General features: G+C 46.5%; 3 protein-coding genes across 5 annotated transcripts; all 3 read right to left on the bottom strand.

Moving 5' to 3' along the window:
* Positions 1 to 602: 602 nt before the first annotated feature.
* LOC108942717 (5-hydroxytryptamine receptor 1D) lies at positions 603 to 4,790 on the bottom strand. 2 transcript variants are annotated; one of them, XM_018766188.2, is made up of 4 exons: positions 3,868 to 4,790; positions 3,132 to 3,323; positions 2,272 to 2,432; positions 603 to 2,092 (listed from the first exon to the last, which is right to left on the bottom strand). In XM_018766188.2, exons 2-4 carry the CDS (start codon positions 3,286 to 3,288, stop codon positions 776 to 778), a joined length of 1,635 nt encoding a protein of 544 aa, XP_018621704.1. In that variant the 5' UTR covers positions 3,289 to 3,323; positions 3,868 to 4,790; the 3' UTR covers positions 603 to 775. The 2 variants fall into 2 exon arrangements, with proteins under 2 accessions (XP_018621704.1, XP_018621703.1); XM_018766187.2 differs by lacking the exon at positions 3,868 to 4,790 and having other exon boundaries at positions 3,132 to 3,516.
* A 233-nt stretch (positions 4,791 to 5,023) lies between these two features.
* Positions 5,024 to 24,000, bottom strand: tarbp1 (TAR (HIV-1) RNA binding protein 1). 2 transcript variants are annotated; one of them, XM_029254315.1, is made up of 29 exons: positions 22,628 to 24,000; positions 21,553 to 21,650; positions 21,234 to 21,303; positions 20,966 to 21,114; positions 20,334 to 20,386; positions 20,063 to 20,160; positions 19,503 to 19,638; positions 19,226 to 19,322; positions 19,028 to 19,117; positions 18,326 to 18,482; positions 17,856 to 18,122; positions 17,564 to 17,661; positions 16,579 to 16,737; positions 15,561 to 15,775; positions 14,926 to 15,154; positions 14,416 to 14,607; positions 14,072 to 14,271; positions 13,722 to 13,793; positions 13,498 to 13,618; positions 12,769 to 12,879; positions 10,780 to 10,929; positions 10,538 to 10,624; positions 10,085 to 10,305; positions 9,696 to 9,777; positions 9,319 to 9,490; positions 8,487 to 8,672; positions 7,614 to 7,738; positions 7,319 to 7,455; positions 5,024 to 5,480 (listed from the first exon to the last, which is right to left on the bottom strand). In XM_029254315.1, exons 1-29 carry the CDS (start codon positions 23,634 to 23,636, stop codon positions 5,309 to 5,311), a joined length of 4,953 nt encoding a protein of 1,650 aa, XP_029110148.1. In that variant the 5' UTR covers positions 23,637 to 24,000; the 3' UTR covers positions 5,024 to 5,308. The 2 variants fall into 2 exon arrangements, with proteins under 2 accessions (XP_029110148.1, XP_029110149.1); XM_029254316.1 differs by having other exon boundaries at positions 14,416 to 14,604.
* A 1,038-nt stretch (positions 24,001 to 25,038) lies between these two features.
* zgc:172136 (FERM domain-containing protein 6) lies at positions 25,039 to 47,156 on the bottom strand. Its single transcript, XM_029253860.1, has 14 exons — positions 47,078 to 47,156; positions 38,831 to 39,035; positions 37,760 to 37,850; positions 34,593 to 34,672; positions 34,102 to 34,178; positions 33,444 to 33,642; positions 33,140 to 33,295; positions 32,315 to 32,380; positions 31,253 to 31,321; positions 30,053 to 30,227; positions 29,065 to 29,334; positions 28,290 to 28,421; positions 27,565 to 27,635; positions 25,039 to 26,806 (listed from the first exon to the last, which is right to left on the bottom strand). Exons 2-14 carry the CDS (start codon positions 38,906 to 38,908, stop codon positions 26,534 to 26,536), a joined length of 1,737 nt encoding a protein of 578 aa, XP_029109693.1. The 5' UTR covers positions 38,909 to 39,035; positions 47,078 to 47,156; the 3' UTR covers positions 25,039 to 26,533.
* Positions 47,157 to 60,948: the final 13,792 nt, after the last annotated feature.

The raw sequence follows: 60,948 nt of genomic DNA, 5'->3' as shown, positions 1-60,948 counted from the left end.
GATCCGCGGCAAGGGAGAGAACTTGGCCATTCAGGAGTGGCTAAACATCATCCCACAAGAGGGCCGTACATGGCATTAATGATGTCAACAACTGGCAGAAAATTTGGTGATTGTTCAGAGGAGCTGGAATTCATCCATTAAATCCTTAGAAATTTTTCATTTATTAAAGATTCCCTATTAATAAAAGTGATGTTAAGGTAAAAGCATCTGAAAGTACTTTTGACAGCTCAAACCAAGAAGAATGTCTGCAAAGACTTTTTTTTTTTTTTTTAATTTAGGGGACATTTATCCAAAACATCTTCCAATGAGAAGAATGTTTACCTCGCTCAAGGGTAGTACAGCGGGAGCACAATTCTAATCGGGGTCCTTCCAATGGATCGTGATGGCTATAACCATTGTGCACCTGCTGTGCTGTCAGACAAATCACTATTTATATAGTACTGCCTTTGGACCCAAAGGTTGCAGGTTCGATCCCCACCTCCACCTGTAGTACCGCTGAGCGATGTAGTTATCCTAAATTGCTCCAGTAAAATTACCCAGCTGTATAAATGGATAAATACCCATAACCTTACAACTGTAAGTTGCTTTGGAGAAAAGCGTCAGTCAAATGAATAAATGTAAATGTAAAAATGGACCTCATTGTGGTAAGGAATGTAACCTGTACCTTGGTTTCAAAACACGGGGTCGATCGATGTTGGTACGTTCCACAACCTGTACCGTGTCGTTCCATTCTAGAGGACTGGGCAACACACATCACGAGCTGATGCATCATTCATCAGCGCACATCGTGCTCCACCCTCACGGTGATCTGGCCGTAAAAGAACGTAGCCTGCCGGTCCTTCGTGGGCGCCGATGACGGAAGCCTACCGCCCTCTTGTGGACGGGAGGGCACCTGCAGGCATTCAGTTTTCCCACAGGAGCACTCGCCACCTCCCTCCTTCCACAGGGAGGAGGAGGAGGAGGGGCTGCCTGGGAGGAAGACGCTGCCCAGGCGCCCCCCGTAGCTGTCGGGGATGTCTGAGCCCAGCGAGAAGACGGAGCAGCGGCAGCCTGTCCTTTCTGTTGGCGCACTTCCGTGGCTCTGCTGAGATCGATAACGCGCGACCGTTAAAGCGCATGGGTCCTGACAGCCTCCGTCTTCGTCCTCAGTCCCCGCTCCTCTCCTGCCCCCTCTCCACACGGCACCTCCTAGGCTGGCCCGCAACTTGCGCCGGAGGGTCCTGAGTGCCCCCTGGAAGCGCTGGCTGAGCAGCGCGTACAGTAGCGGGTTGATGTCGGAGTTGAAGAGCACCAACCAGTAGGAGAAGGTGACCGCCGATGGTGGGATGAGGCTGGAGGGGAGGGACAGGGCCTTCTCCACAGCCTGCACCAGAGCCACGCACATGTACGGTGTCCAGCAGAGAAGGAAGGCAGATATGACCAACAGGAGTCGCACAACGCCATGGTGTGGGTTCGAGCTGTACTGGTGCTGCTGGCTGCTGCTTTGGAGTTGCGTGAAGAAGGCGTGCAGACGACCCCCAGGCTGAGGGCCAGCAGAGGGGTTGTCACTGTGGAGACCCGGTCCCAACTCATTCAGTCCCCCGTGGGTTTCGGAGACCAACCTCCCGCTCAGAGAGTACACCAGCCCGGAGGATGTGGGTGCCTCCCGGCACTGATCTGCAGGGTCACCGGGAGAGGGGATTCGGCGGTTGCGCTGCAGGTGGCCCTCCAGGTCATGGATCCTGCGGGCGTGGCTGCGGGCCACCCGGACGATCTTCACGTAGCAGAACAGGATGACAGCAGCCGGAACCAGAAAGGAGAGGGCGGCCATGAAGGTGGTGTAGCTCGGACTGCTGGACCAGTTGACGGCACAGCTGTACATGGGCCTCACGTAGGTCACGTTGCTCCAGCCCAGCAGAGGCGGGCAGCTGGTCAGTATGGCCTGCAGCCAGATCCAGACGACAGCCGTCCCCGTCCGCCACACGGTGCAGCGCGACTTGTAGCGCAGGCAATCGATGATGGAGTAGTAGCGGTCCAGGGCAATGGCGGCTAGCGTGAGCACCGAGGCAGTACAGTACACCGAGGAGGTGTAGCCTACATACAAACACAGGTCCTGTGGGGAGAGGAAGGAGACGGCGGGATCGGAACAGCCAAGATGGCACCTGGCAGACGTGCTGAGCGACCGCTGAAGAAACCCATTAATTTCAGCTGTGAAATGTTTGTTTTACTGGGTGGCGATGGGCAGGCGGCCGCATGCAAAAGGCCGACAAGAGCTCAGGAAAGGAGACTCACGTTGCAGGAGACCCAGCCGCTGTTGAGGAGAGACATGGCCACGAAGGGCATGACACCCACGCCCACGAGCAGGTCGCTGATGGCCAGGTTAATGACGAGGACAGATGTCACTGAGTGGAACCTCTTTGTGGCAGCAATGATTACGATGACGAGGATGTTACCTGACCATGAACAGGCAACCAATCGATCAATTAATCAATCAATCGACTGAACAACCAAGTGACCAACACTTATTACATGGATCATACATCCAATATCGGCAAGGAACCGTTTTACACATCTTATGAAGATAACAGTTCTTTTCTAAGATGCACCCGCATGGGGGGAACTGTAGTTATTAAAAAAAAATATCTTGCAGCCACAGCATTTATACACTTATCTGACACTTTTTCCCAAAGAGACTTAAAATTACTGACCTGTTCATATAGTCGGGTAATGTTACTGGAGCAATTTAGGGTAAGTACCTTGCTCAAACTCAAGTGTACTACACCTGGAGGTGGGGATCAAACCTACAACCGTTGGAGCCAAAGGCAGTAGCTCTAACCACTAATGTACCAGTTCTACTTACGTGGACTATTATATTTCCTTATACGGACATTTTTAAGACTATGAAACATATAGAACAAACATAAAAAGACTGAAATAGACTTGATACAAAATGGCAAGTCTGGCATGTATTGCAGTGATATATTTTGATAATAGTAATTTCGCACCATAAAGTCTGATCCACGTTGTTTTTTCAGGAAAAAAAAAAAGTAAGTTATTTAGCGTACTACACAACATTTATTAATGATCCAACTACATAAGCAGCGATATGAGAAATAAGGAGAGGGGCACAGCACAGCCCCCCCCACACCCACCTGTCACGGCGCCCAGACACATGAGCACCATGAGCACCTCGAGCAGCAGCTTGGCGCGTGGGGACGTGCTCGGACGTGCGCTCGTCCCATTTGGCGAGGCAGTGTGCGTGCGGCCCCGGGCAAAGTCAGGCTCCATCAGAGGTGGCAGTAGGTCCATCGGTTACTGTGCCGGGTGGCCAGGTGCACGTGGGACTGCCATGAGAGCCCCGAGGAGGAGAAGGAAGAGGAGGAGAAAGAGCACAGCGAGGAGCAAAAACAAGGAAGAGGCGTCTGAGCGGGACTGATGCACCTGAGCCGTTTGACCTGGGAGTCCGCATCTCCCAAATAAACAGCGTGAGTGACACCCCCCACCTTCACTCCCCCCCCCCGCTCCACCCTCACCACTCCTCAGGCTTGCACCTCACTGCTCCCTCACCTGGCAGGAAGGTTCCGACCCACCCCCCGCGTAAAAGTGGCCTACGGGCCATTTGGGTTCCGGTGACATGCGTCCAGTAATAATAATAATAATAAAAGCTCAATACAAATAACAACCGTACAACATAGCTCACCTGCTGTATGGCTCTCGGTTCTCCTGTTGTGTGATAAAGAGAGATAACGCACGCACGCACACACACACACACACACACACACACACACACTCTCTGCCTTTGCCTATTTAAACAGTGATATAATTTGTCCAGTTGTTTGATCAAGTGGATGATGTGGCACAAAATGAACAATCCCCTTCCATACATACCATGCAACCCGCCTCCAGTTGTTAATGATGTCGCTTTTCGTAGATGGATAACGCAGAGCCCCGTGTCAGACCCAAGTGGACATTTTCCCTTGCATGTCTGCCGTCGGTGTTTTGAGGACACTTTGTACACAGCAAATGCACTGGGCTGTGAGCACTCAAAAGATGTCATGTAAGAGGGCATCAGAGGGATATGAGGTTACATAATTTCATCTCTTTTTAAAGACTTTGGAAGACCAGAAGAGAGAGGTGTGTTAACTGCACCAAAGTATTTCATCTCTCACATGAAAGCGAGTACACACCCTTGCAAGCACTTACCATGTGCTCACTTGGACAAAGGGATGACAGAGAAAATTAATATTAGTGATGATAACGATTCATAATAACGAAAGGGACCACTGACATTCACACCACTTCCACACACAACTGTTAGGGTTGCTGTTTCAATGGCAGTTCTCTACTAACCATAGCCCTAAATTTACATTTGTTCATTTGGCATATGTTTTCCTCCAAAGTGCCGTACATCTTTCGGTGAGAAAAATACGAGTGCTTTACATGAACAGACTTCAAGTACGACCAGTATGTGTCCACCCGCTCCTGTACCGCTGAATGTACAGTATACCAATAGTTCTCTTACCAAACACCAGTGTGCATTGTGCCTATTACAGTTTGCTACCCTAACAGAAAATCCTTACTAGTGTATACTATCTTGAAAAAAATCACGACAGCTATAGAGCCCAATTTGGATTTTGAAGTTACCTGTCTGCTGGGAAAGGATGCAAATTTCTGTACTCAAAGATATTTATCTGTTAAGAAACTGTTTAAGATCAAGGTTGTCCGTTAACTGATGTTACCAAAAGAAAATTACTTGAATTTTCTTGTCCCACCCAAAACCCACAATTGTATAAAGACCTTAAAATGTCTGATAAATGAATAATTCCAATTTATGTTTCACCCAAACCGAGTCAACGAGGGTGTCAAAAAAAAAAAAAAAAAAAAAAAAAGTCTTTTTGTAACCTTCTACCATATGAAACACAGAAAGGGTTCCATTACCTCAATATATAAGCAAACCCACTGAAAAAGCACCATACTGGCTGTAACTCTGTTGTACACAAGTAGGCAGCAGGAAGAGAGGAGATCAAACTGACAGCAGTGCATAAGAAATGTCATATATTTGACAGAATTAAGACATTTATTAAAAAATAGCTCTTTAAGATCAGCTTCTAACCAGTTGCTTCCATCAAACAATGGGACGTATAGCAAAGCTCAGCATTCAGGGTAAGAAGCTGGAACGTATAAATAAACCCAATAAAACATATGCATTTCACAGCAGTATCAACCAGTTTCTCTGGGCGGAGTCCTGGATTCCCCAGCTTTAGTTCATAGATCCTGGGGCTCTCCATCAGGAGTCAAGGGCCCTTGAGGTCATTTGAAATGTCAGGCGTCACGATTCCGCGATCTGAGCCCCAGAACTCAGGTGTTGTCTCGTGTACTCCCACACCAGCAGGGCGGCGCTCACGTGCACGTTGAGGGATCGGGTGACACCATGCTGCGGTATTTCCACACACACGTCCAGCAGCTGCAGCAGGTTGGCCGGGATGCCCTCGCGTTCATTGCTGTCCGAGGAAAAAACGGGAAGCCCCGAGGGCCGCTTTATTCTACACCGGGGCAATATCAAAATAACCGGATAAACTGCAAAACAACAATTATCAATTTCATAATGATATATTTAACTGGAACAATCAAGGTTCAGTAACGAGGATACAGGAGCGGTGGCTCTAAAATCCGTCAACCCTAAAGTGCCCTTGTTTTTAACCATGGTGGTACCTTTCAGAGTAACTGAAGAACTCAGTTCACGCAGAGCAACTCTCACAGCAGAGTCCGGACCGAGTGCAAATGAGCAGACCGAGGGAGCAGAAACGGTAGAGAAACCCCACTATGCTGACTGCACTGCTCTCACACCCCCTGCTGCTACACTATTGGATCTGCTCACACCTTCCCACCACATAAACTCTCCGTTTCCTTGTATAAGTGACGTTAGATCGGTCCATTCTGCCGATACCAGAATGCTCGTTTCGCATCAGCGATCCACATCAGAAGATGCGAGTTGCTTTTGCGTTCCGTGCATTCTGACGAACGCTTTCAGACTTGGGATCGCTGTGTTACTACTGAACTCCAGTGTCAGAAGAGTCAGGTGCATCTATTATCTTTACATTGCTGTAACCTCAGAGGCAAAGTGGGCCCACTGTGACACAGGCGTGCCTGCTCATGTCTTCGTGTCACAAGAGACGGCGAAGGGTTTGCCGGTGGGAAGAGTGGGGTCAATTAGCATGATGAAATCGAAGTGCTTGCTCAGTTCCTGTGCTGCGGAGCGACACAAACAGGTATTATGTGGGCACGTGTTTGACATCCAAACACAGCGGCTTCACTCTCATTTGAGATCTTGGGTTACTGCGAGTCAGACTGCAGGTGCAACCTGTAACGTTTAAGGTGATATTACATAACACAGATACAGGGATCGGATACAACACACTACTCTTTATACATCTCCCAACTGTCACGTGTTTGGCTGTGGTATATGGTGTTGCACTAGGAAGGAATAACACTGCAGATAGCATACGCTAACAGGGTGCGGCGTCAAGGTACACACTTACTGATATTAGATGTGACATTACTTCTTGTGGCTCAGAGACAGATATGAAGACAGAATTGAGACCACGGAAGATCTGCTGTAACTTGTCTGCAATACTCTAACCCTCTGGCACTTCAACTGACTGCTACTGTGGCTGAGTCCTACACAAAAAGATGGCTCAATAACTGGAAAAGGGTTCACTCAACCACTTAAAAAACCTTTAACCGGAAACTTCATATATGCCACCTTCTGTTTTTGTGTTAAACCACAACCCCGATTCTTTTTGGAAAGGTAAAGTATTCTAATGCTGGTGTCGACACCCAAAGTTCCTCCTATAAATCTGTGCAAGACCAAAGTGTTCGATTTCTTCTGCCTAAAAAACTAAAAGTTGACCTACATGACAATCCTGGACCTCCTTCTGGAGCGTACTAGACAGCGGTATGTAATCACACCTATGAAATATTATAATCTTTTGACTTTCTGTTCTTGCTTTATGTATGTGGATGTATTTGCAATCTATCAGTGTATTGTTTGTGTCCCAAATGCTCAAAAGGCTGCAGGCTGAATGGGGGAAATATGGCTTCCCTCCACCAGTGCGATAATATCTTATGAAGTTGGGATCCTGCTGTGTGGAAAGAAGTGGGTGGCTCACAGCGTGGGCATCAGAGGTGTGTACCCATATGTTTGACAAGTTCAGAACTCGCGGTACTTATTCTCCCATCTCTTTGTGCACGTGTACAATGGTTTGATATCACATTGGTACACGCAGCCAAGCACTACGAGCAACAGACACGATGCTGGAGACGGCTGAGAGACACCCACCCCAGCAGCAGCAGGGTCTTTGCAGGGAATCTGTAACCTTGCAGACTTTGGCTGTTTGCAGTCTGTTCCACTCCCACAATGCAGTAGCCCTCCCTCTTCTTCAGCTGCAGGAAGTCAACTAGATCTGTGGGCCTGACCTGTAGAGATTAAAAAAAAAAAAAAAAAAAACCTGCTCAGGAAGGTCAGGTCTTGTTGACTCCTTGTTAGCCATGCCTCCAACCTTTGTGCAGGACACAAGTAGTAAGAGGACAACCTGAAGGAGAGTGGAAAGGGCAGGAGGTTCAGCGCCACTCACCTCCAACAAGGGGAGCCAGAGCTCAGCCGACACACTTAGAGCCTGGAAGTTCTTGTCGCTGACATGACGAAGGCTGTCTAACACCAGAGTGCTGGCGCCAAAGATCTCGCAAGTCCTGCACAGGCCTAGCCGTGTGCCAGAGGACAACAGATGGACAAAATGAAGACGCGCAAAAAAAAAAAAAAAATATATGCAATAAAATAAATTAAAAACCCCCCCCCAAAAACAACCAAATCAAAATCAGTACAAAACTAAACACTCTCATTAAACACAAACTGATTTGAAGTCCATAAATATATTAAATATACCATCTTCACAATTCACAGAACAATCCAGGCTGTAATACACTGTCAATATTGGTTCTTGAATCAGGTTTTCCCCAGAGTAAGAAAGTCTCCATTAAACGTAATAAAATCATTGCTTTGGCAGTGATAACTGTAGAAACATTTTTAAGGAAATGACCATTGTTTTTTCAGCCCTTCTAAGTACTGAAGGTGTTATTGTGCTGATTATGCTTTATGGTACAGCACAGTGTTTACACACTCTGCCAAGTGGACACAGGAGCTCTGCCTAGCAACTGTGCTTTGAACTAGCAATCTTATCTGTCCATAAACACCCTCATCACATAGAGGAAAGCACAATGAGTCACATTTATGTCCCAACTTGTATGTGTGCGTGTGTTTATTTTTAAATTGTGTAAGAGGGGAGAAGGGGTCGGCCTCCTTGACCCTCCAAGACCACAAGGCGAGCTGCTTTTCTGGCCATACTTTTAAGTCCTTAAACGGACAGAAAGCTGCCCTTCAGTAGATGATACCCAGCTAATTGAGTCATCCTGTTGCTGTTTGTCTGCTGTGAATGTTGTTTGGCTCTTACCACCCAGGTTGGTGGGCTTGTCGATGAGTGAGGCGACCACCAGGAGGGCACTGTGGCGCTTGCCCAGGCGGGCAGCCCTCTGCTGGAGGGCAAGTTGCAGCTCAGGGTCCTGCTCCTGGATGCTCAGTCTCCATGGCGTCATCTTCTTCTGCACCTCTGCCCATCGCTCTTCCCGTTCCGCCTCCACTATCATGGGAAGACTTATGAGGAATTCCCAGATTTTCCCTCCAAAAACCCGTGTGCGTGTTTAAGTGTGTGTATAGGTGACTAGAACATTCTGTTAAGAACATTTTCAAACCTCACTGAAACAAAATTAACAAAGCCTTGCAATGATACTTCAGCAATACACTGACAACAAGCATCACAGGTGGCAAGAAGGTTGTCTGTTCGAGTCCCAAGAACTGCCCTGCTGTTTAAGCTTTGTATAAACGGCTCTATCTTAGCATGGAAACATTGTAATCACTATAGTAATAAAATAATTTAATCGCGATACCACCACTGAAACCAGTTTTTGAGGAAAGACAATGCTTGTAATTGTTGCTCAGTGCTATCAGAGTCAACAATCTCTCACACATCATGCGAGGCAAAGCAACGAAGGTACACTCCTCAATTCAAAAACACCAAAACACAAAGATCTATACAAAGGAGGGTTGTTTCTGTAACAGCACCTTGGAAACTGCACTGGAGTTGTATTTTCAGGTGCTGCTGAAAAATTAAACATCTCAAAACAAGGGCTCTGTCTTTCACCTGGGTTTACTGCACTGATCTGGGGGACAAGAGGGTAACCCTGCATAGGATTTCAGCAGAGTCCTGTCTGCGCTGGCAACCATACCTTTGTCCTGCTGGACCCAGTCCCCTGGATGCAGTTGGCTCAGGTCCTGCCTTGGGTTCCGCAATGGAAGCACAGAATTCTGGGGAAATTCCACTAGTCTTTCAAATTTCCAGACTGGAATCCATTCATCATCAGCCAACTCTGACAGGCTAGGGAAGGTGTAGAATATGGTCTGTAACAAGGCAGAAGAAATAAGGTTTTCAAATTAATTAGGAAACAAAAGATACGGGATAATTATAATTCACATTTACACAATACATAGCATAGAAAATTCCCCCCCCCCCCCCACCACTAACTGAGCATCATTACAGCCCTTAATTATAATTTGATTAGGTCAAAGAAATGAAACAATGAAAGTATATTGAACGGAGACCTACTTCAATACTATAGTCCTTCAGAGGATGAAAAGTCCCGAAAAAGAAGTGGTCCTGGATTCTGGTCCAGTTCTTTACTGCATTCCTGTAGACAGATGGTCAGGGCTTAAGCGGCAGCTCTAACATATTACACCACCAAATTGGTCTTATTTAAAAAAAAAAAAAAAAACCCTTTCAATTAACGGACCCATCATGTAGTGTCGTGAATGAGGTGGAACCTCTAACCATGTGCTAATGAACACAACCACAAGTCAGATCACCAGTACTGTCTGTGGCACATGATCTCCTTCCAGCTTCAACCATCATCAGCATCGACAAGCCATTTGACCTCTGATGGTTTAAAAAAAAAAAAAAAACAAAAAAAAAAAAAAACACGACAGTATGTCACTCACCCTGTGGTCTGCATGGCTTCAGCTTGCTGTAGACAGGCCTGAACCACAGCTGCAAGCCCCCCCAACCCATCGGGACCACCTGCCACATCTTTAGTGTTTACTCTCACATCCTTGAGGTTCCACACCTTCTTTAGGGCTAGCAGGGCATAGAGGCGAATGCTGAAGTTGTGGCTGAAACACCACTGCAAAATTACATCCAGAGCCTTCCGCCACAGCCCAACCTGAGCGGGAGGTGAAGGGCAAGGTGGGACCAGGAAAGAGCGAGGGACCAGAAAAAAAACCAAGGGGAAGGTGGAGGAGAAGGAAATTACAGAGGAAGAAAAGGAGAGAAAGGAAGGACAGGAGGTTGTATTATACTCCCAGTCCTACATACTCATACCGCAGGGAAGTTCAATGATGTAAAACTCTCATTTCATCAATCAACACACAGACCACATAGGTATGAAATCCTACCTTGTCCTGTACGTTGGGCAGAAGGACATTCAGGTGCACCAACACGGATAGAAAGGTACAGATACTTGTCTTGGTCTTCTCTTGATTCTGCAAACACCACATAAAGACATATTTAACAATAAAACAGGTTTCTTTTAATAAAAAAAAAAAAAAAATCTATCCCAAGCTTAACACTGTTGTGAATCATTAAATGAGCTGCAGTACTTCCAGGTGTCACGGAACGGTCCTGGGTACATACTCACCACACCAAAGCATTTCCACAAACTGTCCATGAGCCCAGGGTGGCGATGGAGGAGGAGAATGATCATCCACTCTACCAGGTACTTAACAGAGGCCTGGTTGCTGCAGAAGCCAGCCTCATACACGCGGCTCAGGATAGTCACCACAAACTCCTGCCGAGAAGCAATCTGGTCACCGCAGGACCGACACTTGGACACAACTCAACACGAAGCATCGTTATCACGGCACAAAGACAAGCCCGTTAGGAGGAAGAGTTCAGCGATAAGGTCTTGGTGGTTTAATATGGACCTTTCGTGGTACAAAGCTATTACACAGCACTCTTACAAGATGGACTGTGTACTTTTGTGCATTTAAATGAGAGTGTGACTCGGTGTGTTGTCTCAAGTCCAGCAGGGTATGACTGTGTTAAAAGGTACGTAGGATATATGGTGCAAAGTCTAAAAATATGTGTGCTTGCGCCATCATAAATCATGTCTCTGCTGTGGATGTATCATAAGCAGGGCATGTAGGCACAAACACAAGGCGTAGGGTGTCACATGTACAGAACTGCGCAAAAGTTTTAGGCACTTGGTTGGAGAAAAAAGCTGTAAAGCGAAAATGCTTCCAAAAATAAGGCTCTTAATTAATAAACTTCCTACAAATCTTAGTAACCATCCATCGTCAACAACCGCTTGTCCCGAGCGGGATCGCGGCGGGCTTGGCCGGGTCCTGCTCTTTGGTGGGTCTGGGGTTCAAGCCCTGCTTGGGGTGCCTTGCAATGGAGTGGCGCCCCATCCTGGGTGTGTTCCCTCCACCTCCAGCCTTGTGCCCTGTGTTGCCGGGTTAGGCTCCGGCTCACCGCAACCCTACTTGAGACGAGCGGTCTCAGACTCTGTATGTGTGTATGTTCTTTCTTTAAAGCTAAACAAAACCCTTACTGTAATACTGTAACTTTTTGCAAAAGGAATGGTTGGAAATCTGAAATATGCTCTTTCCCATTGACATTAATGCAGAAGACATTAAATAACTGTCTAAAACATTTCTGTGAAACATCTAAGTGCCTAAGACTTTTGCACAGTACTGTATGTACGTAAAGTGATGTCTGTATTTCATTAACTCATCTACCTTTTGTATGACTGCATCTGTGCGTGCGTTGTTGTGTATATCCATTGATTACTAGTAACTCCTTCTCCAGTGCAGTCATACTATTCCACAGTCTATCCTGGAAGCATTAAGATGTGAGAAAGAGTACCCTCTGCATGGGACACCGGTCCACCGCAGTGCAATCTCATAAAGGGAAATTTAGACGAACCAATCCACCCTAAACATGTCCTTGAACCAAAACATCTGTAGAAAACACATGCAAACTCCACACAGAGTAAGTTGGAGGAAAAACCAGGCTTCAAACACATATACCAGGAGCTTCGAGGCACTACCTGCTTTGCCACTGTGCTGTCCCGTTGCATTCATGTACAACGATTTCGCTGCTGGTTATGTGCATTAACCCTGCATATAACAACGCATGTGCATGTGGTTAAAGCTACTGCCTTTGTACCCAGAGGTTGCAGGTTCACTCCCCACCTCCGGCTGTAGCAGCCTTGAGCAAGATACTTACCCTAAATTGCTCCAGTAAAATAACCCAGCTGTACAAATGGGTAAATAATGGCAGGTGCACAAACACTAAGTTGCTTTGAAGAAAAGCATCAGATAAATGAATAAATGTAAATGTGCATAAATATTGGCATGTTCGTGTTTTATCTGTGTGTATGCTATGTTTTTGCTTTTACATCTGCTGTGTGCACATGCTATTGTGCATTTTTTATGCATCCCAAGTATTGTGTATGATTTTATTAGTTATATGCATATGCGTCATTGTATGCCATCATGGATGTTTTTTCTTGGTTATCTATATGGACTTGTTTACCCTTGTATTACTGTTGTGTATTTCACATTCCTTTCAGTGTTGCGTGTGTGTACGCACACAAGCATGTTTCCATGCTGCCTTGGTTTACCTTGCTCAGTTTTGGCAGCAACACCAGAAGAGTCTGCCACACCCGGTTCTTCACCCGATGCTGCAGGGAGTTGCCATAGTAACGTACTTTCGACTTTGATATCTCCTCATCCTTTGAATAAGAGGTGAGAGAAGGTGAAATAAAAACAATGACAGAAGCAAACAAAGTCCTGTTCAGAATTTAAGGGAAGGATGCACATCTGAAAAATATAGTTCTACCAGTGAAAATCAAAAAATTATTAATATTAAAATTCCGCCAAATAAAAAAAAGAAAAGCCTTCAAATCTAGTACTTGGACATAGAAAACAATAGTACTGGAAATGCTGTCTGCATTTTCACATAATCATAAAACACAGTTAAGACTGTAATTCAGAATGACAACTGACATACTCAGTGCATTTTCAAATGTTCTCCCCAATTCCACTCTTGTTTTTATTGCAAAAAATGTACAATGAAAAATCTCAATATTCAGACAGATGTGACTACATTAATACAACAATTAAGTACTGAGGCAAAAGCCAGCTTACACATCGGGTCTTAAACTGAGCTGCAGAGTCCCATGTTCACTGGAGATACAGTCAAACCTGGAAATTAAAATCCAGGCACACACCTATTCAGTATGTGCAGTGTGTGTGTGTGTGTGTGTTAGGAACAGCGCCAACCATCCGCACTTCCGTGCGAAGTCCCAACGGTCCTCACAAAATCCCCTCAGACACCACGTTCCCCTAACCTTTTTCAGCAGCCTCAGCACGAGCTCCTCGATCAGGCGCTGGTGAAGGGGATGGGAGGCCTCAAGCTGGCTGAGAAAGGCCAGCACACGCAGACGAGGGAACTGTTCATCTCTGCCGTCACTAAGAGAGACGCAGGAGGTCAGAAGGACAAGCCACTAAAAACTACACCGTTTTAAATGTGGAGCAAGACGGTTGTGTGGGAAAGTCCATGCGAAACTCACACCTGGTGACAACGGCATTCGCCGTACACTTCCCGCCCAGCTGCTCCACATATGTCTGAATTTCCTGGATCAACCTGGTTAGGGGGGGGGGGAAAAAAAAAAAAAAAAAAAATTATTCTTTTTCTACCTTTACTCTGGGGAAAATGTGTTTTCAATAAGTCACCCAAAAAATCCAAATATTAAATATTAATAAATTAAACTGCTACAGATCCATGGGCCAAGACAAAGCTTTTTTCCCGTTGTTCTCACTAACTTACATAAGTGCATTTGCTTATAAAAAATGCTGTTGCTGCAGTGCTACGTACTGTCGAAATACTCTTGGTGGTAAAATCAGTAGGGATTTCAGAAGCACCTCTGATCTTTCCTGAAAACAGGCCCATGGACACAAGCCTCTGCTAGGATATCCAGGTGCGAGAGCGCACTGGGGAGCAGGACGTGTGCTTGGATTCCGTTCCTCTGGTCAGGGCTCAGCCAGGAGTGGCAGCAGTGCCGGATCAGCACGTTGAACACCCCCGTCTTGGTCTGAGACAGCTCCATCAGCTCGGAGGCCACCTGGGTGAGACAGAGGCAGCCAAAAAAAAAAAAAAAAAAGAGGATAGCTGTCATGTGCATTAGAACCACACATTGTCTCATTCCAACTAATCATAATCAAGTGTGTTTTCACAATGATCACTCCGCTGTCCCAGAGTGCATCACCTGCTGCAAAGTGGCTGTGAGCCTCGGGGCTTCGGCGTCAGCGAGCTCCAGTACCCCACGGGTGAAAGCAAAACGTATAAATCCTTCCAGAGAAGGCCAGAAGTCATGGGGGTTACTGCTGAGACCCAGCACAACCGTCAGAGCCAACATTACTGCCTCCACACATAGGCTTTCCTTGACTTGTGCCACCTGCTGGGAGAGGACATACGTTCACAGCACACAAATGTATTCGCAATTCCTGCAACCAGAGGGCTGTCTGGCATCACCATTAAAAAGCCCAAACGAAGAGGATACTGCAGAAAATGAAATAGAGGAATGCAGCATTTCATCTCTTCTCCCAGTGTGGACAAAAAATGTTTAAGGTACACATATATTTAGCTGTGTCAAGAAGCAAAAAAACTAAAGATTTATTATCATAGGTCACAATAGCAAACCACATGTAACAGTGAGTTAAAACAGTTTATATGGAGAAAGGGATGAGAGGAGCTCCTCCTTGTGGGTATAACAGACCTGTGGCAGCAGCACCACCATGCAGTCCAGCACAGGCAACACCAGGTCACTGGGCAGCAAGCCCAATGCCTCCACTGCAGCTTCCAGAGTGAGAGATGCCGGGGGGAGCTCTGCGACTTCCGACACGATGTTGGCGTTGAGCAGGAACCTCAGGCAGGTCCACTGGTCCCGCACAAAGCGTGCGGCCATACGACCCCAGCCCTCGAAGGACAGATGCTCCTGCGGGCCCCTGGAGAACCGACATCATGACTGTAGGCTGCAGAAGCGAACGCTACAACAAGTTGTCAATACGACCATTAGTTGTACCGGTTCCCCCACGCGGCGAAGCACAGCGATCCAATTTAATAACATCACATTCTGACTAATGTACATCAGAGGTCAGTCTAAAATGCTTGTACAATCTATGTAAACAATTATAAAATGTAAAACATCCACACACAATTAAATACAATGTGTTTCGGTCCCAGTGGGTTATATATCCTGGATGTATTTCTTCCACCTAAGCACAGAACTCGGAAATTTAACTACCCGTTATAACTGATTACAGCAAATTATTTACTGGGCAGAGGGAACAAATAATTACACGAGCTATACCTACTAGTAGGATGAAAGACTGTTTTTTGACTGATACTAACCCGTCCAGGGAATCAGAAGTGACCGCTGGCTTTGGCAGGTTTTGGTTAAGGTGCGCCACTGAGGAGTTAGAGGAATAAAACAGCTTGGCCACGGAAGACAGGGCACACACAGCATCGGGATGAAGGTCCGGTCTGTGCCTCTCCCCCACTTGACAGAGAAGTGCAAGTGATGCCATGGAAACAGCCCTTCGCACTTGTCCACGCACGGTGCAATTCTAACGTAGGCAGGCAAAAACGGTGAGTCAAATCCCCGCTTCCATCCCGTGAGAAGCACAATGTCAAAGGATCAGTGGCAGCAAAGGGGTTTCATTTCCCAGCAAAGGTGATCTGCTGTCAAATTGTGTCTTCAACTTTGGAACTAAATGTGTTTTTGATGTTTTGAAACAGCAGGTCGCCCATATATACATATAATAGGACGAGATTTACTCAAACTGATCTCTTCCTCCCCCATGTTTGCCTCTTAAGCAGTCCGAGCCTCCAAGTCACATACTGCTCTGCGTATGAGGACAAAACCCCAAAACGCTAAAAGCCATATCAGAGGTCGAGGGGGTTACGATGTGTCCGTGTGTGAGCTCGCTAAGCTCTTAATGTCTCAGTACACCAACTGAAAGACCAATAAGCACTTTACTGGGAGAGCTCTGGAGTTCATGAACTATGAACTGCAAAAGAGGAAGTTTGTTATCTAGTACAAAGACTGCGTGGGGGGGGGGGGGGGGGGGGGACTCGGAAGGATAAAACTGCAGAAATCGCATTTTATCTCTTACTTAACAGCCATTTATCATCAGAGGACAGCTGAGTGTGAGCAGAGCACGTCCCAGGAGGGGTCCTGATACATTACCCATGGGAAAAGGAAATAGCCCAAGCTTCCTCAGTGACAAATCCAGTTGAATAAAAAGCAAAAATTGCATCTTCAGATAAAAATCATCAGCTCAATAGAATAATAAGAATGAAAAAGTCCTCAGCATGTGCTAAAACCATTTCTGGGACAGCATCTGGAGATCTCAGGCACGCACAGTACCTTCTCTAGCGGCTCTGTCAGGATCCGCAGGCAGCGTCGCGTCAGCGTTGGAACAAAACTTCCTAACCGGCTTGTGCGATGCCACCCAACACAGGTGTACATGTGGACCAGCTCCATCAGGACTGAATGGTACAGTTCGGCTCGCTCCACATCACAGAGCTGGTGAATAACAGCATGTTGTTAATGCGAGTGATGTTGGATCTGCAGGTTCAAAGCCCTGAAGTGCTGCACCATGAATTCAGAGACCTGAACCTGGAATTTACATGCTGAATAAAATGAGCAAGATTTAAACTGTATTATGTGTAAGCGGAGTGGTAAAATTCACTTATTAACCTAAAAATACTTTGTATGTCTACTTTTTCTGTTTGATTTTCATTTTCATGTTTTAGAAAGGCTAGGACTTCATATACAGGTTCACTAATTTTACTGCACATATGGAGTTTCTCTTTGTTTGTGCCCTTAGGTATTTGTATCCAGTTCATGTACAAATCGCTTTGCATGAAACTTCAATAAATTCATAAAGATAAATGCAAATCACCACCTCTGGCCAGTTGATTGTCCCATTTACAACAGTCCAAAAACCAAACATCTGTTGGTTCTCACTTTCGACTCCAACATGGTGGAATGAGCTCCCCCACTCCCTCAAAGCTGCTGAATCCCTTTTGACACTTAACAAGGGTCTTGAAAACACATCTCTTTGCAACCAACTTTGCTCCTGATCCCCTACCTGCTGCATAAACATTCATACCACCATCTGTCATGATCATTTTTGTATTTCCTCTTTGACTTTCAATTTTAGAGGCAGCTACAGGAGTACTGGGCACCAGAAAAACTGCGCTTCCATAATTGTTTGTCTGTACCTACAGCCTTTCATCTGCTGTGTTTCTCACTTCTGTTTAGCCTGAATTGTGTGTCTGCTGCATCTGCTAAATGCATAAATGTAAATGTAAGACAAGGACGCAGTTCACAGTTGCGGTGCCCTCACCTCACACAGCTCCCCACTCAGCCTCCGTAGAATGTACTCCTGGATTTGCTCAGTCACGCCCAGCACACACCTCTCGATGGTGCTCGCAACCTTGTCGTCTGCACAGAAACAGACCTTCACAATCTAACCTATGTCTCTGTGCGCAGGAAACCAGCAAAGTGTTTCTGTACAACGTCGTGTGGAGAATAAGAACACTGATGGAGGAGACGACACCCTTCCCAGAAATCCTCTACAGTTCCTGCAGGCTACAGAAAAATCAGAGCAACGTGGGACAGGCAGTGACGCCACTCACCCGCCCGTGTCTGCGCATCCCAGCTGTCTCCTCCGCGTCGCAGCTGGAGCACTCGCACCAACAGCTGCAGGCTCCGGTCGGCCTTGCGCAGGGGCACGTAGGCGTTAGTGCTGAGCCTGCGCAGGATGTCCATCAAGGGGTGCAGCAACACCTCCAGCCCCTCTGTAGCCAACCCCCCAGGTCTCCTCTTCGCCACGTCTGCTGACAGCAAGACTACGCGGGCTACGAGCTCTGCATCCCAAGGGTCCGGCAGGCTACCTGTGGGCTCTAGTGCAAGTTTAGCCAAAGTGAGGCAATCTACCGTGGAAGGCAGCACAACCACACTATACAGAGGAGTCTGTCCCATGACCTGAACGTGAAATGTGAAGGTACAAGCTCTTTGTGACTATAGAGCAGGCTGTAGAAACTGGAACCAGGCAGCTGCCTTTACCGAATCTGTGGCAAGCTTGCCTTTATTAGACAACTCTCACCAGAGCAGGGTGGGACTCTGAGAAAAGCCTTCAGCTGGGTGTAAACAAATCCCTGGACTGGCTCTCTGTCAAGGGCTACATTAACACTCTCGGTCGGTGGCTCAAGCTGCGGGTCCGGTTTAAAGCTCCTCTCATTGTCCAGAAGCCAGTCACACACCTGGAGCAGACAAAGAAACACACATAAACACACAAAGACAGAACCCATTAATGCCATTTTTGTACAGGTCACAATGTGACACCTTATCGATTTTACATCAGGACAGCACAGCGAGTAGCACTGCCGTCTCACAGCACCTGGGTGGTGCGAGAGGACGCGAGTTCAATCCCTGCTCAGTCTGTGTGGAGTTTGCATGTTCCCCCTGTGTCTGCGTGGGTTTCCTCCCACAGTCCAAATACATGTTGTTCAGGTAGATTCGTGACTAAGTTACTCATAATGTGTCAGTGATAGTGTGTTTCACTGATGTATGGATGAGTGACCCATTGTAAGTAGTGTATCTAGCAGTGTAAATTACCTTGTTGAATAAGGTGTGTGGGCTGATAACACTACATAGTGTTCATTGGAAGTGGCTTTGGACAAAAGTGTCTGCTGAATGAAGTATCGTAAATGTAAACAGACACAAACACAGACATTCCCATGACCAAACCTGGCTTCCCGTTCATTCTTACATCCTCACCCCTCCCAGTCAGTCCAGTGCCTCGTACCTGGTCCCATAGAGCTGTCCCACGGCATAACGACTCCTCTACGCGGAAGTTTGTTAGGAAGCTAAAGACTTCGGTCAGGGTCATGGAGCTCTGTACAGTGCAGAGATGGAGTCATACTTCCAACAACATCCTGTTATGCATTTGTCATCAGTTTTAATCAAAGGTGTGAAGGCAATTTGACACAATAGAATATCATACCACATCGGTCAAAGAAAGGGTGCTCTGCAGAAGAAAACACTGTGCAGCTCCTCGAAGAAGGACCTGGTGAGTGATCATGGTGGATTGTAACACCTCTCTGGAACAAATCAGAAAAAGCCTCAGAGTAAACCAACAGAAAAAACAAAACACACATCGATGAAGAGCAGTCCAGTCCAGCATTCTGCTCAGGGCCCCTCGGTCTGAAGAAACGTAGTACAGTTATAGCAGTAATTTGTGGCTACTTCGTTAATGGTGGGGGGGGGGGGGGGGGGGTTACCTGAGTGCCTGTAAGCCGTCGGGTCCAAGAATGGGGCCGGGTGGGATCCGGGACAAGGCCTGGGCTAGGAACAGGATGGGGACGGCGCCCCAGTGGCGAGACGCCAGCCGCCGGATCAGCTGCAGCAGGACACCACCTGTAAGGTGTAAAATACACCCACATAACGCCCTGCAAGCTGCAGTAGTCCTGCTGTGTCAGTAATGTGGGGGGGGGGGGGGCTGCCTTACTGCCACACTGTGTCATCAGACCTAAAAATAAACCCAGGTTTTCCAGCAAATTAAGTTGTTTTCAGGATTTTATTTACTGTTTTTAAAACAGGTATTTATACAAAGCATTTGACATGTTTGACATGTGCATGTACTGTACCACTTGTACAATCAGACAGTTCATGAAGGAAATCTAGACTAGGCACCTTTCTCATAGGAACAACAGCAGGACACCTTCTGGGACATGAAAATCTAACCTGAATAGTACTGGTTTATGTCCTTAAGCACTATGCTGCCAACTGGCATGGACCCTGCCCTGTACCGGCCAGAAAAACCCAGTAAAGTTCCACCCACTTCTCTTCTCCTGAGGCAGTCCACCAAAGAAACTGATCATGAAGCCTTGCAGCCTGGTCCCCAGGTCAGGACACTCCCCAATGCTCTGCCCAGGTGACCTGTGGGGGTCAGAGTTCATGAGGACAGCAGGCTACAGGACACGTTCACACAATCTGTGCAGACGACAAATTCCTTAAATTCTCTCTAATATCTCTGTATGAAAAATGCTGGATCACCCTATAACATGTTTGACCTACCACAGATATTCTGCTGCTAAATGAAAGATGCTCACCTGTGAAACAGTGAACTCTCAGCAAGAACATCCATGAAAGGACCCACAATGAACTGGAAGACAGAAGGATAGGAATTCACCAGCTCCACCTGGCCTGGATCAATACATTTTCCTATGTGACAAAATGCCCTCATAATCCTCATTAAAAATGTCCAATTAAATCAGTTCTGCGTAAACCCAATGCACTAGTGCACAGGAGAAGAACTAGTGTTTTAACTGCAGCTGATGCATCAACTGCATCTTTGACACTTCAGCTGATTTTAACTGTTCTGAAATTATTACATTTATTAATTTAGCTGATGCTTTCCTTTAAAGCAGCTTGCAACGTTAAGCTACCCAGAGCAATTTACCCATTTATACTGCTGGGTGATTTTTTGTTGGAGCAATTTCAGAGTAAGTGCCTTGCTCAAGGGCACTGGAGCAGTAGATGAGATTCAAACCAAGAAACAAAGGCAGGAGCTCCAGCCCAAACCCTATCATCTGCCCCAATAACACATTATAATTTGGTACTGTATTTCTGGATACAGGCAGATAATCACTTAAGAAGTATGGATCCAGAAGTTACAGAATCAGTGATGCTCTGCCCTTTGAAACTTGAAATCGACTCCAAGTCACAGCTGTAGACTGGCTACCTGCGCAAAGGCCAGGGCGAAGCTGGGTCTGCACAGCATGCCCAGCTGCAGCAGGTGGCACACCCCTTCCCTCATCACTGCCTTGTTCTCGCTGTGGAACATGCGCTGATACACACACAGCAGCCAGGAGGGGTGAAGCAAGGTGGCACCTGGTGGGCAGAGTCAGAAACGGAGGGACGGAGAAGAGACAGGGTGGATCACAAGCTGAATGTCACCCTGGGGAGAGAATTCTGAAATGCAGAACGAGACCAATGTAACGCACAAATACCTTGACTGCTGCTCACTGTAGTCTCAATCAGTGTGTTAATCCTATTGAGGACCGGCCGGACCACATGAATCTGGGGACCAGGCACACACAACAAGAGGTGGCCATTGAAAAAACGGCAATTCCAGTAATCAAGTCACAGCAAAAAGTGAAACAGAAACAAAAAACACAATTTCAAAGTGCTTGTGCTATTTGCAGCAAATCCTCTTTGCATCATATTTGTTTTATATAGCAGTGAGAAAAAGCAAACAGGAAAACAAATGCTTCGCTCGCCAAGGTATGACCCCGGCGGATAGAATTTCTGCCTGATAAGTTATCCCACCTGGTTTTCATCCAGGGTCTCCATGACTAAAGTGTAGTCCTCCCAGAATTCCCGGAGAAGATGGCTCTTGCTGGGCACCCACCGGAATAAACTGTCGTCTGCAGGAAAGCGCTGGTTACAGAGACCGGACAGACTGTCGCTGCCACGCAGGCAAGAGTTTGGAGCTGTGAGTCTTTCATGTGTCATAATGTGACGTCCAGTGTTTCTCTGCATCTCCTCTCCCCCGTTCTGCCTTCTAACCAGTCCAGCCCCACGTTAGCTGCAACACAGTACTTCATCCACTACTGTTATCCTTTGTCTCATTCTCATCATGTGAGCTTATAAGCACTGTTGCAGTTTACAGGCCCAACATAATAAGAAGAAAGACAACCAGCAGGGGAGGTACAGAGAGTAACAGTGGTTCGACAGGACGTGGGTTCGATCCCTGCTCAGTCTGTGTGGTGTGCGCATGTTCTCCCCGTGTCTGCATGGGTTTCCTCCAGGTGCTCTGGTTTCCTCCCACACTCCAAAGACATGCTTTTCAATTTCACCCATAGTGTGTGAGTGAGAGTGTGACTGTGTGTTCCACTGATGTATGGATGAGTGACCCATTGTAAACAGTGTATCTAGCAGTGTGAGTCACCGTGGTGAATAAGGTGTGTGGGCTGATTACACTAGAGAGTTCATTGGAAGTCGCTTTGGAGAAAAGTGTCTGATAAATAAATAAATGCAAATGTAAGAACCAGCAATTCAAATAACACTATGACTAATAATGCCACTTTGCAATAACCCCGTGTTTTAAAACGTCAGGCAGCGCAGTGCTTACTGCTGCTAGGGGCTCCCCTTGGAATCCTGCCCCAGCTGCGGTACCCATCATGTGGGTACAGTACTTCACCTGAGCTGACTGATACAGTAAGAATACCCCTGCTGTGGAAAAAAAAAGGCCAAAAGAGTAAAAAAAGTTGATTTTGCCAGCAGGAGCCTTTGGAGGACAAGTGAGAAGTTACTGTGGAGCTCGTGCTCACACGTGCCAGTGCGGCTAGTCCGTGCCAGGCCACGCGCGCACACACACACACGTGGGCATTTGTTGACCTACTCGTGTCAGTCGCCTGCGCGCTGCGGACCTCGAGCGCCTCCTCCTGCGCCGCGGCCACGCCCCTCTTGAGGAGAAACACCGCCCTTTTGCGGGACACCGCGTCCCTCAGCGTCACTCCCTCTTGGACGATCTTCCAGAAGGGCTCCGACCGCCAGGGATCGCAGCGCCCGGGTCGGGACCCCGCCGCCGCCGTCGCGCGGGGAAACAGGCGGTCCGAGAGCGCCGCGAGACACAGCAGGGCGCGCGCCGTCAGCGCGGACGCGCGCCAGCCGCACAGCTCCGCCCAGCAGCGCTCGAGCAGCAGGTGCCTTTCGGTGCCTTCGTCATCGTCATCGTCGTCGTCGCGGAGCAGCGCGAGGAGCACGCGCACCAAGGCTTTGGAGGCCAGGGGGTCCGGGCTCCACTTCAGGAAGTCGAGGAGGGAGGAGAGGAGCTCCGCGCAGGGCGGCTGTCGCGGCGACAGTGCGGGGGACACTGCGGCGAGCAGCTCCACGGCAACGTCCGCGTCCAAGCGCCCCGGACACGGAGCGTTTCCCCCGGCGGCGGCCGCCGCATCGCAGTCAACATCGGCATCGGGCGGCCGCAGCGCCGGCAGCGCTGAGCGCACCAGCCTCTCCGAGAGCTCCGGGCCACACACCCGGACGCAGACCCCCAGCAGGCGGCACGCCGCACTTAGCAGCTCCCTCCTCCGCCCCTCAGCAGTCCCACCTTCCTGTTCCTCCTCCTGTGAACTCACCCACTCGCGCTCGCGGCACAGCCTGCACAGCAGCGGCACGCACAGCTCCCACGCTACGTCCGCGACCCTCCGCTGGAAGTCCGCTCTTTCCGCGGAGCCCGCCTCGCGCGAGTCGCGGTACCCCGGCAATTTAGCCATTTTGCCCATTAACACAGCGAGCCCTTCCACCCGCTCCGGTTCCGGACACGTGTCTGTGGACCAGCACAGCGCGTTCAGAACCACACGAGGGTCCGAGCAATTCGACACGAGCGCCTCCACGAGCAGAGAACTCATCGTGGACACTCTTGCCGTTGCTATTCTTGACACAGACTCCACCAGTAACACGGCCACTTCCGGTATCCCCACGTGGACATCCGCTTCGCACGAGGCCCGGTGCAGTTTCTTAGTGACGTTACTCTTTATTGTTGTGTTCACGCTACGGAAGCCCTAGGAGGACAAACCTTATGCTGGTAACGGGTGGATGTGTTTTGAAATATTCACTCACCTAACACTTTTATTCAAGGCGACTGTGCCAGATAAACTTTACAATGATTTCCCTATTTACAGGAAGGACAAAGGACTTGCGCCCCCAATACCTACAAAACCGAAGGGGGGCGCGGTGGCGCAGTGGGTTGGACCGGGTCCTGCTCTCCAGTGGGTCTGGGGTTCGAGTCCCGCTTGGGGTGCCTTGCGATGGACTGGCGTCCCGTCCTGGGTGTGTCCCCTCCCTCTCCGGCCTTACGCCCTGTGTTGCCGGGTTGGCTCCGGTTCCCCGTGACCCCGTATGGGACAAGCGGTTCTGAAAATGTGTGTGTGTGTGTGTGTGTGTGTACCTACAAAACCCGATCACACACTATATCCCAACAAGACCGCTACACTTCTGCACTTGTGGTCACTTGGTGGTCCCATGTACCATGTCCAGAATTGAGCATATAATGTAGGTCCTTTGTGAGCAGGGGGTGCAGTGGGTTGGGCTGCAGTCCTACTCTCCGGTGGGTCTGGGGTTCGAGTCCCGCTTGGGGTGCCTTGCGATGGACTGGCGTCCCGTCCTGGGTGTGTCCCCTCCCCCTCCGGCCTTACGCCCTGTGTTGCCGGGTAGGCTCCGGTTCCCCGTGACCCCGTATGGGACAAGCGGTTCTGAAAATGTGTGTGTGTGTGTGTGTGTGTGTGTGTGTGTAGGTCCTTTGTTTTTTTTTTTCTCCAGTGTGGTGCAATAATGCTGTCTCTCCCTCAGGACTACTGAACCCCACCTAGAAATCTACCTCTAATAGACAGCTGGTAGTGTAGTGCTTAGCCCTACTGCTGTTGGACCCATGAGTTTCAGGTTCAAATCTCACCTACAGCTATAATACTCCTGAGCAAGGTACTTTCCCTAAAATTATTCCAGTAAATATTACCCTCCTGTGTAAATGGGTAAATAGCTCAACATTCTAAGTCACTTTGGAGAAAAGTGTCAACTAAATGTAAATATTATCCAGGAGTTTCCAAACACATCTCCTTTGGACCAGTTCTCTCTTGATCGTCAAACAGTTATACATTTGACATCATGTCTGGAATCTCCTGTCTGACTCCCAGTTTTACAAGCAGCTGTATGAGTAATATGTGCTGGCAAAACTGTGCTTCAAAGATGGTTTGTCTGTATCCAGAGCCCTTAACTGCAGTGTCATACAAAGTCCCATATCATTTTGGGATCATTTATTGTTATTATTATTCAAATATAATTCTCTTCATATTGATATCACCATTACCAAATTAATATTAATATAAATATTCTTAACACCACATTTACACAGTCCAGCTCTATAAAACACAAGTGAGAGCTAATTTAGAAATTATGATTTCTAAATCTTCTGAATCATCAATTTAGAAAAATTCTGGACTCTATTAGTGTCTATCAGCTGGTTATCCCTCTCTCACACTCACATGTTTGCCCACACACATCTAATGTATGACAAGTCATATTAATCCCAAATGAGAAAACAACAACTAATGCAAAGGACCACAGGTTCGTATATAGAAATATTGTATTCAGCAGGTAAGCAGACATTGTGCCAACTTGGCAAAAGTAGAAGATTAATAATTAAAAATACAAAAAGTAATAAAATGCTAAACAAATTACATGAGATAAGACACTTAAACTTAATACTGGCACTAAGAATAATCCATAAATCTGATGGTAACATTGTCTGCAACAATGAATATACTGAAGGATACATATAAATAAATAATATTGCTGAGACATTAGAAACTGGAACAGGGCTGGTATAAATTAAATGCAATGCGGTATGTTTGCTTCATTTAAGATGGACTGTCATTCATGAGCAACACACAGCATCAATGCATTCAGTACTGGGAAAAAAGAAACAGAAATCCTTTAGAGACTTTGCCCAGTACTGACAAAATTAATACCTGTTCATCACACAATAAGTGTCATTCACACAAAGCAAAATGAACTTCACAGCTGCAAGTTTTGGAATGAACCTTCATGTCCACCATATTAATAATGACAGTATATAAAAATGGCAGTAAACTAAAATGAGAGGGAAGTTTCAGGCAGACACGTAATAATAGGTCATATAAAGGTCAGATAAAGTTTGGGACAGGAATCACTGCTGGAATTTTTTTGTAAAAAATGAACTGTACAAGCGAGAGGAAGCAATCGTGAGAAATTAAAATTTAAAATAAACATTGACATATAGAAAACATTTAAAGGAGCATCCTCCATAACACATGAAGAGTTGTCTCGAGATTGTATAATACATCCAACGTGTGCATGAGGTAAATGAAGGGATGGGAAATTTAAAGAGGACAATTTAAAAGTCCTTCCTCCTTTAGTTTCTTCTTCTCCTGAATCGCAGTGAGAAGCACTGTCTTTAGGTTTCAAACAATGAAATGCTTGTTTCACAGCATAGCTCCTCTTCCAGTTCCAACCTTAAGGGTGAACACATGGTGTCGGGACACGAGGATCACACAGCCCGTGGGTGGGATGATGGTCAAGGGTCAGTTGCTTTACAAATAAAGCCACGCAGGGACACACAGGTGCATAACTATCAGTCCACACATTCAAAAATGTGTCCAACGCCATGGGCATGCCCTCGCAAAGCACTCAGATCCTGCCTGTGCAGCCCTGCACTTGTTGTCCATGGCAAAGGTGGAACCCGTGGATCAATTATAGCAATTTCACCTCTCGATTACAGGATGAACTCCAGCAGCTCCTCGTCCCCCAGAAGGTCGAGCGACAGGCAGTTCATGGATCTGCGGCCATAGAATGAGGGTTTACTAGGGCAGTGGGCAGCGGAGTGGCTACGGGAGTCCAGCTGGGGGTCTGGCAGGCCAAAGGTGTAGCTGTGGGAGGTATCAGGCTGGTGCGAGGTGCCCAGGGGGGTTGGAGGTTGGAAAGCACGAATGTCATCCAGGCTTTGGCTGTGCCGATCTACTGAATTCCGGGCTCTCCACTTCAACACCTGGTAGAGATAAAGGACCGTTGTTGTTTTACACTGACATACATTTATTTACCTGACAGGTTGCTTCAAAGTTTCATGTTAAGAGCAGACAAGCATAATAAATGCATATATTAAGAAACCCAGAGACATTGTAAATACAGCCAACTGAGTCAGTGGCTGCAACAAATACAGTGCAAATTCATTTATACTCAACTTGCTTATCTTTTCCTCATCCTCATGTGTCGTTGGAAATATAATTACTAAATAGCATAAGTCCATTTTAACTGACTCAAAGTAAATTCTTATTAGAAAATCATTATAATGAAAACCTTAAAAAGGAACTGTGAAGGTCCTCTGAAGGCAGTGAGTGCAAAATCGGTTGGGTTAATACCTTTAATTTGTCCATTTCCATTACTGTCAGATCATCACATTTGTTTCTAAATGCAAAAGCTTTCCATGGGGACAAAAGTATCTTTGTCAAGCCAATAAATGCAGCTTCAAGTGCGAGCTGGAGGTGGAGGGGAATGAGAGGCACAAAGAGCAAGCGTATAAAAGCGGGAGAGGGAGCAAGGGAGGGGCACGAGGAGGAACTCTTAGAATTTTATTTAAATAGATCATTATAAAGCGGGATGAGAAGCGAAACAAGCAAAGAATAGCCGGTGCAATTCCAAGGTTAATAGCAGGAAAACTTGTGCTTAATTTGTGTCATGTCTTCTCCTAACAGCTCTATTTTTTTCTTTTAAACTCATCGGAGGTCAGCTTTTTCCAGCGAGGCTAACCTGCTCCAGAGAGTCTGTGCTGCGCAATTTCACAGGGCTGTCAGGTGTGATAATACGTTGCACTCGGGCATCTGCAAAATAACAAAATCAATGTGATAGATAGATAGATAGATAGATAGATAGATAGATAGATAGATAGTACAGGTCTACATTATTCATGTGCCTTATCACAATTGCTGAAATATCACATTCATTCAGAGGGTGGCAGTGCAGGCTCATATCTGAAGATAACAACACCTCCTTTCTGATGTTTGATCTGTTTATTTTGTCACCGTACATAATTGAGTCCATGAACTGAATAACCTCAGAAACGATGCTTGGAGAAACACCAGGTACAACAAAAAAAAAAAGCGCTATTTGTTAATACACACACACACATCGTCTGAAACCTCTTGTCCCATGCGGGGGGGTCGCGGGGAGCCGGAGCCTAACCCGGCAACACAGGGCGAAAGGCTGGAGGGGGAGGGGACACACCCAGGACGGGATGCCAGGCCATCGCAAGGCACCCAAAGTGGGACTCAAACCCCTGACCCACCGGAGAACAGGACCCGGTCCAACCCACTCCACCACTGCGCCACCGCGGCCCCCCTGCTATTTGTTAATATAGACAAAAAAAAAAACTCCTCATTGCTGAGAGGGTTAAGCGCGTGTCGTCGGCTTCATTGTTCTTGTTTGGATTCGGACAATAACTGCGTGCTGATGACAGTTTATTTGCAGCGTCTTACCTTCCCAGTCGGCGTCTGCGTCTGTATCCGGGAAGTCTACCGACACCCCCTCGAGCAGCTCAGCCAGTCGCAGCATCTCCTTGGGGTTGTCCACAGAGACCTCTTCTGGCTCATCCACGCTCACCTCGGCCTCTGCCGAAATCCCACGGAAATACGAATGAATCAACGCGGCAGTAACTGTAGGAATGTGGTCATGCAACACCTTCCATGTACTTTATCATGCGTGAAAAGCTTTGCGCTCAAGTTGTCATAAAACGGATAACAGAAGATCGAAGAGACCTTTTGAGCGGATTATTGAGCACCGCCGTTCTGTGATGCCCTCTCATATTTTTACAGACATTAAATGTGTGGAATTTCAGACATGTGAGTCCAAGACCTTATGCACCACCTGTAGGGCAACATTACTTTGCTTGCAAAGAACTGGGGGGCATAGTTATGTCTTTCGTGACACCGAAATGTTGTTTCCAGATTAGATACATTGCTGGAATTCCACTTCATCTCCCTTCCTACACTTACGCTCTCAACAGTTACTGCTGTAAATGTTGGTGGTTGAGAGCATTTTACATTATTTTACAGTAAAACACAGTGAAACAAATGCCAGAAACATTGCCTAAATTCTAGCGGTAGAGGCTCCGTGCATGTGGTTTGAAAGGGAACTTATGTGTGAAAAAGTACATTGCAGCTCATCGTGGAAACTGAGCTCGAAAGCCATGGAAACGCTGTTAGAAATTCTATTTCGAGCGCAACAAGGTTTTTTTGTCCCTTCTTCTCTCACCTTCCTCCTGCCACTCCTCTTCATCGGCTCGCGCTTTGCCACCCATGTCAATGCCCGAGGTGTGGGAGCTGCCGTGGCTGGCGGCCGAGCCGAAGGACTTGGCCGTCCGTCTCAAGGCCTCGTCTTCCGAAGAAGCGCGCCGCTGACGTGCGTCGGCCTCGATGCCGGAGCTGGTCGTGGAGCGGCGGGACAGGCCGGGGCTGCCCTCGCTGCCGGGGGGGTCCAGGTCCAGATCATCACTGATGTAGGACTCCCGGTACCGCTTCTTCTCTGTTAATGGATTAAAGTGGTCTGCTTAGAAACCATCCTTCACCCTGAAGCCATGACATCACACATCTTTCCGTAACAAATCACCACACTGCGGTGACATGCAACAGACAATAATCACACAATGAAACTGGTGATTTCTATTCAGACCCTTACATTATTATATTTATTCATTTAGCTGATGCTTTTCCCCCCAGAGCAACTTAGAGTGTTAATCTACCAACAATAATTTACCCGGTTGTACAGCTAGGTAATTTTTCTTTCTTTTTTTTGCTGAAGCAATTCATGGTAAATACCTTGCTCAGCAATACTACAGCCAGACAGGGGGAAATCGAATCTACAACTTTTGGGGCCAAAGGTAGCAGCGCCAACCACTATGCCACCAGCTGCACATATTAGTATTCTCCAGCATCACTATCTGTGTAGGAACAGCTGGTACTGTTGTGGTTGGAGCTGCTGCCTTTGGACCGAAAGGTTGTGGACTCAAATCTCACCTTTGGCTGTAGTGCCCCAGAGCAAGGTGCTTACCTTGAATTGCTTCAGTAAAAAAAAGAAAAAAAAAAAAAAAATTACCCAGCTATACAACTGGGTAAATAATTGTTGGTAGATTAAGTCGCTTTGGAGAAAAAGTGTCTAAATGAATAAATGTAAAGACTATTAAGGTCCACCGTACACCTTGAGTTGAAAAAAGCCAGCACCCGGAGAAGCCCAGCGAGCTCACCCTCGCTCTCCTCCAGCTGCCGCAGGTGCCTGAGGGCCGGCTGGATGTTCAGGTACAGGCGGTGGCTGTTGCTCAGGTGCTGGAGCAGGTGGCGGGACCGGAAGGGCGAGCCCGTGTAGTACACCAACTTCCTTGCCGATGGCAGTCCGTCCGGCTGGATCTCAAACTTTTTCCCCTGCGGATAGGAAAGAAGTCATTTCATGACTTGTAATTCCACTACAGCAGTAGTAACATCCTAACATCCTAAATGAGACACACTATAAAATTAGTGCTCAGTGGCACAGCGAGTAGCGCTGCTGTCTCACAGCGCCTGGGTGGTGTGATAGGACATGGGTTTGATACCCGCTCAGTCTGTGTGGAGTTTGCATGTTCTCCCCATGTCTGCGTGGGTTTCCTCTGGGTGCTCTGGTTTCCTCCCACAGTCCAAAGACATGCTCTTCAGGTTCACCCATAGTGTGTGAGTGACAGAGGGAGTGTGTGTGTGTTCCACTGATGTATGGATGAGTGACCCGGTGTAAGCAGTGTAAGTCACCGCGGTGAGTAAGGTATGTGGGCTGGTAACACTACATAGAATTCGTTGGAAGTCGCTTTGGAGAAAAGGGGCTGCTAAATAAATGTAAGTTGTACACGATGTTGGAGAGAAGCGTTTGCTAAATGATTAAGGGTAATTATTACTTGCCTTTGCATTTCCTCTCCCACTGTACCCTACTACAGCAGGCTTTCATACATCCATTCATTTTCAATATCTGATTGTCCTGATCAGGGTTCCACCTGATGAGGTGGTCCAGAGCCTATCCTGGAATCACTGAGGGCAAGGCTGAGGGATTACACCCTGGACAGGATGCCAGTCCATTGCAAGGTAGCCACATAGACACACACACACACACACACACAGCAGGCAATTCAGAATTACCAGTTCACCTGAACTACATGTCTTTGGACTGCGGGAGGAAACAGGAGCACCCAAACAAAGTCCACCTGAACATGCAAACTCCACGCAGACTGATCTGGATTCAAAGCGACACCCAAACAGTCCAGGTCCTGTGAAGTGGCAGCGTTCCTCGCTGAGCCACCGTGAAAAAGCTTTCATTTAACTTTATCTAGTCTCTTTCCAAAGAGGAATTCTGTGATTTCCCAAAGCAAAATTGCGGAATAAAGGAGCCGCGCATAAACAGTTTACGAGTGCGGAGAAATGCACACCAGGAAGGTGAGGCGTCCCACGTTGCACCAGGGAAAGTCATAAAGGAGCTGCCGTACATTGTTTACCTCCTGAGGAGAAGAAGCGGCAGAGAGAGATGTTTGTATCATCACAGAGGTGTCAGGGAATCATCAGCCTTGAAGGCTGGATTCATATTTGTTCAATAACACACAGCAGCAAAATACTCCCAAAACTGTTATTAAAAGAGTCTGATTCCTTGTATTGTTGTCACGTAAAGGCATGTTTTCACAGCAATAAACAACATAATATAACATGTTCCGATAACTGCCAAGATTTATACAGCTAGTCACTGATTTATGATTACATTTCAGTGGCAGCTGATAAAAAGACCTTGATGAAATGCACTTGTCTGAAGGGCACTTATGCTACGTTCTATAAGCAGACAGCTATGCCACACTGTCAACTTTAAACAAACATATCAATAACCAGCAGTGTTAACTGGAACTCCTGCATTAATCAAATTATTGCTATATCTCTTTTTCGTTGAAAAGAATGCAAAGTCCACATCACACAAATATGCAAGTACACATCCCCTCTTTTACCAGTTCATCAAACTTAAATGTAAAATGTCAAGTGACTCAACAGAGTGGAAAGTGGATCAAAGGCTCAAAAGCAAACTCTAGTATGATGGAATTTTTAGGTGTGTATTAGAAGAAAATTAACTGCATCTGGAAATCATGGCACCTATATAAACACCGTAGTGGTATTTTTCCCATGGGTTTGCCTTGAATTTCATTTGGAAGCTCACCAGGGTCACAAGTGATCCCATGATCCAGTGAGCGATTTGATCCCACAAGCCTGGATCCGTGACCTTCTAATCCCCAGAGGCAAAATTTGATGGACAGATCAAAAGAGGGAGGATGATGACGTCTAGCCTCTGTCACCCAGTTTTAATGGTCAGTGCATTCCCTGGAGGTCTGTCATGGATAATCCTGGCATGGATCTCTTTGAGGGAAAGCAGGGAAACTGTGACACGTGCGCACGCGTGCACACACACACACACACACACACACACACACACACACACACGCACACACACACACCTGATAAACCTGCATTCCTTTCAGGGTCAAACCCAGCAGGGCTGAACCCCTTTCTTCCTTCTTGTCCTGCAAAAAATAGATAAGATGGAAGAAATTATCAGCCTTCTATTATTTAAACAGGAAGGAGGGTGACCCAACCCCTAAGAAAACATATTAGTTGATCTCACTATCAGTTACGCAGAATATTAAGTGAAAGAATTACAGACATTTAATGACCGATTGTTTTCCAATTTCTTCTTTTGTTAATACTAGGAATAGTTGAAGTCACGTAACTAAAGAAATGCCTTTTTCGTTTCGGGACCCTTAGAAAACATCTCGTTTCAGATTTTGTTTTTACCACTTTCGCTGCCGAACACTACGAAACAGAGCAGCGGAGCACCTCGGCACACGAAGAGTGCGTGGAGAAACATCGTTCAACCAAGAAGGAGCCTTCGGCAGAGCTGCGAAAGGTTTAATGTGCGGCGCGGTGAAAGTGGTCGGCTGCGATAAGGCGTTCTGTAAGAGCGCGGACAATGCACCTCGAGCAGGGTGCAGCGAGCGGTGCCGTCCAGCCTTGGATGTTGAGAAAAGCTATCCTTTCTCTTAGCTTTGGAGAGACAATACATCCATTCAGATAAGGGAATGATTAATAGAATCAGGCAGCTGGATGTGCGATTGAAATCTGCGAGCGTAGCAGCCTTCCAGGACTGCAGTTCACAAGCCTTGCTGGATTGCACCCCCTTCTGACTTCCAGATGAAAATGGAGAATCCTTTCAGTGTCCCAGGTTGACCCGCTGCGAGCCCCTGCCTTCCCCGCCCCCGAAGCCTCCCTCTGTAACCCCTGACCTTTTGCAGCCTGTAGAAAGTCACAGGAACGTCTTCGAGGCGGTACGATTCGCGGATGAAGAGCAATATGGCATCACGAGTGGACGTGCCCTGGAGCTCCTTGTGCACCTTGGGGCCGTGCTGGAGGAGGTAGTCGCCGCCTCGTTTTGCTAAGATCTGCAAAGTGAGAGAGGTGGGTCGAAAGGTCATTAGGGGTCATAACACATTTAATTAACACCGCTCAGCCTCCTTGCAAGACGATGTATTAATTTCAAATGCAAACACCGCTTTCACCGCTGGGATGTAGCTCATAGCTCTTGCTCACCCAAGGAGGAAAGTAGTCCTTGGGCTGGAAGTATGCTCTCCTTCTTTCCTCAGCCTGGTCTTGGTGACAGAGGTCCCCCAAGTCAGCCTGCAGGGCATACCCGGCGAGCTCAAAGTACAGCGCCTCCTGCTGACGACATTCGGAACGCAGAACTCTCTCCCGCACATCAGCGTAGTACAGGCGCCTCGCCTTCCGGTCGCTATGGAAACAGCAAGGATGCGAGAAGAACAGGTGACCGACAGCTATAAGCTTAGTTTGAAGAGTTCTGGTAAGTGGAGGGTGGGGCATTTAAGAAGGTGGACTCGCAAAGGGAAAAGCTTGCTGTGTCATGTCCCTTGTGGGATCCTGCCGTTGAAAATTTTAATTTATAGACAAATAAAGTGGTTAAAGCAATGCAACTATAGGAGTATAAATAGGACAGGACTACTTTGTCGGTACCGATGCGTTTTATACATCTCAGACCCAACACAGGACAACAAACGTGTACCAGCAGTATTAGTAGCCAAATACAGCGAAACCGATCTTTGAACAAACACGGTAAAGAATAAAATCGGCACTGGATGTATCTGGGGCCCAGTGAAGTGTCGGCACAGCGGGGCTGACGTGCGCCAGCCGGTTTAAATCCGTGCAAAAGAGGAGGATGCGTCAGAGGACTCACCAGACGAGCCGGCCGTTCTCCACGTAGTACTGCACCTTGAGGAAGAGGAGGAGGGGGAGTGCCCGCTTCTGGGGTCCCTGTGGCCAAGCAAAACACTGCCTGAGCACCAGTGCCCTTCCCATGAGTGCCAAAGCCTCATGCAAAGGGTCAAATCCATATCGTCTTCATAGAAACAGTTTCCAAGGTTGTTCCCCGTGGTCGCAACACTGATGAATACCAACTTAAACCGTGAAACGGCTGGATCCACCCCTGCCCTAAAGTACTCTTTCGTAGCTCTGGGATATGGCAGAAGGTGAAAGGATTCACCTACTTAGCAGCAGTAGCAGCAGAAATCTCTGCACTTGAACTCTTCTTCTTTTCCCCTCATTTAACATTCAGCTCCAGTTGTTAAAACAAGAGAAATTTGTTGCTGAGTCTTATTTAAGTTCACAAAATGACCTAAGACTCCTCCTTGTGTCCATCTGTCTTTCTACAATTGAAATTCCTCTCACCTTCCCAAAGTCCTGCTTCCAGTCTTTGGGAAAGTATTTTCCCAGTTTTTCCTCCAAGTCAAGAAATACGTGTTCATTGTCTATGGGGAAGAAATAGACAACATATTCAAACACAATCCAGAACAACAGAATAGAGTGGTCATGCTTGAAGAGCTACAAACAATGGGATTGATTAGTGGAAAGAAGGCATTGTTTTATGGGCTTGTCGGTGCAGGAAGCAGCAACGAAATGACAGACGGCGGACAACAATGCTCATGCCCCCCGTTGGCTTATCCAACTGTTGACGCTGGAGCTCAGGACCAAGGTCCTTGTTGACAGCTGGATATGCGGCACCACTGCAAATACGCTTTTGTGGCAACGAGGCATAACGAAGCATACAGCTCAAACATCTAGGAAGTTTCTGGCCACGAAACACAGCTTGATCTCACTGCAGCGACAGAGAACGCACTGACACGTGGATATTGTGCTTTCTCCACTCTCCAAAGGGGTGCATCGATCATCAGCATCAGCGACATCAACAGAATCGATAGAACTGCTGAATAGAACTTGCATCAATAGAACTGCTCCCAGATATCTACATGACTTGATCATCCACTACACCGCAACCAGACCGCTATGCTCTTCCACATCTGCCCACCTGGTGGTCCCACAACGAAAGGTAAAGCGCAGAAATTCTCGGTTCTGGCTCCGTTGTGGTGAAATGACCTCCCCCTCTCACTCAGAACTGCTGAATCCCTGTCCACATTTAAAAAGGGTCTTAAAACTCATCTCTTCCAAACTCACTTTGCCCATCATCTCTTCAGTTCATGTAAGGTGTAAATGTTCATGCACAATGACTTTAAGATGATGCCAGGATCAATCCTTTACGCAGTTACTCCTGTAACGTAACGTGTATCCGTTTAAATGTATCTCAAGAAAAAATATATTACTGGGAAGGTGATGATGAATCGTTGATATTTGGATAAAATTTTCTGCAGCTACTTGTGTGATGAACATTGTTTCTTTCCACCATATGAAGCAAACTAACTGCACTTAAGAATCGCACGTCAGCATCTAAGTGTCTCTTTCTGCTCATGTAATGAACACATTGCATTTTCTACGAGATGTACGTCGCTTTGGAGAAAAGTATCTGCCAAATGAATTAATATAAATGTAAATGTGTATGACAGCATAGATATGGTCAATTTGTAACACCACACATCCACTCTCCGTTAATCCTTCATTCGGCTCTTGAAATCGGGCATCGCTTGTTTCTTCACTCTTTCACCTTCCTCCCACTGACGTCCCCTCCAACCACCTGTCCTCCCTCTCCTTTATCTGAATTACTCCATCTTTCAGGCTGCACCCCCCCCCCCACCACCACCACCACAAAGTCTCCCTCCTCGCATCTTCTGCAATCTCAGCCCTCCTTAGCCAACCACCCCCTGCACTTTCCCGCTCGCCCCACCCCCCCGCCGAGGTGGAGGAATGTAGAAGTGCATTCCACTCTTAATGAAGTTAGCATTGTTGGAATCCGGGCGCAAAGCAGGCGCTGGCTCCACACAGCAAAAACAAAAGGCCCGTTGTTGAAGAGGTGAGCTTAGTGGCATTAGCAAGGCTGGAGAAACAAGGGAGAGATACAAAGAGAAGGAGAAAATTGGAGCAAAAGAGTGAGAAGGAAAAAAAGAGGAAAAGAGAAAAACAGATTAGTAAACGATTAGATGTCTTTGTTGAGATGGAGTCGTTGCCACTTTTTTTTCCCTTGTTTTACATTGTTGTGAAACACCGTGTACCTCCCCTTTTGGTAGCGAAAGCCGCTATCCTTATTCCCATATTATGCAAGAATTCTGAAACAAGGGATGGAGTTTTGTATTCAAGGTTTGTGCATGATGTCATGGCGGCACAGTGAGTAGTGCTGCTGTTTCACAGCACCTGCCTGGTGTGAAAGGATGTGGGTTTGATCCCCACTCAACCTGTGTGGAGTTTGCATGTTCTCCCCGTGTCTGTGTGGGTTTCCTTTGGGTGCTCTGGTTTCCTCCCACAGTCCAAAGACATGCTGTTCAGGTTCACCCACAGTGTGTGAGTGACAGAGAGAGCGTGTGAGTGTGTTCCACTGATGTATGGATGAGTGACCCAGTGTAAGTAGTGTAGCTGGGTGCTCTGGTTTCCTCCCACACTCCAAAGACATGCTGTTGAGGCTCACCCATAGTGTGTGAGTGACAGAGAGTGTGTGTTTGTGTTCCACTGATGTATGGATGAGTGACCCAGTGTAAGTAGTGTATCTAGCAGTGTAAGTCACTGTGGTAAATAAGGTGTATGGGCTCATAACACTATATAGAGTTCATTAGAAGTCACTCTGGAGAAAAGCGTCTGATAAATATAATATGCATGATGTTGTTGGTGCGTATGTGGGTTCGACAGAGTGAAAATACATATATAAGGCAATGTATTCTTACACACCACTAAAAGCACTCCTCGTATGCATTACAAGTCTGCATTGACATCATAAAAAACTCAAGTGATATGTGTGATACAGATGTGCAAAGATCAGCTTTACATTTCACTTCTGATGTAATTCCTTTATCTAAAGACACTTACAGTTTGACCCACTGAGACAGCTGGGTATTTTCCTGGACCGATTCGGGTTAAGTGCGTTGCTCAAGGGGACAAAAGAAGAGCCCCCCCACCCCCCAACCTTCACGTCACACACAGGTGCCCTTAATCACCAGACTACTTGCTAGAAAGTTCTTAACATCCCACTGTAAAAGTTGCATCAGAAATCAGAAGCCGGACAGCTGGTAGCATAGTGGTTAGAGCTACTGCTATTAGCTCCTAAAGTTGTAGGTTTGATCCCCAGCTGTAATACCCTTGATCAAGGTACTTATCCTAAAATTGCTCCAGTAAGATTACTCAACTATATAAATGGGTGAGAAATTTTAAGCTTATAATAACCGTAACCTTAACAGTGCAAGTTGCTTTGGAGAAAAGCATCAGTTCAATGAATAAATGTAAGTGGGTCCATTACCCAGCAGGGGTTTCTGGTTTTCATACTCAGTGTGTCAGGAATCTTCGGGAATAGAGGTGGTTTATTCTCTACAGTTGTCCAGAAGTGACCAAACCACTACTTCCAGTCTGGCAAATCTGCGAAGGAGAGGCAGGCTGGGAGAGCGGAAAAGAAAGGCGCTCACCCTTGACCACGCTGAGGCCGAAAAAGTGCAGCTCTTTCACCCCGAGCAGCTCGGACACGCGGTTGAACACTTCCTGTCCCGTCGCTTTGACCTGGAGGAGAAAGAAAGCTGTGAGGGTTCAGTGTCTTCTCCTGAGAAGTGGCTGGTTTAAAAAAGAAAGGATGAAAAAGGCAGGCCCAGACATGAGACGTGAGGAGGGCGGTCCCTGGATCTACCGCGTGTAAACGACAGCATGAAAGAACACAGACTCCAGGTGCACACAAACCCGCATTCAAGCCTCCACCTGTGCGCAAAAAGCCTGCTGTAACTCCTTCACTCCTTCTCAGTTGTAAATACTAACTTTATTTGGGCGGCACGGGGGAACAGCGAGTAGAGGTGCTGTCTCACAGCGCCTGGGTGGTAAGAGGACGTGAGTTTGATCCCTGCTCAGCGTGTGTGGAGTTTTCATGTTTACGCCAGGTGCTCTGGTTGCCTCCCACAGTCCAAAGACATGCTGTTGAGGTTCACCCATAGTGAGTGAGTGAGTGATACAGAGTGTGTGTTCCACTGATGTGTGGATGAGTGACCCGGTGTAAGTAGTGTATCTAGCAGTGTAAGTCACCGCGGTGAATAAGGTGTGTGGGCTGATCACACTACACAGAGTTCATTGGAAGCTGCTTTGGAGAAAAGCGTCTGCTAAATACATGTATTTCACCCCCATCTCCTTTCGGATGTTCTCAGTGGTAAAATAATTAAACTTGTGTCCTATATGACAAGTGCCCAGACACACATCTGCGACCACTTTTTCAAACCTTGCCCTTAAAACAAAGACTTTGCACGCTCAGTTCAGGATTTCTACAATGGGTTTATTACGGACTTTATTGCATAAATGTGTCATTTATTAGCTTTTAGGAAACTAAAACACTTTTGATACATCAGAACAATAATGGAAAGCTGAAGACAGAACAGTAGGCTAACAGACGTCCGGAAGGTGAACATTGGTGCCACTATGTTGCTGCGAGTACAGAGTCGTGCCGGTTATGTAAGTCAGAAGAGTGGAGATAAAGGAAGTAGGACGAGAAGGAGACCTACCCCCACGGTGACCTCCAGTTGCTCCTTGTTGGGCAGCAAAACGCACACGGTTCTCTCGGGCTTCGTTGAGACAGACATGGTCTCTGGGGTTTGTCTCCAGACAGGGTCTGAACACCCTGCCTCCGAGGTCTTCTCTCCCTCTCTTTCTCTGTCTCCTCGTCACTCCTGGCTTCCACTGCAGCGTCCTGCTCTTTTCATCTCCTCTCTGAAAAACAGGGAGAGTCACAAATGGAGCGAATGAGTAGGCGAAGCACGCTGGTACTGCCACACCACTGGCATTATCAGGGACTCATCGCATTGGTATTTACTACTTGTGACGAAGGTTTCGTCGGGACTGCAGGTGAATCATAGCACTGGTTGTTGTACAGCACATGTCAGTTGTGACTGAGATCTGGCCTGGTGCAGTCAACCGTAAAACTACCGTGCCGGTCGGTTTGGTATGTTTCTGACATGTGGGTGAAAAAAAAAAAAAAAAAAAACGGCTGGCCAGGTTTAAGATTTACAGCACTTGTCAACCATTGACAAGGTTCCGTGCAGCACTTCACTACTTCCCCTTTTCCTCCAAAAGATCCATTCCCAATCCTGCACAGTGAAAAGCCAAAGTCAACTGTGAACATGACTGGTGTGCCGTATATTGCGTGAAAGGGAAAAAAAAAAAAAAAAGGGGGGGGGGGGGGGGGTGGTGGAATTACAGGGCAAATCCGGTGTCCAGACGTGAACAAACACCGTGTCGGAGACTGCATTCCTCACATCATTTGGTGAATACCACATGGCCCGTCGCTCCGCAACTGTCCCATGCGATTAGCATCAGCAACGCCATGCAGATGTGAGGCTTGGTATCGCGGGAGTGACGCCGCTCCCTGGAGCCGATCATCTCGCCTTCTCAACAACATCCAGAGCCAGAATTGCAAATTAAAAATGATAAAACATGATCCAGTCAAGGCTGAACGGTCATATTAATTCTTAAATGGACAATAATGCCACCAACAGCCACTAAAGTACGCTTGGGGGATTCTGCCTTTTATATTTTCTAGGAGCTCGTAGGATAATGATTCCTTAGCGCAGTGAAGGTAAAAATGCGCAGCAGAACAATGACACTGGGAAGGACTTCCCAAGATGCGGTGCAGACCTGGAGAAAGTGCTTTAAACATCCTCGTTGTTGTGCTATGCACTCTCTTCTCTTTCATCCCCAATACATTTTTTTTTATTTATGAGACGCTTTTCTGCAAAGTGACTTCCAATGAACTCTATGTAGCATTACCAGCCCACACACCTTATTCACCAGGGTAATTTACACTGCTAGATACACTACTTACACCGGGTCACTCATCCATACATCAGTGGAACACACACACTCTCTCTGTCACTCACATACTATGGGGGAACCTGAAAATGTGTCTTTGGAGTGTGGGAGGCAACCAGAGCACCCAGAGGAAACCCACTCAGACCGAGTGGGGCTCGAACCCACATTCCTACAGAGACTGGAGGGGCAATGCAGCGCTCTGAAGTCTGAGTCGTGGAGTCGGTAAAAATGTACCGACTCTGACTAAATGTATCATATATGCCGGCGTATAAGTCAATCCGGCGTATAAGTCGACCCCCAAGAATTAGAGGTGTAATATAGGTTTAGGCCTCTATTCACTGGAGAAGTGATATACCAAGAAAGCATGAGAACTAATGTGGAAGCCTCGGCAAGCGGGACACAGGTGAATCCTACACTGTTTAGAGATATTTGTTGAAGGACGCCAACTCAGAGCTGCCCTTTTCATCCAGTCACCCGGGACTCCGGCTGGTACGGACTGGGGGTGATTTACACCAGCTTACCATCCTAAATCAATTAATCTGATTAACAGAAGCATGGCACTACCCAAGCCTCGGTGTACCACACAGCAAAACACAGGAAAAATATGTTAAGGCAAGAAATAAAGGCCAAAGTCAATTGAAAACTGGAGAATATTTCAATTAACAATAAACTCATGCTGCAGAGCACAAGACAAAAAACACGGCTTAAACGGCTTGAACGTTATCATTCAAAACATCCCAAAGACAATTAAAATGTAAAACGATGAGGATGGTAAAATATATTGACGAGGATTCTTCCTTTTCCCGCAAAGCAGTTACGGTGGCCTCTCAGGTAACTCAATTGTTGACGTTAATTAAATTTTAATCATGCATTTGAAGCTGCTCAGGTGTGACAAACAGGGTTTGCATTTGAATGAACAACACTCTCCACCATGGCGAGTACTACATACGTGAAGCATTCCTCCGTTTTAACACTAAATGGATATTTAATGAGAAGCCTACATATTTAGGTGTGTAACGACCGATTCCATTTGTTGTTTAGAGGAAATCAAGTGTGTCGTAGAAACACAGCCATAGTGCAGGTCGGGTTGTCAAACGTCCCGTAATACGGAATCGCGGTTTGTCCTGTATTTTACCCTTTCGCACATAGAGGCATTTTAAAGTATTTATTTCATATATTTACTCACTCCATACATAAACTCAAGGTCAAGAGGAACACAGCCCCTCTCCCCCACGAGAGGGACGAGGCAGATAGCTATTAACTGGATGTCGTCATGGCTACTTTAGTCCACCTCGTAAACGGAAACGATTAGAGAAGTATAAAAAGTATAAAACAGAATGGGAGACGGAGAACCGATGGCTTAGCAAAGTCAGGGAGAACGAGTTTCTGGCGAGCCGTAATTTAAACTTTGTCTGTAAGAGAGATTTTTCTCTCAGACACGGCGGAGATTGCATGCGACGCAAAACGAGGTGCGTCCACGGAAAATCATGGACGGAACGACCCCCTAAGGAGAAATTTCCAGTGTTTTTGTTGCACCACCTCAGCCGATGCTGATATGGTAGCTAATGTTTTGTGCTGTATTACACGGACACGTTTTTTTTACACTTTTACTTTTCAAAATATATTACAAATGTATAATCCATTGGTGGGGGGGGAGCAGTGATGCAGTGGGTTGGACCGGATCCTTCTTTCTGGTGGATCTGGGGTTCTAGTCCCGCTTGGGGTGCCTTGCGATGGACTGGCGTCCCGTCTTGGGTGGGGACCCCTCCCTGGGTGGGGACCCTTCCCCCTCCAGCCTTACGCCCTGTGTTGCTGGGTTAGGCTCCAGTTCCCCGTATGGGACAAGCAGTTTGGACTGTGTGTGTGTGTAATCCATTGGTTAAAATACATTTCCAGTATAAAACCTTGATTTGACTGAATTAAAGCAAATTAAATTTCTCAGATTCATTTAATTCAGTCAAGCAGAGACTTCTTCTTTGCACATATACATTAGCTACAAAGAAATAAAGAACCCACAAGTGTCCCTTATTTCCTTCTGCAGGGGTTGGCAACTCTAAGTGCAGGTGTAAAAATCAATGAACCCCAAGCTGCATTGGTTAAAAAGTGGAATCAGGTGTGGAAAGAACATCACTTATTCATGTTATGAGTTTAAGACTCAAGATGTAGATTGTATGTGTTTATTTAAGTATTTTATTCTAGAACAATCACCATCCCTATAGGGTTTGCATACTTTCAAGCAGCACTGCACATCTTGTGTATGAGGAAACATGACATGTGATACAATGAGCTCTCTTTAAAAGAAGCCCTTGAACCAAAATGCTCGAGACAGGCTGGTGCGCGTGTGCAAACAAGTGTAACTGCAGAAGATGCACCTGAGACAATGGAAGGAGAAAGACAAACAAACTGCCATTAAACCGTCACTCATCAAAGTGCCAGCGAGGTATCCATCGTGCATTTAAGCGTGCGCTACTTGTTGCGCCATTCGTTTGGCTGGGTCTCTCCGAAGGTCAACTTGCTACCCCAAATGACTGTTGCATTTCACCCCCGAAGGCACAGAAAACCCACCTTTTCTGCAGCTTCGACACCAAAATAAAGTGGAATAGGCTCAAGATCAGTCCACCATCAAAGAACACTGTATTTTTCTCCATCTCTGACAAGGATAGTGTGTGTGTGTGTGTGTGTGTGTGTGTGTGTGTGTGTGTGTGTGTGCGTGCAATGAAATACCCACACTTTTCAAGCTCCGTAGAGATTCCAATCTCATTACAGGACTAATTTCAGAATGACAGAAATTTCCCCTTAGTACAGCGCTTTACACCATTTACTTCATACCATAGTTACACTTCAGTAATTGCAGTGATCGAGACGGCCAGGCCTGTCATTTTATTGCCAGCGGAGAGCGTTGGGACTGAAACTTTTATTGCGGAGCTTCATATAAATTGTCAGCGTCAGTCATCTGTCGCAAAGATTAGGCTTATTTATTTTAAGGTTTCGTTACACTAAACAGATGTAGAGGGGAGCAAAGAGAAGATAATTCTTTAAATAGGCAGCATTTTAATATGGCAGTATCAAAATGCAACACCATGCAGCATGTATAAGTTTCTTAAGGCAATAATGTCCAGGGTCTAATGATTTCAAATAGCCTGACATGAGACTGATACCTCACTAGGTTAGGATGAAGAAAAGGAGGGGGCCGAATGTAGACTGAAGAGTACGTAGAGCCACTCGTTCCATAGCAGAGCTAGGCGGGTATAGCCTCGGCGGTGGAGAGTCGCAGGCGAGAGGAGGCCGACACCCGTGATGAGAAGCGGGGAAGGAGAATAACCAGAAATACGAGGACGTGCAATGTGAGCGCATTTGCGGTTAAGTCACGCCCGGTCTACGTTCCTGCACCTTAGGAACTTCATACCACGGTATTAGAATTAAAAAAAAAAAAAACACTCATTCCACATTGCTCATTACACACGCCTTCAGGGTTTGAGCATCGGCAGAAAGGAGCAGGAATGTCAGCCTTTGCCAGATGGGACCCACGACCCTTGGCCTCCTGGTTGGCTCAGTGAAAAGATATTACAGTCGTAGCCACCTAAAGTAATGCGACTGATAGATATCGGATCACTACGTTTCATGCGTGAGATTGACTTTGCTCAACCCCCCCCACGTCGCACCTCCAATGCCAACAAAGTGTGAGAATAAAACTACTTACTACTGTGTTAAATTGGTAGCGCACATATGGGGGTGGAAGGAAGGGAGGCGAGATATCCAATTAACCGCGTGTGCAAGGTCTTCTCCCATGACAAAGTGCAAATTGCTCTCAGATAACAACATCCTCCCTTTGCAGAATGACTCTTTCCCTAAAATTTAAGTGCACCGAAGTGATTTGCAGAAGTACATGTGCCTGAAGCACAGACTTAAAAACCAAGTTTTTACACTTTTAATGAAAGCAGAGTAAATTGGTTTTCGGCTGTGAGATTGTTGATGTGTACTGGTAAAACTCGGGGGGGGTGTGGTGGTGCAGCAGGCTTGACCGGTGCCTTGTTATGTGGCAAGCTTAGGGTTCAAACCCTGCTTGGGGTGCACGGCAGTACTGTCCTTCTCCCTGCATTTGGCTCCTCCAACAGAGGAAAGACCTGACAACCCACCTCCGTTCCTCCCTTGACCTGAAAACTATGTGAGTGGTCACTTTGGGTCAGGTTTGGCTCAGCACCTTGTATGCTTTGGTAAAGCTTAATATTTTGAATAATTGGGATTTCAAAAGCAGGAGCCTTCTGTACAGATATGTGTCTCTTAACAACAGGGATACGTTTTGAGAAATGAGTCTTTCGGCAATTTCGTCATTGTGTGAACATCACAGAGTGTACTTATACACACCTAGGTGGTATAGCCTCGATCATAGAGTGTACTTATACAAACCTAGATGGTATAGCCTTGATGCAGTCAAGAGATAGGATAAACACGAGATTTATGACGCTGCTGCTGGTGTAGTAACATAGGTATTTATTATTATTATTATCAAGTATTATGTACTGTACATAATTGTATGTTCTATACTTTTATATGACTGGCAGCACAGTAGGTTTGTTTCCAGCAGCACCCCCACAAACACTTGAGTAACACATTGCATTATGACGTCGCTAGTCGATCAGAATTTTTCCGCTCCATTATAATCTTATGGGACCACTGTCGTATACGCGGTCAATCATTTAGCGGTGTATGACTGCATACTTAAACCTGCAACCTCTGGAGATACATTATCTCTGACACAGCATTGGACAAGCAATTATTAATAATGGATTATTACACTGATTCATTTAGCCAAAGCAACTCATAACGTTAAGCTGCTTACAATTATTTACCCATTTATACAGCTGGGTACTTCTACTGGGGCATTCTAGAATAAGCACATTGCTCAAGGGTACTACAGGTAGAGCTGGGATTCAAACCTGCAACCTTCTGGGTCCAAAAGCAGCAGCTCTAACCACTACACTGTACCACCTTGTTTTATTATTGCTGTTCTTATTCTGATCCTTATTCACAAGACTTGTGTAACTGATATTCGTAACACCGGCGAACACCTCTCACACTGGATTGTAAGTGCACTTTGCAGGATGCACATCACTTACTGGCCATTTAACACCTCCGGCTCTCTGGCATTCCATAGGAATCACAGTGGGGACTGTGACCCCAGTGACAGCAGAGAGACAGTAATTACCCTCACTGGGCATTCCTGTCCAGGAGACCCACACCTCTCATTATAGTTCCAAGAGAAACCTCATGCTGCAACCCTTTCTGATCCCACTGCTACTATGTTCTTTGCTTTTATTGCTCTGAGGCCATATTGCCTTGATGTGAACAGAAATTTCACATAAATAAGAGAACACCAGAGAATTCTGAGGTTTAGAGGGAATTATGGTTGCGGGGGGTGGTGGTGGTAAATCTTTGCTGAAAGCTCGGGGTCATGTTTTCCCTTTGTTTTTGACCGCTAAGGCAGAACACCGAGGGCTGTTTCAGAACCCTTTCAGTACACAACATTGTTTCCACACACTTGTCAGACAGGGAGATGGAATCTTCAGAAGAGAAACTGACCCTCTGCAGATGTTCTATCCACACATCACTGCACACTTGTACTGTATTTACTCAGTTAACTGATGCTTTTCTCCAAAGCAACTTACAATGTTAATGTCACAACTATTTACTCATTTATATTCCTCATCAATTTTCCTGGAGCAATTTTAGGGTAAGTACCTTGCTCAGGAGTAGTATAGCTGGAGGGGGGATGGAACCTCGAACTTTTGGAGCCAAAGGCAACAACTCTAACCACTACACGACCAACTGTCCCATTTAGCGAAGCAATCTGAAGGAGCAGCTTGCTCAAAGGTACCACAGCAGCACCTTTAACTGGAGAAAATCCGACAACATGCTGCTTTCAAGCACTTAGAGCAACGCACTACATCTTTTTTTCACAGCTTTAGTCGATGAGTGTTAAATATTCCCCAAAAAGTTTCCTTTGAAGAAATGTGGCCAGTGCAAAAAAGACTAAGAGGACCTGTTCGGAGAGAGATGGTGACAAAATGCAATCTTTCACTCTGTCTTTTCTCACCTATAAGATTAGGAACTGTAAGCTTCTCCCAGAGAAGAGTATGAAGACTAAGATTTGATGCAGATCACAGGTTAGGAAATCATTTTGAAAAAGTGCAGTGTAGCCAAAAATGTACCATAGACTTTTAAGAGGTGATGGGGCTCGACAGATTATGCACAGTAAGATTAGGCTTCAGCTTTTTCCTGCTTTCAGAAAGTAAACATAAATTACACCTGCGTGGAAATCATGCCATTCCAGGCTTCCCGGCTATTTGCATGAGTAGGTAACCCGACCCAAGTGATCCCATGCTGTTTATCTTCGCCGCCGGATCTGAGGGTAACTGATGCTTTGATGTGATGCTGACATTTAAGGCGCCTTCTCACATGGCAGAAGCGTGCGGTGAATGAGATGATCATGCAAAAGATGTATATTGAATAAATGCATGAATTTGATAAAGTGCACAGCAAGCGCAGGTAGAGTAGTGGTTAGAGCTGCTGCCTTTGAACCCAAAGGAAATGGGTTTGAGTCCCATCTCCAGCTCTAATACCCTTGAGCAAGGTACTTATCCCAAATTGGGCCAGTGCAAGTAAAAATGGACTGTAATGAGTAAATGTAACTGTATAGGAAGCCTGGAAGAAGTGCTGAGCTGGATCATGGGCTGATAGAAGAACCCAAAGCCAACTGTCTTCCACCTGTCTCCACCTTGGCTGGTCATATCCCCACACACGTAGGCTTCTGAGACCTAACACAGAGCACCAAAGTACCTCACTAATTCAGTGAAACCCTTGCACAACACACTTCACATGACATATCTAAGTTTGGTTGTTACCTGCAGTTGGAAGGGGGATGAGCAAAATGTCAGTGTACTCACCACAAACTTCAGAAAGCAGACAGAGCCAGAGGGTTAGTGACTGAGAGTACACAGCGATGCAGGATGGCACGTCCACCCCAGGCAGCAGAGACTAAGAGATCTCCAGCGAGTGCAGAGGCACGGCACCGCGTGGATCATACCATCAGAGGTGAGCACAGGGGGCTCCTCCTCACAGCCATTCCCACTTCACACTCTCCCACTCATTCTCAGGTACTTCTTTACTGCCTCCCGCCCCCAGAATTACCCTGTTTTAGTAAAACTAAAAAGAAGCTATACCCTGTCTCCCTGCACTACTAACCACTACTTTTCTTAGAAGAGACTGTCAAGGTGCAACATCCCTACTATTCAGTTTTCTTAACTCCGCTGCGATTTTTAAATGTGTAAACCCAGTGACAGGCTCTTCAAACCGGGTAGAAGGCAGTTCCACTTACTTAATATGATTGACATTGTTATTACTAGCAACAGTTACATTTATTTGATTCTTTTCTCCAAAGCAACTTACGATGTAGATCTATTTACAATTATATTATTTATCCATATGTACAGCTGGATAATTCTACTGGAGCAATTTAGGGGATGTACCTTGTTCAAGGGAACTACAGCAACAGGTGAGAATTGAAGCTGCAACCTTTGGGTCCAAAGGCAGTAGTTCTAACCACTACACTACCAGCTGTTTGTATAGAGCACCATCATCACAGTCTCAAATAACAGAAATGTCAAGAGTCAAAGTTGGTCACTTTGTGATTGCTGATAAGAGACACAAATTTGAATTAAAGTTCCTATATATGGGGACATAAGGAGGCTATACAGGGCAGCTCATACACTGCAGGAGTCCATGACCCCAGTCACCCTTATATGGGAATACTGAAGGGCAACTCATGCGTTCCTGAGATATGGGTACCACGTGCCTTGCATTTGTTTATTTAGCAGATGCTTTATCCAAAGTGACTTCCAATGAACTCTCTGTAGCATTACCAGCCCACACACCTTATTCACCAAGGTGGTTTACACTGCTAGATACACTACTTACACTGGGTCACTCATCCATACATCAGTGGAACACTCACACACTATGGGTGAACCTGAACAGCATGTCTTTGGACTGTGGGAGGAAACCAAAGCACCCAGAGGAAACAGGGAAAGTCGACACAGACTGAGCAGGGATTGAACCCACATCCTCTCACACCACCAGGTTTTGTGAGACAGCAGCGTTACTTGCTGTACGGCTGTGCCACCCCCATTAACATGATTGTGCAATCAAACTGTGACCTGAAGTGACCCACCTGTTGCCCTCTGAAGTCATTCTCTATTAATTAACTTTATTTATCTGACACTTACACCATTAGCCAATCACCTTCACAAGTGCCTATCCACTAATACCACAGTGGTTCTTATATATTGAATAAATTCAGGCTAGGTGCCTTGATCAGGGGACCTGCAGCAGGAGGGAGATTTGAACCAGAACCCTTCAGGTTATAAGGCGATAGCCTTGACTGTTAGGCTTTCTAGTGCAGACGAGAAGTTCTTTGCAGACCTTGAACTGAATCTTTAATTTATTGCTATTTCAATGGTTTTTCTAATTAAAGCTGGCCCTCTTTTTGATATGAAAATTAAAAAGCAAAATATTGATCTTGAAATTTAAGAAACTGCCAAAGGTGGCAGGAGGAAATATTTGGATGCAGCATTGAGACTCACAATATTTATTATCCACGTATAGTGCGGCTTGTAAAGATGAATGATTACTATACTTAGCGCAATTAAAATGAAATAAATTGCTGACAGAAGAGCTTCTGGGACCTGAACCTTCACTCTTCTCCAGGTCAGCAGTTCGGCTCTTACAGCACTGTGCAGTAACCTGTCATTCCCGAAGATGTGCAAGGGGGTTTTGCCGTTACTTCAATATATTTTACTGCTGCATTATTTGTGCATTTAAGGCGACTGTTGCACAATGTCTTGCATGGAAAGGGAGCTGGTCGGCGCCAGTGCCGATTGTTTTTACCGCAATTTCGTCTCCGAAGGAATGTTCCAGATGGGCTCGGGGGTTTGGGCGTCAAATGTTGGAACCGGTTTATCTGGGAATTTGAACTGTTTGTGACTCAAGGTGATTACAGAGGGAGGGTTATGGTGTGTGTGTGTGTGTATTTGCTTTGTCAGGATGTCACCAGATGCCTGTACGGTGCTTACTGGTTGGCTGTCAATGAGATGGTTAAGGGCAGGATGCTGATGCTCAGTGAGAAATGGAAGGAAGTCTCTTGGATTGTGGGGAAACGCTGTTTAACCTCAAATGTCAGTGGATAAAGAGGTGAAGATACTCGGCTCTGGTATCGCAGCAGATGTCTTAGTGTTGTTGCAAGTTCCGAAATACTCATTCGCTGTGGAGTAACAGCGCAGTAATTCCACAAGTGCAAAGTCTCTTGGTCTCAGCGGAATCCGATTTATTTGGCCAAGTTTGCACACACATACAGGGAATTTGGTTTCGCTTCCCAAGAGCTCATAAGGTGGAGGAGACAAGACATATATTTCATTATGATGTCTGTACATCTGTATCTATATGTATAAATCACTGCAGCAGGATCCCAGAAAAAAAGCAATAATTTCAGAAGACTGTGGGATAATGGTGCACCTTTTGTTGACAAACTCAGTACAAATATAACTGTATAAAATAAACCAAGTATTTTTCATCCTTTGGTTATTTAATTTAATAAATAATTTTAAAAAAAAACTACCTTTTGTTTGTTCAAAGCAGGATCACAGTGGTCCAGAGCCAATGCTGGAAGGTGAGGCAGGGTTCATCCTGGACAGGATGCCAGTCTATCACATGGCAATCTCACACACGCACAACTCATGGCGATTGAGAGTCCCCAAATAAAAGATAAAAATTACTTTCAATAGTTGTATACACCCTTTTTTTTAAAATATTTCTTTGAGAGAACACCAGTTTTAAATTTTTTTTTTTAAAAAAAAGCTTTTTTAAGTTTACTGGCAATTTAAACCAGACTGGATTGTCTGTGAAAAATCCGATTTAAGCAGGTCAGATTCTGTGAGATTATCCAGTGGGACCAAAGAGCGAAGGCTTTACCAAGTAAGATTACCAGTATCTTGTCTGAGATTAGGAGCAGCATGCCTCTGCAGGACAGTCATTGTGTCACTATGTTCTCTGCTTTCAGGAATATATTTTATTTTGGTAACAGTCTTTGGTGGAAATTATTATTGTTTCATTATTACATTTCCTACTTCGCTGATACTTTTGTTTTGGTTGACACAGAATTGACAAATTTTAAAAAAAAAATGCATCCTTATGATGAACTGCATTTGAATTTTTGTAGTGAGAAGGGTTGCGAGTAATGGAGGGATGCAAGAAGAGGTGATCGGAGACCCAGCCCCCACAGCGAGCCAGGGAACAGGAAGCAAACAAACCCCAATCTGGAGTGATGGGCGGGGTGAAACCGCTGCTGTCATTGTGTGTCCTGCATAACTGGATGCCCCCCCCCCCCCCCCATGGTCCTCACACCTGGTGCCCCACGTGTCACTCATCAGCTCTCCTTTACCGCTCAGATAAGAAAGCAGGACATTGTCCCCAGTCTCTGTCCTGCAATGAGATGTCTTCTACTGCCCACCCCCACCCCATTACCTCCTGCCCTTTGACCCCCTGCCTCCCCCACCCTCTGTCCCTCAAGTCGGCTCACACGCTTTAGGGTCATCCCGGTGGTTGTGCACGCATTACATCATCCCACAATGCCGCGATGCTCTCAATAGGGGCGATGAGAGGCGGGAGGTGGCAGGGAGGGTCGCCAACGAATGGCTTTGAATCGGCGCCGCTTGGTTTCCATGGCGACGCCGCATTCCGGCGATCAGCTGTGTGCGGGAGACTTTGTGACGCGATGCCGCCCTGCGTTTATGGCCTGGGAAACACGACGGCTCTTTTGGCGACGGAGGAGACTGAGAGAACGGTTTTCACAGTTCACACACACTTCTGAGCAGTGTCCTCAGACACACAAGCCAACTGAGCTTTCCAGCGATGTTAATTAACTCCATTTTTCTCAAGGATGCTTTTTATTATTATTATCATTAAATTTAAACCGTTATTCTAGTTATCTCAGTAGTTACACTTTATCCAGTTCAGTTGAAACCTTAGTTCACCTTCCCTTTGGTGGGGGAAGTTAGTCTGGATGTTATTCACACCATCAGGGGGCTCGTTTTAGGGAAAAGTGCTGCTGCGTCCCCTTGTGGACAACAGGAAAGCCCCATGATCATATTTCCGCAGCGAACACACCGTTTAAGAGTTTAGTTATGACATGAGTCTCTGAGCTCTGGTAGGTAACTGCATTTCAGGATTTTTTTTTTCAGAAAACTGAAACCACTTTTGCTCAGATGAAGGTTGATGGATGAGAAAAAAAATCCCAGGACTTTATATCTCACTGTTCTCAGGATTTCACAAGGTGTACGATGGTGCAGTACCATCCTTTACATCTTTTCATTTAGCTGACACTTTTCTCCAAACCAACTTACAATATTAAGGTTGCAGCTGTTTATATAAACATTTATTCATATGGGTAATTTTTATTGGAGCAATTTTAGGGTAAGTACCTTGCTACAGGGTACTACAACCGGAGGTGGGGATCTTTTAGCTGATGCCTTGCTCCAAAGTGACTGACAGTCTTAAGATTACCATTAGTTAGCCATTCACACAGCTGGGTAATTTTATTGGAGCAATTTAGAGTAAGTACCTTGCTCAAGGGTACTACAGCTGGAGCTGAGATTCGGACCGGTAACCTTTGGGTCCAAAGGCAGTAATGCAAATCACTACTCTACCAGCTGCCCCTGTGCCCTGGGTGGGAGAGCGTAAATAGAGGACCCTATTTGCACTCCAGCAGACAGGTTGGTCCACGGTCGGAGAACGACAACGACATTCCCAGAAAGGCGGTCTGTTTTTTGCCCCCCTTCGTATTGTGAACTCCAGTATTTCAACGACAGGGAGCGCTGTTCACTCATGTTGCCCTCACCTGTGTGTTTTTATTGAAATTTTGAACCGGCGCGTGCCTTCTTGTGTGTACAACCTTCGTCATTGTCATTTGTGGATTTTGTGGTTTACGCCACTGTCAGCACACAGAACAGCAGGATACTGAGTACAGGGTGCAACGAGTCCTGTAGATATCGGAGAGCAGATCCGTTGCTGGTTTCGCAGGCTGTAACCAGAGTGTTGAATTTGAACCGGGCAGCTATTAGAAGCCAATGCTAAGAGATGGGCAGGAGAGGATACGTGGTAATGCTTTGGCAGGTCAGACACAGCTCATCAGCAGAAGTGTTCTCCATCGAAAGAAGAAGTTTGATGGCAAAAGCCAGAAGGCCAGACAGCAGACCTGCAGTAGTTCAGGTGGGATTTAACCACGACCAATATAGACTAGTATGTCACTTAAACAAGCACTGGCACTTAATGAGAAGAAAAAACATTAATGTGGTGCTTTGATTCATTTTAAAATATATATAGTAAATATATTGACATACGGGATAGTACGGAACACTGCTGACTCACAGTGCCTGGGTGGCGCAAAAGACCGTGGGTTTGGACCTGCTCAGTTTGTGTGGAATTTGCATGTTTTCCCGTGTCTGCGTGGGTTTCCTCCTATACTCATAAAACATGTGGTCGATGTTAACTGTTCACACTGAATTCCCCTGCAATGTCTCTGCGTGTGTGTGTGTGTGTGTGTGTGTGTGTGTGAGTGTGAGAAAGAGAGAGAGAGAGAAAGAGAGAGAGAGAGAGAGAGAGACTACCTTGCAATGGATTCGCATCCTGTCCAGCGTGACACCCCCCCGTCCTGCGAAGGCCTCTGGGTCACCAACCTTGCTTAGGACTAGTTGAAACTGGATGGCTGGATGTTTACATGTAGGTAATTTGAAAATATATTTAGTGGCTCTTTTCATTTATTTGTAGACAAATTTCTGTGATTTCAGTACACATATACACAGAAAGTCATTTAAATAAGTTGTGTTATGTTACTAATACACCGCACCACAGTTTTCCGCTCTTTTGTATCAGTCCGGACCACTTGAGAAACACTGATCTTGAATATACAGTGTTTATCTTGAATATAAATTGCTTCTCCATTTCTGTTTGTGAATATATTTATAAACATATTTCTATGATCATACACACACACACACACACATTTTCAGAACCGCTTGTCCCATACAGGGTCACGGGGAACCGGAGCCTACCCGGCAACACAGGGCATAAGGCCGGAGGGGGAGGGGACACACCCATGGACGGGACGCCAGTCCGCCGCAAGGCACCCCAAGCGGGACTTGAATCCCAGACCCACCGGAGAGCAGGACTGTGGTCTAACCCACTGCGCCACCACACCCCCTTATGATCATACAGCGTATGCTATATACACACAAATACAGAGACACAAATGTGAAGTTGCATTATTTTACCCATGCATTTCATTCTAATATGACACTACATTTATTTTTGTTCTGGAAGGTTTATGTTAATTAATATTTTGCCATTTCCCTCCTTTTTTTTCAGTGTGATGTCATTGTGTTCCTACTTGTTGGTGCCTCTATGAATACATTCCTAATCACCGATGGGGGTCACTTGAGATGTCCTCACCTGTGTGCGCAGGTGGGTCTGCCACGATGACCCTGTCAAGACCAAACAAGGGCTGATGGAAAGCAGGTCCCCCAACCAGGATGAGGCTGCAGAAAGGCCATGAAATGCCTGCAGTCTAACAAGAAAACAACACTACTGCTGGATGAATGGTTCATGAAAGTAATCCTAGAGCTAGGGCTGGGATGGGGCTCCGCGCATGATGTAATGCGCAGACGGCGAGACAGCAATGCCAGTGTAAATGGGACGGATCAGGGAAGAATGAGGGAGGTGAAAGTGCAGGTGAAAGGGCAGCAGCTTTGACGGATGGGCTGCTGCAAGGTGAGGAGGAGGAGGAGGAGGCCAGGTGCAAACACAGGCAGCGGCTCCCCCTCGCTGCTCCCCTGGTTGTCCCTGAAACACATGCATGCAATGAAACAGTAAGTTTCATTAGACATCAAAATAGCCCTGTATCATCTCCAGACCGCAGCTCCTCCACCCCAAGAAAAGGGGATCCGGAGTTTTGTTCAAGCATGCCCGAGCAATGGGAATTACGAGAATGTAATTGTTTTGTTTACCTCCTACCCCGCGGCCCTTGGGTGAAGCCATCTCCATGGGAGACTGAATCTGCGGTCTGTAAAGCCCCATTTCCCAAAACCCGCTTACAACATATTTACTTACAGCATCACGATGATTTATGTTAGTCATTTACTCTTTACTGAAATTGTCAGTCATTCATGCTAATCCGAACAGATCTTGTTGTGATTATTCTTTCCAGGTATAAGTTTATTGCCTTTTTCTGCTGCTTCGTGCACGCGCACACGTATGCACAACGAACCAACTGCAAATCCGTCGGGAAATAGTATTAGCAACATAAACTAAAAAGACACTTAGATGCAGACGTGTGATTTATAAGTTCGTTAGTTAGTTTCTTTCCACCATATGAACCAATGTTCATCACACGAGTAGCTGCATAAAACTTTATCAGAATGTCAACGAGTCCTCATCACCTTCATGGTAGTTTTTTTTTTTTTTTTTTGCGATACATATAAATATTTACGTTACATTACAGGAGCAGCTGTGTAAAGGTTTATCTGGGCATCATCTTACAGTTATGGTGCATGAACATTTACACCTTACATGAGATGATGGGTGAAGTGAGTCTGGAAGAGGTGTGTTTTAAGACCTTTTTTAAATGCGGACAGGGATTCAGCAGTTCTGAGTGAGAGGGGGAGGTCGTTCCACCGCAACAGTGCCAGAACCGAGAACCTGCGTGCTTTACCTTTCGTTATGGGACCACCAAGCGGGGTTCTAGTTATGTCTCTTTTGTGTAAAGATACTCTCTAAAAACAAAATTAAAGCACAAAAAGAATCCTTGCATTAAAAAGTTTTAGTATAGTTATTTTTAACTGGGGGTGTGGTGGCACAGTGGGTTGGACTAGGTCCTGCTCTCCGGTGGGTCTGGGGTTCGAGTCCCGCTTGGGGTACCTTGCGACAGACTGGCGTCCTGTCCTGGGTGTGACCCTTCCCCCTCCAGCCTTATGCCCTGTGTTACCAGGTTAGGCTCTGGCTCCCTGTGACCCCCATTGAGACAAGCGGTTCAGAAAATGTGTGTGTATGTATTTTTAACTGAAATCATAATGAACTTTGTGAAAATACAGGCAAGGACCAGTTGTCAATGAGTAACTCATTCACAGAAAGGAAGGGAAACTGCAATGGACAAATTCCTTAGGAATTCAAGACATGACACAGGTATAAGTTGAAGGGACGGCGGACAATGCTATCAGCCCTCGTGCTTCGCTGTAAAACAGGTTTACCGTGGGGGAGAACAAAAACCAATGAGGTAATGGATTCTGTTGGGGGGGGGGGGCTCATAGAACATCACAATATTATCAGTTACAATCTTACTCTTCCTTCCTGGGGAGGAAAAAGGGTTCAATAAACACATAAATTAAAGAGTTTTTGTCACATATTGCCAAACAGGTTATTGATAACAGTTTTCATTAAATGTAAGCTTTCAAATATTTATCAGGACTCATATCCTTTGTACTTTGCATATGTTATGCATGTCTTTATACATTTATACACAGTTATATGATGTGAACAGACTGGAGGAGTAACTGGCATGGTACAGGGCTGAACTCAAGGGACAATACCCTATCGGAAAAGAAAAGTCACTTAAAAATCAACTAAACTTAACAAACTTAAAAAAAAAATTTAAATATTGTCTAAAGTCAACAAAAGTTAAACTATTAAAAACACATCATCACACAATAAGGCTGACAATTATCCTCAGAGAAGCATCATATAACTTATATCTGGGTTTATGTTGAGGGGCAACTGGTCTCAAAAAAAAATAATCACTGGGACAAGAGCTCCCTCCTTATTATAAAAGTTGCATAAAAATTTTTTTTTGTCCTTTTAAAAGGCTTTAGGGCAGTTTAATATTGTTATTGCTGTTGTCAGTGCTTTTCATTTGTGGACATTATTTCTCTTTCAGCTGGGCCATTTCCCAGGTTTTGCTTCAGAGCAGTTTAAAAAATACCACATAAATAGAAAAACAGAAAAGACAAGCAACTTGAAAGTATACACTTTTTCAAGGCGACTAACAATGTAAGACAAGCAAGTTCAAATTAAAAAGAAAAAACTGTCTCACGGCATCTGGGTGATGCGAGATGACATGGGTTCGATCCCCACTCGGTCTGCGTAGAGTTTGCGTGTTCTCCCCATGTCTGCGTGGGTTTCCTCCGGGTGCTCTGGTTTCTTCCCACACTCCAAAGACATGCTGTTCACCCATAGTGTGTGACTGACAGAGAGAGAGTGTGTTCCACTGATGTACGGATGAGTGACTCAGTGTAAGTCGCGTATCTAGCAGTGTAAGTCACCGCGGTGAATAATGTGTGTGAGCTGATAACGCTACACAGAGGTCATTGGAAGTTGCTTTGGAGAAAAACATCTGCTAAATAAATGTAAGCAAAGCATAAAAAAATTCTTGAGATTGTGCTTGAGAAATCAGCTGCTGAGTGTTACCTGTGAACAGCAGAGGGCAATATAATAGCATATAATAAACCTCTTACTGGGTACGGTACAATACTGTAGTACCGTGCTGTATTGCTCATGTTCAGAGTCAGGGAGCACAACATGAACAGTTATTTTATCTGACAACTGTAAGTGTGTCTGCTTTTGCAACATGAGCATAGCTTCCTGCATGGAATTAAGTGAGAAGCCAGAATCGCAAATTACTCCCCGCTGTCTAGTCATACAGGTGAGATTAAGGCGCAGCTGTTAGGAAAAATTCAGGGCTGAGTGGATGAAAGGAAAGTGAGACGAAAGACGAAAGGAGTGATATGAGTTCCACGTGCGACAGAGCGATGGTGGATCACGCCGTCTCTCCCCCGCTGCGTCAGCCTGTCCACACACTCAGCACAGCTGTATAAACATTGCGCTCATGCACACAGACATGCACAATGGCAACCCCCCCCCCCCTTCCCCAATTCCACACACATTCCCCGTGGCTGGAATTAAAGCCACCCTCCCCGCATTCTCAGCGGCTGTTTTCACCCACAGGTCCCTTTCCGTGTGCTGACTGCACCCTGGCTGTTGCAAGTCAGGCACCCTCTACCTCCGTGAGCCTCCCTAAAGTCTCAGCGCAACAGCCTCCTTCCACACCCACCCGTTTGTTATGGCTAAATCCACCGTTGTGGGGGATCATGCTCATTCGTACGGCTACGGTGCATTATTATCCCAAGCAGAAGATCACCACGCACCAAACACGGGGTGGCACAGTAGTACAGCGAGTAGAGCTGCTGTCTCATAGCACCTTGGTGACGCAACAGGACTTGGTCTGTGCGGAGTTTCCTCTGGGTGCTCTGGTTTCCTCCCACACTCCGAAGACATGCTGTTCAGGCTCACCCACAGTCTGTGAGTGACAGAGAGAGATTGTGTGTGTGTTCCACTGATGTATGGATGAGTGACCTATTGTAAGTAGTGTATCTAGCAGTGTAAGTCACCGCGGTGAATACGGTGTGTGGGCTGGTAACACTACATAGAGTTCATTGGAAGTCACTTTGGAGAAAAGCATCTGCCAAATAAATAATTAATTCAAAATGTGAGAACTGCCACAACAGGGTGAGCGCTTCTGTGGTCCATTTTGATTTCTTTTATACACCTTTGCATAAAACACATAAGTAACAAACAACACGCGGAATGGTGTGCGATGGAGCCGATGTTCTCGAACTGAAGGAGGGGAAAGACTTGAATTCGTGAAAGGTCAAAGCGGAGGAAAAAAAACAAAGAGTCATGTCAGATGTCATTCCTCTTTTATTGCTTCAGTGGCCTATAAATTCCCTGCATGTTTAACAGGGATGGGCTGGGAAACAGGACACACAGCCTGTCCAGATCTGGCTTGCCTGCCGTCCTTATCCGTGTATGTGTGTGTTTGTCTAGAGAGTCTCGGTGCGCTTAAAGTCAAGAAGAATGAGCGGCGCGTCCAAGCGTCAGGTGTGGTAAAGCACGTAAGGAGTGCTCCTTTGCTCTTTTTTATGCAAGACCTGCGTGTTTACGGGAGCGTGTCCGCTTGTGCGCAGGTCCGCTTGCCCCAGACGGCGGCCGACAGCCTGGCTCCCCCCTCGCTGCGCGCACAGAGCCGGACGACCTGTTAACAAGCCCTTGCTTAATGAATCTCCTGCTGGCTCCACTGCCCCCCACCCAGACTGGAGACCCAGACAGAAAGAGAGGAGCCACGCCGAGAGCAACGCCACACCCCTGTCCCTTCAATCACAGCGGGGAGGGGGGCCAAGAACCTCCGCGGACATTCATGGTACAGTAATGACCCCCAGCGGACATCCAGGAAGAGCGTTGCGATTGAATGAACACAGCGGGGTAAAGAGTCCCTCAGGCAGAGTGGGCTTAAGAGATGGGGCAGTGCTGCTTGGTCACCTGGGGACAGGAAGGGTGTGTCAGTCAGACTAGACACAAACTCATTATTACCGCTCTTACTTTGCAGCTGCCTGATGCTTTCATTTACACTTTGCCTATTTACACCAGTTAATATTTTATGTAAGGTGGCACAGCAGGTAGCGCTGGTGCCTCGCGGTGCCTGGGCTGTGCACTTGGACATGAGTTTGATCCCTCACTCGGTCTGTGTGTGGCTGCAGTCTGTCCCATGTCTGGCGAACTGGTCACTCTAAACTGCCTGTGGTGCGTGCGTGTGTGTGTGAAAAAAAACATTTGTCCAGCAGAGGGTCCGCATGGTCTGGAGCCTATCCTGGAAGCAGGGCATTGTACACTGCGGTCAGAATGACAGTCCATCAGACGGCAATCACACATAACACACACCAAGGACACTCGACAGTCTCCAGTTCTTGAACTCATGTATTCGGACTGCGGGAGGAAACTGGAACACAGGCAGAACCATGCAGGCTACACACAGACTGAGCGGGATTCAAACCCACATACGAACACCGAGTCCAGGAACTATGAGGCACCACTGCTACCTGCTGTGCCACGGCACAGCCGTGGTCGAGGTCCCTGGTGTATAATTGCGGAAGGAACACCGACAGCTTGTTCCAAAGCACAGAGGATGCTGAGGAGACCCTTTGACTACAGGCTAATTAGCGGGTGCAGATGGAGAACTGTTGTCTGACGCCCAGCGATCTACATCCCAGACTGGAGACCAGACCAGAACGGAGCCTCGAGATCAAAGGTGATTTCACATGAGCGGCTGGTCAGCAGTTCCAACCCGCTGAGAACGGGGGGCTTTGAGCCTGCGTCCCTCAACTGGTCGGACACTTTACAGCCCCCGTGAGCTCTGACTCAACTCAAGTCGCCCACGTAAATTCCCTCCCGGACAGAATCCAGGACCCGCTTTATCGATCAAGGATTTTCGACCAGATTGGATAACTGATCGCGACCATAGCGTAAGAGGACTGAAGGAAGTACCATCAACTATTGTCACAACAGTAGCCCATCCCAATACAGCGAGCGTAAAAAGTTAACTTAAAAATGACAAGTCGCAACTAAAACTGTATGGTGTGTTCCAGAAATTGCATTTCTTTGTTGCATCAGCAAAGGAGGTGTTTGCGCATGAAGGTGATGCTACGGCACAAGCCTTGCCGCCACCGTATTTCTTTGGTCCACAGATGGCCTTATTGACGAAACACTCTTAACCGCGATCTCGTTTTACGGATGGACATTTGCTGATGGGATTCAGGCTGTGACGGCTGTCGCAGAACAAAGCAGGAACACGCAAGCAGGGTAGCTCCTGTTTAACAGCAAGATGACACTTGTCTTCATCGCTCCCGTACGATGTACAGGGGTGACATCATCTCCTCAAAATGTGACTGTTTACCTTTGTCTTAACGAATTTGCAGCCACTTGTTTTCCTTGCTCCAGGGGGGGCGCGGTGGTGGAGTGGCGCAGTGGGTTGGACCAGGTCCTGCTCTCCAATGGGTCTGGGGTTTGAGTCCTGCTTGGGGTGCCTTGCAATGGACTGGCGTCCTGTCCTTGGTGTGTCCCCTCCCCCTCCAGCCTTATTCCCTGTGTTGCCGGGTAGGCTCCGGTTCCCTGCGATCCCGTATGGGACAAGCGGTTCAGAAAGTGTGTGTGTGTGTGTGTGTGTGTGTGTGTGTGTGTGTGTTTTCCTTGCCACCTAATTCCCAAAATGTAATTGTGGCCTTAATGGGAAAAAAAAAACAAAAACCCAGACAATAATTAAGAAGGGAAAAAAGTAAATAAAGAGGAGGGAAGAATTCTATGTGGGTGGGAAAGTTTTTCTCTGCATGATTTCAGCATTTTTGTGCATATTCTTCAGCCAACGACTTGGCAGCTTCCAAGCAGCGACAGCTGGCTGGATCCGCGATGCCTGCTGTTATGGTTGTCACCAGAGTCAGGAAGGGGGTCCGTTTGTTTGATGGTCGCACCACAGCATGGAGCTGTTAAACCGTGTTTTTAAGAGCCACTTCGCACCTCCCCCTCTGCATTCCTGCCATATTGCATCGGTGTATCGATGGAGGGGGAGTCGCGCGTGGGGACGGAAACGATGCTGGCGCAACGTTATACGTTGGAGTCATTCACAGCGGAGCGATGCTGGTGTTACCCTGCAGCGACTGTGCCAGGAGAGCCAACCTGGGCGATGATGAACACGCCGTCCCCCGCCGTCCCCCGCCGTCCCCCGGCCAAACCAGAGGTCTGCTGCAGACAGAGATGTCAGCTTAAGGTGTTAGACACATGAAGGGTGTGGGCATACCCAAAAATAAATGTCTATATATAAAAAATATCTGTG

The sequence above is a fragment of the Scleropages formosus genome, chromosome 8, assembly GCF_900964775.1.
Source record: "Scleropages formosus chromosome 8, fSclFor1.1, whole genome shotgun sequence".
NCBI lineage: Eukaryota > Metazoa > Chordata > Actinopteri > Osteoglossiformes > Osteoglossidae > Scleropages > Scleropages formosus.
The sequence above is the reverse complement of the archived record's forward strand: the minus strand, read 5'-3'. Positions and strand labels throughout refer to the sequence as shown.

Bases quoted from the DNA above. Each gene is read 5' to 3' on its own strand.
- LOC108942717 (XM_018766188.2), bottom strand. From the start codon at position 3,288: ATGGACCTACTGCCACCTCTGATGGAGCCTGACTTTGCCCGGGGCCGC. The intron at 2,433-3,131 runs GTGGGTGTGGGG...GTTCATGGTCAG, and splicing joins GTGTCTGGGCGCCGTGACAG to GTAACATCCTCGTCATCGTA. The intron at 2,093-2,271 runs GTGAGTCTCCTT...CTCTCCCCACAG, and splicing joins GCGGCTGGGTCTCCTGCAAC to GACCTGTGTTTGTATGTAGG.
- tarbp1 (XM_029254315.1), bottom strand. From the start codon at position 23,636: ATGAGTTCTCTGCTCGTGGAGGCGCTCGTGTCGAATTGCTCGGACCCT. The intron at 19,639-20,062 runs GTGGGTGGAACT...TACACCTTACAG, and splicing joins ACTGCCTCAGGAGAAGAGAA to GTGGTGTCCTGCTGCAGCTG. The intron at 18,483-19,027 runs GTACGAGGCACT...TGTCTGCTCCAG, and splicing joins GGACAGCTCTATGGGACCAG to GTGTGTGACTGGCTTCTGGA.
- zgc:172136 (XM_029253860.1), bottom strand. From the start codon at position 38,908: ATGTCTGTCTCAACGAAGCCCGAGAGAACCGTGTGCGTTTTGCTGCCC. The intron at 34,179-34,592 runs GTGAGAGGAATT...GCTTGGCCACAG, and splicing joins GGAAGCAGGACTTTGGGAAG to GGACCCCAGAAGCGGGCACT. The intron at 27,636-28,289 runs GTAAGACGCTGC...GTTATTTTGCAG, and splicing joins CGCAGACGCCGACTGGGAAG to ATGCCCGAGTGCAACGTATT.